Here is a 72,089-nt window from a genome sequence, read left to right as displayed (position 1 = left end):
TAAAAAGTGCATTTTGGGTTAGAGCTGTGGTGTTAGAATTTGAACAATGTATGTGATGGTTGTTACTGAGTTGTGATAAATCAAGTTGTGTTGTTTGGACTGTCTAATAATGATTTTATTTTTCTTCAAGTTGCTTTGATTTGAATCAATATGTTTATTCTTATTCTGTGTTGTTCAGGTTTAATCCACGTTGTTGGCATTTCCAAAATGATTGCTCCAACGATTGGAATTGTTGTTGATTCCCACCATAAGAACCATTCTTTGGAAAGTTGGCAAGACTTTTGTAGAAGCCTTGGGCAGTGGCATGTTTGCTAATGGTACAACTAAAGGCTTGAGCCGGAAGGGTAACCTTTTCAAGAGCGTTCATGTTAGGTTCAATGATTTTTGTTAGTATTTTAATGGTTCTATTGTTAAATTTGACATTGCAAACGATCAAATCCTTGGAGTTCTTTTTTAGAGTAACATTAGGTCAATCTGGGACACCTAGAGCGTAAGATCACCAAACTTCAATATGATTCCTCAATGATTTCTTGAATAAGTAACGTGAATTAAGATCAAGACTCTGTATCCTACTACAACCTTAGATTTATTCCTAGCATCTAAAAGCATAAAGGAGGATTGATTGCACCAAAACTTGAAACTAGTTTCCACTCAATCTCAAGCTAGTGAAATAAGATGAGTGATCAGTTCATCCAACAACAAGTATAAATCAATCCACAAACTTGTAATAAAAAATGAACATTCATAAATAAAAATAGTACACAATACAAGAGAGTTTGAAAGTGGTTTATATCTCACCCTAACACCTAGAAGAGTTAGTTCCCCATAATAGATGGGAAGAAGTTAATACAAAGGAGGAATTCCATCTTTCAATTCTCTAATGTTGTTCTTTAAAGTATAGAGGAAAATAGATGAGAAGACTCTCTAAAGTCTGTATCCAAAACTCTCTAGAAAGTCTCATGAAAAGTATCCAAAAAGTATCTCCTAAAAAAGAGAGGAAATAATTTTATATAGATAGTGATAGTGTGGCTTTCATTCTCCAACTATAAGGTTTTTTCCTAACATAAGTTTCCTTTGTGGCTTAAACCTTGTTTTTTTATCCTACAACCTCTTAGGACTACTTCTATGTGAAGGAGTCTTCATGGCTTAAATCTTAGTTTAGGGCTTTAGGTTTCCCTCTAAGATGAGTTTCCTTTGTGTGGCTTCAGCCCTAGATTCCACACTACAGCTGTGTTGAAGTCAACTTGTTGTGAATTGCTCAAAATTTCTATGTTTTTTTCATAATTCAATTTTGACAATCGAAATTGATCAAAGCCTACAAAACAAGTAAAATTGGGGTGATTGACATGGACATTTCAAACAATCAAAATAAGATAAGTGTCAAATTATCATCAAAACTAACTCAAATGTTAGGTTCAATGATTTTTGTTAGTATTTTAATGGTTCTATTGTTAAATTTGACATTGCAAACGATCAAATCCTTGGAGTTCTTTTTTAGAGTAACATTAGGTCAATCTGGGACACCTAGAGCGTAAGATCACCAAACTTCAATATGATTCCTCAATGATTTCTTGAATAAGTAACGTGAATTAAGATCAAGACTCTGTATCCTACTACAACCTTAGATTTATTCCTAGCATCTAAAAGCATAAAGGAGGATTGATTGCACCAAAACTTGAAACTAGTTTCCACTCAATCTCAAGCTAGTGAAATAAGATGAGTGATCAGTTCATCCAACAACAAGTATAAATCAATCCACAAACTTGTAATAAAAAATGAACATTCATAAATAAAAATAGTACACAATACAAGAGAGTTTGAAAGTGGTTTATATCTCACCCTAACACCTAGAAGAGTTAGTTCCCCATAATAGATGGGAAGAAGTTAATACAAAGGAGGAATTCCATCTTTCAATTCTCTAATGTTGTTCTTTAAAGTATAGAGGAAAATAGATGAGAAGACTCTCTAAAGTCTGTATCCAAAACTCTCTAGAAAGTCTCATGAAAAGTATCCAAAAAGTATCTCCTAAAAAAGAGAGGAAATAATTTTATATAGATAGTGATAGTGTGGCTTTCATTCTCCAACTATAAGGTTTTTTCCTAACATAAGTTTCCTTTGTGGCTTAAACCTTGTTTTTTTATCCTACAACCTCTTAGGACTACTTCTATGTGAAGGAGTCTTCATGGCTTAAATCTTAGTTTAGGGCTTTAGGTTTCCCTCTAAGATGAGTTTCCTTTGTGTGGCTTCAGCCCTAGATTCCACACTACAGCTGTGTTGAAGTCAACTTGTTGTGAATTGCTCAAAATTTCTATGTTTTTTTCATAATTCAATTTTGACAATCGAAATTGATCAAAGCCTACAAAACAAGTAAAATTGGGGTGATTGACATGGACATTTCAAACAATCAAAATAAGATAAGTGTCAAATTATCATCAAAACTAACTCAAATGTTAGGTTCAATGATTTTTGTTAGTATTTTAATGGTTCTATTGTTAAATTTGACATTGCAAACGATCAAATCCTTGGAGTTCTTTTTTAGAGTAACATTAGGTCAATCTGGGACACCTAGAGCGTAAGATCACCAAACTTCAATATGATTCCTCAATGATTTCTTGAATAAGTAACGTGAATTAAGATCAAGACTCTGTATCCTACTACAACCTTAGATTTATTCCTAGCATCTAAAAGCATAAAGGAGGATTGATTGCACCAAAACTTGAAACTAGTTTCCACTCAATCTCAAGCTAGTGAAATAAGATGAGTGATCAGTTCATCCAACAACAAGTATAAATCAATCCACAAACTTGTAATAAAAAATGAACATTCATAAATAAAAATAGTACACAATACAAGAGAGTTTGAAAGTGGTTTATATCTCACCCTAACACCTAGAAGAGTTAGTTCCCCATAATAGATGGGAAGAAGTTAATACAAAGGAGGAATTCCATCTTTCAATTCTCTAATGTTGTTCTTTAAAGTATAGAGGAAAATAGATGAGAAGACTCTCTAAAGTCTGTATCCAAAACTCTCTAGAAAGTCTCATGAAAAGTATCCAAAAAGTATCTCCTAAAAAAGAGAGGAAATAATTTTATATAGATAGTGATAGTGTGGCTTTCATTCTCCAGCTATAAGGTTTTTTCCTAACATAAGTTTCCTTTGTGGCTTAAACCTTGTTTTTTTATCTTACAACCTCTTAGGACTACTTCTATGTGAAGGAGTCTTCATGGCTTAAATCTTAGTTCAGGGCTTTAGGTTTCCCTCTAAGATGAGTTTCCTTTGTGTGGCTTCAGCCCTAGATTCCACACTACAGCTGTGTTGAAGTCAACTTGTTGTGAATTGCTCAAAATTTCTATGTTTTTTTCATAATTCAATTTTGACAATCGAAATTGATCAAAGCCTACAAAACAAGTAAAATTGGGGTGATTGACATGGACATTTCAAACAATCAAAATAAGATAAGTGTCAAATTATCATCAAAACTAACTCAAATTGAGCACTTATCACACAGCTCTGGTGTGGCCGGCGGTGGTGGTGACGTAGTGGCTGGAGCTCGCGATGTAGGTTCGATTGAACTCATAATGTTTTCTAGCAAGGTTGCGGTGGTCAGCGATGACATCTGACATCATGGTGAAGTTTCCACTAGCCCGATGAGGTGTAGCGAAATGGTAGCATGATGAGGGCAACATTGATGTAGTGGATCTAGTGGGGAAGATGGAGATGAAGATCATGATGTGGTAGCCTAACATTGGTCAAATTATTGAGTGATGGATAGATTCCACATGTCACTCCATGGTTTGCCAAATTGAGCGAGTTAGGATATTTCCATGTGGCAGCTTCTGATTTACCAACTTTGTGAGTGGATGATTGCTTAAAAAGTTGAGTGTATAAGTAAATTAAAGTGTGTGGAACATATTTTTTTGGAATTTACTGATTTTGGCCTTATTCGGAAGGTGTTTTGTAACTTTAATCAATTTGTTTTCACACCTTGAATGAGCTTAACTTAACTTCAACTACACTAGCAAACATTAGAATATACAAGAATACATCTTGTGCAACTAAAAAAACATTTTCAAAACATTTTTCTTTAGCTTTCAAATAATCCTTGTCGATAGGAGTGGAGATGATAACGTTGTACGATAGGGTTGACACGTTTCCATATTTTTATGACTATCCAACATTTTTGGATCATGATGCTCTTGGAATCGTTTCTTCTTAATATGACCACCATCAAAATTTGTAGCACTTTTTGAGGCAAACATTATAAAATTATAGGGAAAGACCTCTTTTGACAGTTATTATCCACAAATTTATAATAAAATATTAATGTATAAATGCTCATGGTAGCATTGGTAGCATGAGTGAAATGACTGTCAATGATAATGATCTCGTGCAAAGATAATATAAAATGTAAATGTAGGATAAAGTTTTATCCAGGCCCTAACGATGGGCGCCAAATGTTTTTATCGAGATATGAAAATGTTCTTATCGGTATTCAAAGCATAGGTCTTTCCATAGATGGCAAGATCCAAGTGATAGCTTGAATGTTCCTGATTGCTTGAATTGAATCTCTCGTCTAAAAGTGAAAGATCCACCTAAATTTTTTTTCTGAAGTCCAATTCAGTAAGAAAGCTTTAAGATCTATATAAGTAAAAGAGAAAGTGTGTATTTCTTAGGTCTATGAATTATGTTATAAAAACTAAATATATCCAAAAAATATAACAATTTACGTTTATATATTAAATTAACAAGATAATAACAATAATGCAATGCTTTACTTAGCTAACCATACAATTGATATATGATATTAAAAGATATTATAACATATAAACTATTTTAGTAACTTATGTTAATATATAATAATTACATTAATAAATATCTAATATTATTTAACCACTTTAGATTAATAATATTGAATGAATATAATTGAATTATATTGTTACTTAGTATATTTATTAGTTTGGTAAGCGGAAGCAACTAGAAAACATATGTTATCTTAATTTTTCTTATACTACTGATAAATAAAATATCAAATGCTGTTGAAGAATTAAAATTAAAAAGAGATAGAGGGGACACAATATTGTAATTGTGCGTAGAACAAATTGCCATTAACCTTTCCTCACCACATAAAATGTTGTATATTCATATAGTCTTATTTAAAATAGCGTTGATTGTTAAAAAAATATACTCTAACCACGAGATACCCGTTCATTTTCTCCATTTTTTAAAATTAAATTTTGCTGGAAAAATAATTATTTTAATTTTACCATTTTAAAACTTACCAAATAGGGAAAAAATAACATTTCCTGAATTATCAATAATATAGTCATCGCTTTGAAACATTTTAAACTTTTATAATTATTTATTAAAAATAATTTTTAATGAACTATTTGTTGTATGGACGCAATCATTTTGTGACTAATATAAGTGTAACGTTGACTGGTAGTAGCATCACTGTCGGGATAAGAAAAGTGTAACATCAATTGACTCGTGATGCAATTCATATGAGAAGTATGGACCTAGGTATCTATGCCTCGCCCTCCCTAACTTCTTTTTATTAAAAAAATAAAAAAGTATGGTGTTTTCATATGAGAATAATTTTTATTTAGATTATGCGAATATATAATGACATTTTTGAGATTTTTTTTCAATTTTAGATAACTGAATTACATAACGTTTAAATATTTGTAATTGAAATATGTTATTTAAATAGAGGAGTTAAAATATTTTATACTTTAATTTTTATGTTTAGACCAATTAATTTAATTTATTTTTTAAGATGAAAATTATATTAAAATATAAAATTTTAAAATTATCTTTTACTAAATATATTAATCGACCATAGTGTTTTTTATGTAACAAACAATTATATAATAGTATGTTTCTTGATGAAGAATGATATTTTATACTAGGAAACATAATTTTAAAGATAAATTGATGATAAAAAATATATATAAGTTTTTATTTTATAAGAAAAATGAGCAAATTGTAGTTATCCACTTTTGTATAGCATACTATACTACAAAAGGTATCGTGATTATTGAATGGTGCCCCTTATGAGATCCTTTGAAACAGGGAAACATTGGGCCAAAGACAGACACCGAAATTCGCCACCTTTTTCTCCCTTCTTTCTTTCTCTTTAATGAATACATTCCCTCTCTTTTGTAAAGTCGTTATATATGAGGCAAAGAACTTGTGATGAACCTTCTTATATGGACCTAAAGTTATTAAAGGTCACACACACCAACCCCACAACTTTGCACCAACAACCTTTATTCAAATAATACAACCCTTTACTTCATTCCTCTACCACTAAGTCTCACTTTCTCTTCAAACTTTGCCTCTCTTCTTAGCCCTTATGAGGTCACTTTCTTGCCCTTTCAATTCTTCATGTGAAAAACCCTATTCTCTTATCCTTCTACCTTATGAACTACACTATCAAAGATGAAATGTTGCTCTCATTTTCTTTTCGGATTTACCTGCTTCATATATGGAGTTAAAGCTTACAACACAACACATTTTTATGCAACACGTCTTTTCATATTATTTATACTTTAGTTAGAAGTTTGTATGACTTTAATAACTGAAAAAACCAGTTAGAAGTTTGTAACAGAAACCCAACATCAATATTCATACATAAAACAAATGAAACAAAGTTTAAAAAAAAGTTCTAACCCACCAACTTTCAATTATAAAGATGGAGATTATCACTTCTTTTTTTCAAGAGAAAGATTGTCAATCTTTTGACTTTGCCTTCTTTAAAAAGGTTTGAAGAGATCAATTGTAGCACTGTAGCATTGTTCGTCACTTTTTTGCAAAAAAATGTAGGCATCGAAAAGAGTAACATAGTATAAATTAACATAGCACATGTACGTACGAGTATGAATGCTTTTCATTTAAGTATTTTTATTGTTTTAATCCTAATATTTATTAAAAGGATAAATAATATGACTCTTTTCGTTAGATCAACTTTAATGTTGTTAAATAGATGTATCACTCGAGTCATCATTTCTAAAGACACAATAAAAAATATTGTATTAATTTTTGTTAGTAGATATTAGAATCACAATATCTTTTACTCGACTTTAGATTCTAAAATAGATGTGATCCTTCACTCGACTTGGTTCAATTTTTTGTTCAAACAAACTCAGCTTAGTTTTGAGATATGGGATGACTCAACTTTAGCTTTGCTTGGAACTAACCTGACTTGATCTTTTGCTTAGACAAAGTCGACTTGATTCTTCAATTTGAGTTGACTTGTCTTGACCTTCATATTGGGTCTATTCGGATCGATTCTTCGGCTTAAGCAACTAATCTATACCTTTATACTTGGCAGATCGATCTGATTCTTCCACCTAAGCTGATCATATTCGACCTTTAGCTTGGGATAGCCTGACTCGACTTGCAATTGTGGCAACTCAACTCGACCTTTACGTCAAGTTAACCTGGCTCTACCTTTGCTCGAGGTTGACTAGACTCAACCTTCTGCCTCTGCTAACTCAACTCGATTCATGGAGTTAGGTCGACTAGGCTCAATCTTTTACTCAGGTCAACTCGGCTAAGACTTCAACCCATGTCGACTTGGCTCGACCTTCGATCCTAGAAGACTTAACTCAACTCTTTGATTGGAATGACTCAGCTTGACTTTTTGTCGAGATCGACTTGACTTGATTCCATACTAACTTGGCTTGACCTTTGGTTATGGTTGACTCGACTCGACCTTTAACCTAGGTTGACTTAACTAGACCTTTGGTCGGACAACTCAACTTGCTTCTTTGATTTGATACAACTTATCTTGACGTTCATATGAAACCAACTGAACTCTATTATTTGGATCATGCCTACTTGGTTAAACCTTTGGATTTGACTGATTTGTCTTGACATTTGGCTCGATCAACTCTTCACGACCTTTGGCCTAGACCGACTAGTCTTGATTCTTCAACTTCAGTCGAGACATCTCGACCATCACACTAAGCTAACTCAACTTATTTCTTCGACTCAATCCGACTTACCGAAAACTTCAATTCGAGTCAATTTGATTCAAATTTTGACTTGAGATGACTCTTCTTAATTTTTCAACTTAGGTCCAAACTAATCCTCCTTGAACTTCTTATAGCTAATGTAGGATTTTAAAATTTGGACTTTTTTCCCACTAACTTAGTTCCCACATTTCATGATAGTTTATTAGAAGTTTTGTAACATTTCCGTCAAAGCAATTTTTTTCACGGTAAAGGACGAAAATGATATTCAATTCAGATGTGATCAAATTATGTGAAGCAAATTAAGAAGCAAACGCATTGATTGAAGGAGTTTACACAATAGATCTAGAATAGAATGTCAGCGCATTCAATCAAATAGTTAAAACAATTTAGAATCGAATTGAAGATTTTGCACACCACACCGTTTGTTGTTTTAGATTCCATTTGAATAGAAGTGGTGATGTCCTAATTTCATGACGTTATAGAACCTTTGATTTGGTTAGTGGTGCACTTATTGTTAATAAAAACAACTGCACACACTATAAATTTGTTTTACTTTCTATTGATCGTGAAAGGCTATTAAATAGCCTTGGGCCATTTACTTAAGTGCAACAACTTAAATGTAATAATATTGGACCAAAAGTAATAAGACTGAATGAAACCAGCTACTAACTATCAGGCTGCTACAATGAAGAATGAAAATGGGTAACTACGAAGCTGCTACAGTAAAGAGAAAATAAAAGTCACCCAGACTCAGTGGAAGTAGAAAACGCGAAGGAAAAATAAAAACTCCTACGAAATTAAAAAAAAAATCTTTTTAATTTAAGTTTGTTTAACAAAATTCTCCCATAAACTTAAATTCTTCATCCTTCATACCTGCACTACAACTTTTCTTATACATAATCCTATATCAAGTTTGCTTCTTCCATTGAGAGTTGGATTCTTCATTTCCTTCATGTTGGTACCTTGACCTTGAACGACTTGTGCTTGATATCTACCAACGTCTTTTTTTCCTTGACTAACATGGTCGATCTCTTTTCCGTTCTGACCAATTTCTCAGTAACCTTGACCGATCTCTTAGCAACATTGGCTAGCCTCTCAATAACCTTCCCCATGCTTGCCACACCATTTCCCAAGAACCCAAACACGGTTAACGAGCTAACCTCTGAATCCTCCATGCATAGAATTATTACTTGCTCTTGAAGTATCCAATTCGGCTCTCTATCCGCTTAATCTATTCATCTCTTTCTCTGAGTTTCTTCTTCAGGTCTGCCACCCTCACCAACATCTTTGCAGAGCTTTGTGTGACCTGAGCCATTTCTGTAGAGTTTATCTTAATATCCTCTAAAATGACTTCATTAATGACCTTTTCCATCACTGAAATCTCCAAACTCTCTAACATCTTTGCTACCTTTCTAAACTCTCTAAGATTTCTAGTAGGCTGATTGGGCTATGCAAACTCTTCATTTACTCCACAAAGTTGTCTGAGCTTGTTAACACATTTGCAAGTGTACCAAATCGTATCAAGTAATATAAAATGGTAAGACCAAGTATCGTATCCCAGAAGACTCACGACACTAGACAGTCATGTAATACCTTAACTAATTAAGACTTAAGAACAATTTCATTAGTTTAGAATGTAACATACAGAAGAAGTAAATATGAATGCAAGTTGATCAATTGGGGCAAAACACAAAAAGTGAATGGATGATTTTGATAATATGAGATGAGTATGTTGTTGGGGTTTAGATTTCACCATCCTTACTCTCATGCATATAAGAATTCATCTTCTTCATTCAATTGTTAACGTCACTATATAAATTACTTAAAACTCGATTCCTCAACGAAAAAAGTCTATCCTTAATTATTAGACCACAATCCCTTACATCCCTAATAATTAATTTTGCATTATGAACAGAAGCTTAAGACAACCAAACCTCCCATCCCCATCCCTGGGCAATATTGCTTTTGGGAGAAATTCTCCACATCGTGGTTTCTAGGTATTTCCCAATAACAAAGAAGACCATAAAATCATGCCATGAATGATCAAAACATAACAAGCATAGAGCAAAGGAGAAAATCCCTAACAATTAATGAAAGAAGCATATAATAATTAAGAACAAATTCAAATACATGAGAGTTTATAGGTGACATCTTCCCCAACAACAAATGAGTTTATTTCTCCATAATCATGGAGAAACTAGGTGTACAATGGAATGAAAGTGATAGAAAAACCCTAGAAACTAAAGAGGAGAGCTCCCCCATCCAATTCTGCCTCCAGAGAGTGGAAAAAAGTGTGATTCAGTGTCTCTGCTACCCAAAGATACAAACCCTAGGACAAACAAATCCTCAAATAGATCAGAAAATAGAGTCCAAGCCCAACACGTTGGCGCTCAACGCTCTTACTTAGGGCAACCAGGCGCTGCTACGAGAGGAGTGGTGCTGAGGGCCCTGAAAGAGACAACTAAGCGCTATGCAGTGCAAGGAAGCTGGCGCTCAGTGCCCTAGGAAGGGCGCCCAGGCGTTAATGCGAGACTTCCTCCATTGCGGGCTCCAGAAAAAGGCAGCCATGTGCCCATGCGAGACATCTTGTGCTGAGGGCCTTAGAAAGGGGCAACCAAGCGTCTTGCGACCTTCTATGGCCTTCTTTTCTGGTGCTCTTTCTATCCTTTCTGGATTCCAACTCTTTGGTACTTTAACTCCTCTTCCAAATCATTCAAATTTCCTACTTGGTTGCTTTTTCTCCATTCTCATTGTCGGGCTCTCCAAGTGATTAATCGATTTCTTCATGTGTTTGGTCGACCTCTCCACATCCATGGGCAACCTCTTCATGTGCTCGGCCAACTTTTGCATATGTTTGGCTAACCTCTCCATTGGGTTGTCCATGCTCTCCGTAGAGCTTTGAATCGGGCTATCAAAGCACCTCAATGCTTTGTCCGAGGTTTTTCTTTTCCTCTCTAGGTTATTCAACTGTCTGGTCGAGTCATTCCATATACTTTTATCCACCTTGCCAAGTTCTAATCTCTAGTCGGCGACTTTTTTAAGTTGTGTCCTCTTCATGCTACTTTTCTCCTTTGTTGAGCTCACTATGCCACTCAGTTGCGTTATCGAGTTCATCCCGTCACTTAATAAGCTTTTCTCTTCCTAGCTCTCTACCAGAACTTTTGAGCTCTCCGTGGCCATTGATGGGCTCTCCACACACAAAACCAGACTCTCCATGTATGTTGTCAGGCTCTCCACGCTACTCGGTTGTGTAGTTGGCCTCTTTTTATTAATCGACAACCGTCGAGTTGTTCTTGTGCCTAACTTTCGATCTTCTATCCAAATTTAGCTCAGCATCATTTGGCTTGGCACTATTCAGCTTGGCACACCCCAGAAACACCTCACCACAGCTCAGATCGAGGTCAACATCCAGTCTTCTCTTCACTATGTTTGATCTTCACCTCAGTTGGTCGGCGTTCGACCTCTAGCTCTGCATCTCGGCCTTACCTGACCTAAGCTCGCTAGAGCTTAGCCTAAAGTCTCCATAACTCAGTTTATGCTCTCCAAAGCTCGGCAACAAATCATTAGGGCTATTTGCCATTAACAAAATTCATATTTCTTTCTCAGCATCTTCAGTAAGGAGATTTCTCTCCCTTTTTTGCTTAGCTTGACAATACTTTGGAATGTAGTTGGCCTTGCCACAATTGTAGCATTTACCCGATCTGCACTCATTTGTATAGTGTTCATACTTGAAACACTAATGAGTCACCATTTTTCACTATACACTTAGCTTCCCGCACCATACTTTGTTAGTGAATTGTGCTTAATTATCAATTATTGTTGCATTTTCACTATTTTGGCTCAATTTCAAGACTAATTCTTATTTTAATTAATTTGAATTATTTGGGCTTAATTATTTCAATCATTATGTGTAGGACAATCACTGTTTGAGAGGTTGAGAAAAGGTCTGATTGGACTCTTGACCGAACGGTTTGTGAGAGACTTGACCGAACGATATAAAACTTGTTTGAGCCCTTCATGACCGCACGGTCTGACAATGTGCTAGACCGAGTGGTCTGTTGAAGCCCACACCAAACAGCTGCTGAGAACCTACAATGAATGGCCGAACACTACACTACTGATTGGTTAGATGAAGGAATTGTTGAACAGTTTGTGGAAACCCAGCTCAACTGATTGAACGTACGAAATAACATTTGTGCATGAGTTTCCCTGAACCGAACGGTCAGCTACCACCTGAGCATTGTTCAACATAATGGTCGAGCATGAGAATGGTTTGTAGTGACCTAACGTTGAGCTAGAGCCTGAACAGAAAAAACGAGCACCAGAGAATTGATCAGTCTCAGCAATTGCTCTTGACCGAACGGTCTTGTGAAGATTGCACTGCACACCATGTCTTGAGCCTGCAGACCACTGTTGACCGAACGGTGAGAGCCTTTAATGACCGAAAGGTCAGATGAGATGACTAGAGAACTCAGCACCAGCAGTGTTGGAAGCACATTATGGGACTTCAAGAGGGTGGCCACGATAGTGTTAGAATGTAAATTCGTCATAGAATGTTATTGGGACAACCTTAGGACCTTGGGGCCTAAATTTTAGGTCATTTTTGTAAGACAAGCCCATTAGAAGGGCAGTTTTGTCTTTTGGGGTCTATATACCCCAAAATCACCTTCACTTTACCTAAGTCTTCTCGCTGCCACTAGTTTTCTGGGGAGCATCTTCTTCCTCCTCCCCTTTGGGGAGTTTTAGGTTTTGTTCTTTTTTACTTTTCTTGCAATGAACTGTTTATTTTTCCAAGTGCATTTGTAATTTCATTTCTTGTTTTCAATTTGGAATCCAGTTTCTTGCTCTTCCATTAACATTCAAACATTGCTACGTTTTCTGCATTTTACTGTTCTTCTTCATCCTCTTTGTTGTTCACTACTGCAATCCAGTTTTTACTATTCCTTTTTCGTTCCAGCACTTACATTCACGTTTCTGTTTAACGTTCTCGCTCCATTTTCATCTTTTGGTTTATGTTCTAGTGTGATTTTCGTTCCAGTTCAGTTGCATTTAATTCTGTTCACATTTAAATTTTACACGTTTACTGTTTTTGCTTTTACTGCTCGCCGTTCGGTTTTTTATTGATATCGTTCGGTATCTAACATTTCTCATTGTTAGAGACCGTTCGGCTTTGTATGCATTCAATTGTTTAGTTTTCAATCTCATTTTCCAATCGGTCTTGCCTTAATATCGTTCGGTTGTCTTGTGTTTTAATTTGTTTTCATTTTGTTGCTTTGATTTCGTTCGGCCTGCGTCTTTGCTTATGTTTACCATTTAGTCCATCGCTAGGACCGTTCAACTTTTACTTCTGCTATTCAATTTACCTTCCACTGTTCGGTCACTACTTTAGACCGTTCGGTCCTTCATAGCGCCGTTCGGTTTTAACACTTGTTGTTAGAACCGTTCGGTTTTCTGATTTCATTAACCTTAATGCTTTCCATTTTGTTTGGTTGTCTTTAATTTCATGCTTTAATTTAGTTTATTTCTAATCACAAAAACACTATCAAACCCCTCCATACGTGTTTGACCTAACTCTCAAACCACATTTGGTCCTTGAGAGACGACCTAGGAGTCACTTCCTAGTCTATACTGCATTTTAATTGCACATCAAATTTGCATGGGCCGCGACAGCCGCATCAAATTTTGGCGTCGTTACAGTTGTAGCATTTACCCGATCTGCACTAATTTGTATAGTGTTCATACTTGAAACACTCCACTTCTAACTTTTACCAACCTCCTCGAGCACTTTCTTGGCTACCGCCATGTCCATCTCGTCCTTGGCTAGCTTGTCCTTGACCACCTCGTTCTTTCTTCCAGAACCTCCGCTCTGAATATTCTGAGTTTCGTTCAAGTCAAGCTATGCTTCTAGTGTTTGGTTAGGAGGGTGCTACTTCTTTTTTCTCAATTTGTGTGGGCTTTTAATGATCTAACTAACTCGTCCACTAAAAGAGTGGTCAAATCCTTTCTTTCTTTAATGGTGACCACAATACTCTCAAAGTTATCCGTTAGAGATTTCTTCGACCTGGTTAGGTGGTATTTCTTCTCCATTCATTCTGAGTTGGTTGGTCACCTTCTACACCTGAGCTATGAACTCAACAACCCTTTCCTTTTCATCGATCTCTTGATGTTCAATTTCTCTTCTAAGAGCTTGTACTCGAACCTACCTCACACGATTGTCTCCTTTATATGAAACCTTCAAATTTTCTCAATCTCCTTTGTTGTCACTGTATTCATTATTTTTTTGAACCCTAATTCGTCAAATGTATTGTATAGAAAATACAACACTGACCTATCTCTCATACATGTTCTCTTCAACGTAGTGGCTTGTTCTATTGTCATGTGTTCGCCCTCTTTGGGTTTCTCGTACTTATCTTCTACCATATTTCAAACCTCTTGAGATATCAGGAGCACCTTCATTTGTACGCACCAATTATCGTAATTGGGTTTTTTCATTAGTTGTGGTCAGTTATTCCATTTACTAATTTTGTCATTTCTTCTATCCAAACACTCACATACTCATTATTTTCCTCGTAAGTCTCACCATTTTCTTTTCTCTCTCAACACTCAGAGCATAAAATATGATACCACTTTGTTGAATAAAAACAACTACATATACTAAATATATTGCAATGTAAATTTGTGTTGCTTTTCATTGATCGTAAAAGACTATTAAATAGTCATCATAGTCCTTGGGCTGTTTACATAGGTGGAAATTCAATTTCAGCACAATTTGTAACTATTTAGTGAAAATTTAATTCACGTCTCGTCAATCAGATAACGTGCAATCAGTGTTCATGGCTCAATCCTAAGAAAAATTGCAAGCCAGTTTTAATTTGGAATTATAATTCAGTAGTAGAAGGTTTCAGGAATTTATCTCTATTGGAAAATACTTTGAGAGCAATTAAGATTTTCTCTTCTCTTCCTTCTTTATGAATTTATTGATGATATAAAAAAATGGCTCTAAGATATGTTTTTATGTCAAGTTAAGTCTTGCGAAAATATTTTTTAGACAATAAAAAAATGTCAATTTTTTTTTAATTTATTCAAATACAATAATGCCCTTAACGAATACACTAGAGAAAATTAATTTTAATATGTTTAAAAAAAATTTTATAATTTTAATACACATATAATCTAATAATTACCTCATTATAATTCTTTCCATGGAAGACTATAAATTGTTGCATGAACAAATATTAAATTAAAATAATTTAACATTTTCTAACATTATCTAACAATGTGAAGATTCATTGTTAAACTTTAAGTGCACACTATACATTGAACTTATCAAGTTAAGGATTAGTATATGTAATTAAAACCAATTCAAATAGATGACAGTTCACAAGGTTACATCATAAAGGTATTTGACGGACCTATCTTCCAACTGAAGCATCATTCTTGTTGGCTTGACTTCAAGACCACCAATCTCTTTAAGCATAGATAAGGGAATCAGGTTGTTGCTAGCCCCTAAATCAATAAGAGCCTTCCCTATATCATGGTTTCCAATGGTACAAGGAATAGTGAAACTCCCCGGATCTTTAAATTTTTTAGGGAGAGTCTTCTACATAATAGCACTACAATTGCCCTGCACTTCAATTGTTTCCTCATCTAGATATTTCTTCTTCTTATTGAGGAGTTGCTTCATGTGCTTCGCATAAGCAGGTATTTGCTGTAGTGCTTCAGTCGAGGGCATAGTAATCTCCAATTGCTTGAAGATCTCCATGAAACACCCAAATTGTTTCTCTTTTTCAGTCTTTGAAAAGCTTTTTGGATAAGGAAGGGACTTCTCAATTATTTTCTCTCTTTTTTCTCTCATCCTCTTCTCCTTTCTTTTTCCTCTCATCTTTCTCAACTTGTTTTCTCTCAACCTCTTCTTTTCTCTCTTTATTCATCTATTCTTTTTCACTCAACTCAGCTTTCTCTTTTCTCTCAACTTTTCTCTCATCTAACATCGTGTCACTTCTAGTCATAATGGCATTGCACTCCTCCTTAAGGTTAACTTTTGTATTAGCCCCAAACCTCCTGTTAGGCATCTCCTCCAACTTCTTAACTAATTGACCAACCTGTATCTCCAAATTTCTAATGGCAGCTTCGGTGCTTTTGTGATTGGAGATTGATACTTGCATGAACTGTTGGAGTGTCTCCTCTAGCTTTGTAGTCCTGTAAAATAAGGAGGGTTGTGGTTGTCATTGTTGTTGTGGTGGTCTATTGAATTGTCCAGCTTGCCCTTGACCCATGCTTGGGTGAGGTTTCCACCCTTGGTTGTGGTTACCTTGGCGGCCCTGATTACCCATAAAATTGACTTCTTCTTGGGTAATAGCTTGCACGACGCATTGTCCATTGATATGATCTCCACCACACAACTCACAAAGTTGATGTTGAGCTTAAGAAACATTCTGCAATTCCTTTGGCAATTGAGAGATTTTCTTCAATAGAATCTCCAATTGTTGAGTCATAATCTTATTCTGTTCCAGCAGAGCATCTTGAGATTGTAGTTGTAGAACTTCTTTTTGTTGAAGTTGAGTTCTTTGACTGTGCATCTCATTATCATTTGTAGCCATATTTTCAATCAAATCATAGGCTTCCTCTGGAGTCTTGCACTTGATATTAACTCCAACTAAGGCATCTAGCATCAATTTAGTTTGTGAGCTTAGACCTCCAAGGAATAGAATGACTACTGTAGGTTCATCAAAACCATGAGTAGGTGTCTTTCTCAACAAGTCTTTAAACCGGTCCCATGCTTGACCTAATGTTTCATCCATGCCCTGCCTGAAAGAAGAAATTTCTTACTTACCTTTATTTACTTTTGACTGTGGGAAGTATTTGTTCAGAAACTTTGCAACCACGACTTCACACTCAGTAAAGTTGTTCTCTGGAAAAGAGTTCAACCACATCTTAGCATTACCTCTCAAAGAGAAAGGAAACAAGCTAAGTTTAATAGCTTCCTGTGGCACGCCATTGATCTTTACAATATTGCATATCTCATTGAATGTGGTCAGATGCTCATATGGATTTTCATGTGATAATCCATTGAATTGGTTGCTCTTCACCAATTGAATCAAAGCAGGCTTCATCTCCATATTTGCATCATTAACCCTCGGCCTTGCAATGCTATTAAAATGATGAGGGCCAATGACTATTGCATAATCTACCAGGGTACGTCTACCATTATGTTCTTTAGCTATATTTTCTATTCCCTGGTCAGATCTTTGAAGTGAAGGCTGTAGAAGAGTCTCAAGAGAAGGGAAAAGTTCTTTGGACGTCCTATTTCTCCTTTTTCTTCTACTGTTGTCCAGACCTACAAGAAGAGGTTCAGAAACTTTTTTTTCCTAGTCCGAATTGTACCTTGCATACACTAGAGAACAAAACACTAGAGCACCCAATTAGCACTAAAAGATAAAAAAGATAAAAAGATAAAAAGATAAAAAGATAAAAAGATAAAAAGATGAAAAGATGAAAAAATGAAAAGATGAAAAGATGAAAAGATGAAAAGATGAAAAGATGAAAAGATAAAAAGATAAAAAGATAAAAAGATAAAAAGATAAAAATATAAAAATATAAAAATATAAAAAGATAAAAAGATAAAAATATAAAAAGATAAAAAGATGAAAAGATGAAAAGATGAAAAGATGAAAAGATGAAAAGATAAAAAGATAAAAAGCTAAAAATATAAAAATATAAAAAAAAAGATATAGTTTAATCGGTTAAGAATCACACAAAAATATAGTTTAAACCATGAGTCCCCGGCAACGGCGCCAAAAAAATGTTAAGATATCGGCAAATGTACCGAATTGTATCAAGTAAGAATAATTGGTAAGACCAAGTATCGTTTTCCAAGAGACTCACGACACTAAACAGTCATGTAATTACTTGAGGGTTTGAATGCAAATTGATCAATTGAGGCTAAACACATGAATGAATGGATGAAGTTGAAAATATGATATGAGTATATTGTTGGGGTTTATATTTCACCTAGTTTACTCTCATATATATACAAATTTGTCTTCTTCATTCAATTGTTAACGTCACTTTCTAAAGTACTTAAAACCCGATCCCTCGGTGAAGAAAACCTATCCTTAATTACTAAACCACAATCCCTTGCATCCCTAATAATTAATTTTTCATCACGATTAGACGCTTAAGACGACTAATCCTCTTATCCCCATCCTTGGGCAATATTGCTCTTGGGAGCAATTCTCCAAGACCTGAATTGTAAGATACCTCCCAGTACTCATGCAAATCATACATCATGCCATGAATGACTTAAACATAACAAGCATTGAGCGAAGAAGAATTACCCTAACAATTAATGAAAGAAGCATATGTAATTAAAACCAATTCAAATACATGACAGTTCACAAGGTTACATCATCCCCCAACAACAAATTGAATTTAGTTCGCCCTTGTCATGGGGAAACTAGATGAACAATGGAATGAAAGAGATAGAAAAACCCTAGAAATTGAAGAGGAGAGCTCCCACATCCTTAAAGCTGCCTCCAAGGGTTGAAAAGTGTGTTTCTGTGATCAAGCCATCAAAAGATACAATGCCTAGGACGTCCAAGTCCTTAAGTAGTTCAAAATAATAACAGAAAATAGGTCCAAGTCCACGTTGCTGCCGCTTAGCGCCCTAAGTGGGGCGCCTAGTAGAGTGCGGGAAAAAACTAGCGCTCATCACCCTTATTGGGGCGCCCAAGCGCCCAAGGTACAAAGCTGGCACTCAGGCGCCTAGAATAGGGTGCCCAGGCGCCCTACACCACACAAACTGGCGCTCAGGCGCCCATAATGGGGCGCCCAAGCGCCCTGCACCACACAAACTAGCGCTCAGGCGCCTAGAATGAGGCCCCCAAGCGTCCTGCGTGACCTCCTGTGCCCCTTTTCTGATCCTTTAATTATCCCTCTTGAATTTCAACCCATGATACTTTTGCTCTTCTTCCAAATTATACTAATAACCTACAAAATTAAGGGAAGTTAGTAATAAAATCATAAAGTATACCTTCTACTCACTTATTCACAAAACTAAACTAAAAACATGAGTTCAAGCAAACTTCTAAGTAAAAAATGGTTGATTTAATATCAAATTCAATCATAAATAGCGATGTTTTCAACCGTTATAACACACTTCAAATGATTATGTGCAAACACACGAGTTTATATGGATTCACCCCATAATGTAATCGACTTAAAACTGCTGTTTTGCTACATATTTAAAGTTCAACTAAAGTGCATGTGGTTTTCCTTTTCCAAAAACATATGTCATGCATACAAATATAAAATCACATATTTAACGCAATGATATGCAATGACCAACACAATCATGTTCTCATATATGCTCATACAGATTTAACAAATCAAAGAACAACATATAATATGTAAATATAGAACATGTAACACAGAATATACATGTGTTATTAATTATGTGTTGTCATCATAAAAAACATAGATATTTCTGATATTGGGTTAAACAACAATTGTGATCCCCCTATCAACAATCCCAACACTTCCTTTGCACTAAGGGTTTTTGTTGCTCTTTCTCTTCCCTCCCAAAAGTCTTTCTCCTATGCTTCTCTTTTCAATTTTGAGTTTCTAGGGTTTCTAAACACACATCTCCTCCTCTGTCTATATGTAATTATTTATAAAACAACCCAGCTCTATCTTTAATGTCTCCTCACTTACAATAATGTATTTTAAAACTCAAATCTATCTAAATCTCTATCTCTCATTAACTCACGTTCACCATCCACCTTTTTATTTTATTTTATTTTATTCACACTCTTTTTCTTCCTAAACCTCCCTTAAATAATTTCTACACCAATTAAATAAAAGGTAAAAACCCTTTTTTGTCCCTAAGCTAAAATATAAATAAAATAACATAACAATACAAAGGTGTACAATTAATAACACTAATTTCCAAACAAAAACACCAAAGTCTCAAGACTACCTTATTTTTTAGACTCCTATTTTTCCTGGATTTTAAATTAAGGGTTTAGCTCATGGGATCGTCTAGTGTGTTGTAGACGCTTTTGAGATTTTGCTTTCTTTACCTAAAGCGTCTAGCATGCTTTTTCTTCTACATGTTTTTGGAATATAAGTTGAGATACTTAAGGATTTTACCAAAAACATAGTCTCGACACTTCAACATCCTTATCCATTTGAGAGTTTAACTTATTACTATTTGGTACAATATAACTTTTTCGTTTAGCATAACTCTCATAGAGGCTTTGACTTAGAAGTCGTTTGGTGTTGTGTCTGGATGCCTTAACTTATGTTGTTTTATGTTTCGTTTATGTCTAAGTGTTTTGCTAAGGCTTTTCCTATGTTACTAAATGATTAAGGATTTTTAGCCTAACATTTATGTTTATGTTTATGCTTATCCTATTATTCTATCTATATCATCTTTATATTCTTGTTTCATTTATTATTATATGGTTAAATTTCAAAATATATGAGAGCGTTTAGATATATAAGTTTTATAGACAATTTTTTCTTAACAAACTTTAATTAAAACTAGATATCTTTAATTTACGATATAGTTTCTCATTTCACTAAACAAAATAGTAATGTATATCACGTGATGTAAATGACTAAATAAATAGAAACATTTATATTGAAAATTACAAGTGTCAAGCAATTTAAACATTACAAAAATAATGTATACATGTAAACCAAACAACATCATTATTATACCTATCATTTCAACGACATTGCATCTAATTAAAATTTTAACATTTCTGTATTAGAACAATCAAACTTTTCCATTCTAAATCTATCTAATACCTTATTAATATAAGGTTTTGGAGATAATCTAACCATTTTGATTTATCATCTAATATTTCTATTTCTATCACAAGCTAATGTATCTGTATTCGGTTTTGTTTAAGATAACAAAAAATAATAAATTATTACTATTATATTTATCAAATAAAATACCAATATTTTTTTTAATTTATTATAGATGGTTTTTATTTATTTTATAAATAATATTTTATTATAGATAATTATTTTAATTTAGAAAATAATTACATTTCAAAAATAATAATCAAATTCAGAAAAGAAATTTTAAATTAAAAAAATGTCACTTAAAAGATAAAATTTATAAATAGTTATTTATTAAAGAAAAAAATTGGAGAAAAAATGTGTATACCAAAAAATTAAATTCTCGTATAAGTATAAGTATAAATATAAAAATAAATATAAATATAAATATAAGTATAAGTATAAACGAACTTAAATAAATGTTTTAAACATGTTATTAATTTATGAACAATCTTTACCACCTTGAAATATGTATAGGCAAAAAAAATTAAAATTATTTTCTTTAATCATCTTATTAATATTACTACAAAAATACATAAAATTACTGATAAAATTTTACTAACGAAAATAAATTTATTGACAAATTTAAATTACTAAAAATTTTTATCGATGAAATTTGAAATTTTAATTATCAACAATTTAAAAAACAAAATTCATTAAATTCATCAACAATTAAAAAAATTATTACTGATGGATAAATCTTTAGATAAAAAGAACGGTAAATTTTTTGTCTAAATCTCACGTTTAATTACATGAAATCAATCCATTACTTTTGAAATTATCCAAACACAAAGAGACACATGGCATCTATGCACCACATAAAAATTAGACCAACCACAACATGCCATGTGTTTCTCTTTATCTCTATTTTCTCCAATAGAATCATGGCACTAGTGTCGCGAGCCACGCAGCCACTTCAAATCTCGTTTGATTTTCTCTCAGGATCATAACTGCAACACCTCCAACCACTAGTAGTAATGCAGATCGAAGCTCTACCAGAAGCTAGCAACTCTCATGTGAACACACGAGCAACCCAAAACATGAGTAGATCGCGCACCACACACTAGCTAGAGGGCCTCCATCGCGTAGCCATTCACCCACCGCAATGCAAACATAAGCCATCATAAACCCGTCGGACCTTGAAATTGTGCCACCAACATGAATGCATAATAATTTGCTTCACCACCGTTCGAACAACACCCACTTGGATCTCCACCACTAGAACCAATTCACACACTACAAAACAAGCTACACCACTGTCAGTTCATGCACCTGAAACAAATTTGCATATTTGAAAAAACCAAGTAGTGAACGATGATAGGGTTAGGCATATTTGATTTTGTTGACTTGCATGAGGGAAAATCACAATGACTTGGCACATCTGATTACATGTGGGCTTGGGCATAAAATTAGAAACCCACAATAAGGTCTATCCACTACGACATTGTCGCAAACCATCACAAGTGCTCAACACCATCACGATCAAACGACAACCCATCAAAGGAGTCACCATGCACAAATAAAGAAAATGGAACCAAAAAATCTAGAAAAAGGAGAGAGGAGGAACAAGATGAATCAGATCGCCGTATTTACCGACAAATTTTATCGATAAATTTTTCTTTCGCTAATTATTGATGGATTTTTTCTTCAATAATTACTGATCAAACTTATCGACGACTTTTTCATTAGGTAATTACTGATGAATTTTTCCTTCGATAATTACCGACTGAAATAATTTTTCATTAGTAAATATTACTGATGGGGTTGTCGCGGCCTATACAAATTTGATGTGCAAATAAGAATGCAGTATAGACTAGTAAGTGACTCCTAGGTCATCTATCAAGGACCAAATGTAGTTCAAGACTTCGGTCAAACACGCAGTGGGGGGGGGGGGGTTTGAAAGTGTTTTTTTTTTGTGACAGGAAAATGAACTAAATTTAAGCATCAAATTAAACACAACCAAATTTAATTAAAAGCACTGAAAGAGAAGTGAAGCATGAAGATCGATCGGTCTTAGAGTGAGACCGAACGGTTTAGCATTGACATCGATCGGTCTCTAAAGGAATTGAACAAACCGAGCGGTATGATAAATTAAATTAATAGCTTGAAGAATTCAAAACCGAGCGTTAAATTAATGAGCCGAACGACAATAGTAATTAGAAATCAAACCGAACTGTAAAACTAAACGCACAAGGAAATGTCGAACAAAACAAGCACAAACCGAACGTCACTGAGAGAGCAACGATAATAAAAATCAAAACAAAGAAAAGGCCGAACGGTCTCTAACAGTGAAGTTAGAGACCGAACGGTAAGCTACAACAAGCAAATGCAACTAGTACACATGAGAAAACCGAACGGTAAATAAACAATTGAAACTGATCAAGGAAATAGCCGAACACATTCATTAACAAATGACAAGAAATAACTGAACGGTGCTAAAAGAGACCGAACGGTCTAAGGCTGGTTCAAAAAGTCCTATGCAACTAAATTACAATATAACTAAATTTAAACTGCCTATGTGGAGAGTCTTGAATTATGTGGCAGCCCTTTAATGTTCCAAAATATTATCCAACAATTTCCCTGCAATTAATAATGCAAATAATTAGCCTCAAATAATTCAAATTAATTAAAATAAGAATTTCTGGTCAAATTAAGCACAATTACCAAAAATGGGGAAATACTGGACATTCAAGCACAATTCCCTTATTAAATCTAGCACAATAAGCTAAGTGAAATGAAGAAAATATTGACTCATCAAAATAGACCACACTTAGTCTTTTGCACTCTTGGGCAAAATCAAGACGCAAATCCAGGAATAGTTCAAAGGACATCAGGGAAGTGACACAAACTCAGTACACAGAAAACAAAGACTAACAAGGACAAAAACAAAATTACACAGTTCTCAAGGAATCTGGACCAAGAAAGGAAGTAGACAGTACCCAACACAGAATCAAAGAAAGCAGATACTCATAGAAATCATCCAAGCAATTCCAATCATGACAAAATGATCAATCAGCTCAAGAGGTGAATCAAAAGTAACAAAACCTCACAGATGCACTATCACTGTATCTCTCAAGTGTCTAGCATAAACAGTTTTAACTCAATGTACTCAAGAAAGCAGGCAACAACAGACTTGGCAAGTCTTTAACCTCAACACTCAAAACATATGCATGTTCACATCAAAAGATCTTTTCATGGTTGTAATGGGGCCAAGGACAAGGGAGGATAACATATGGATGAGAAGTTACAAACCAAAAGATATAGAGGAGTAATGGGGAACAAGTGTAAACACAGTCAAATCACACCCAAAACCTCTAATTCAATCCTCTTCTTGACTTCATTATTCACAAATTATTTTTCTCATTTTTCTCTATTTTATTTTTTTTCTTTTCTCATCCTGTCTCTTTTCTTTTCTTTCTTTAGCACACAATTGTAAGAGACAAGATGTAAATCATATTTCAAAAAACAAAACAAGAAGAGGAACCAGCTAGCCAATTCATCAGAATCCCTAGGGAGACCACACTTGTTCCCAAGACACTTCCAAAGCTCCAAAATTCCCTAAGGTTAAGGTAATCATGGTTTTTCACTTAGAGCTAGTGTATGAGCTTCAAAACAAAGAAATGGAGAAAGTATAGGCTCAAAAGGGGTTATCAAAGGATTAGAACAAGGTAGGCTTATTTGGTTAGAGAGGCTCAAGAACAAAACTGCCTTTATCACTTTCAAACATGCATATCAGTCGAGAATTATCAACAAGAGTTAAGCCAAGGCATATGTGCAAGCAATCAAGAGACATATCACACACAAGAGAGAACATAAAGTGGCTCAAATCTCACACAGGGTATTTGTCACAATCAAATCAACCTCTCAAACATCATAATCATCTTGCCAATCAAAGAAAAGCAAAAGATTTCAAACCAATAAGTATCAATCAAGTGAAGGAAATGACAAGTCTACAACCCAAACAAAGTCCATAAAGCAAGAGAAACAAGCAAAAATGTATACAAGACACAACAAAAACTACCTAGAAAACAAGACCTAAACAAAGAAAAATATCCCCTAATAGACCACACTTAAACTACACAATGTCGTCAGTGTGTCACAATCATCAGATTAACAATCAGAACAGTCAAAAGATATAGACAAGTGCAATAAAAGTGAGGAGGGAAGGAGAAAAGAGAACTCCCTGAGTCATGGTGGACGGTTCCAAGCTTGATTGAGCAGAGAAGTCTCTTTCACAACTGCATCTACCAAGGAGGGATTGTTGATGAGCCAGTCCAGCCTGTTCCCTTTGTCCTTGAATCTTTTGTCTGTGCATGCGCCTTTCAATTCAACTTTGAGCGCTTGGTGGTAAAATTTATGCGTACCTCCTGCAATCACGTTAGTGCAATCCAAGTGCACAAAATTTAAATGCAAGGGTACAACACCCAATTCAAATGTATCAGGCTGGACCTCAAATACACTTTCAGAACATGAATGAGGTTTAACTTTAGATTCAAAATCAACAACAATCTCAAATTCATGTTTAGTGCATGGAAAAGAAGCATTCACATGTGATGGCAAAAACTGGTTCTTATCATCCAAAGAGTGAGAAGTAGAAACATGCTCATCAACCGTATAATCAAGTATCTCAGCACGAAACACAGACTGGTCCTTAGATGGATGTTTCATGGCATCAAGGATATTAAAACGAACAGCAATGTAGCCAAACTCCATTGACAAGGTACCAGCATAGACATCAATTTTAGTTCGTGTAGTTTTCAAAAATGGTCTCCCTAAGATAATTGGGGCAGACCCACGGGAAAATCCTTCCTCCATTTCAAGAATGTAAAAATCAGCAGGAAAAATGAGTTCTCCAACCCTAACTAAAACATCCTCTATCTAACCAGTGGGATGGGCAACACTCTTATTTGCTAACTGTATTACCACACCCGTTGGTAGCAAAGTTCCAAGAGAAAGAGATTTAAAGATTGACAGAGGCATGACATTTATGGAAGCACCCAAATCAAGCATGACATTCTCAAATTTATTATTTCCAATAATGCACGGAATGCAGAATGTACCTGGGTCTTTGCATTTTTCAGGAATTTGAGGTATAGCTTTACCTATTAGTGCAGATACATTTCTGTCCATGCTCACTCTTTCATTTTCATTCATCTTCCTTTTATTAGTGCATAGCTCCTTCAGGAATTTGGCATATCTAGGAATCTGTTTTATGGCATCGAGCAGAGGTATGTTCACCTCTACTTTCTTAAAGGTTTCCAATATCTCCTTATCCACCTCTTCCACATTTTTGCCTTGAATAACTTTAGGGAGAAATGGAAGAGGGATAGGTCGGTGCTGCATGTCATGAGAAGTGATGGGGGGTGGTTTAGGTGACAAAAGAAGAAGAAGAAGGTTCACCTGAAGAAGAACAACCACCAAAAGAGGAAGAAGGTCCACCTGCCTCAAATGTCCTAGTAGGACCTGCCTGGTCCTCCTTTCTCTGAGAGGCAGCAAATGTAGGTGCAGGTGGTGGCACAATGGGCATAAAAATTTGCTTCCCTGATCTGAGGGTGATCTCACTGACATTTTCATTTCTAGGATTTTGCACAGTCTGAGAAGACAATCTGTCCGAATTTTGCGACTGTGCTTGATTTAGCTATGTGGCCATTTGTCCCATCTGATTAGTCAAGCTCTGGATGGAAGCTTTTGTCTTCTGGATTGAGGCCCTTGTTTCCTACTAAAATTGCATGTTTTGAATATTCATCTGCTTCACCAACTCCTCCAAGGTAAGCTCAAAAGAAGAAGTGGAAGGTTGGAAAGCTGGCTGGGCAGGAATCTCTTGCTGCTGCCTTTGAAATCTCTGAACAGGAGGAGGCACATATCTATTAGGACCTGCAACATTCTGAAAATGAGGTGGTTGTTGTTGTTGTTGTTGATGATGATGATGATGTGGAGCATTGTTCCATCCGAGATTAGGATGATCCCTCCACCCTGGTTATACCTGTTGTTGGACAAGTCATAGTTTTGTTGTTGTGGCTGCCTGTTATTGTAGATGTTTGTAGCATAAGCTTGAGGCGTATCATGAGCAATAGGGTGCTGCACATAAGGACATGCATCTGTATAGTGGTCACTGGAAGGACATATAGCACACAGTCATGCAACGGATGCAAATGGAGGTGCTGGCCTCTGGTTGGATGCTAGCTGTGTCACCAAACTCACAAGAGAATCAAGCTTGGTTTCCAATTTCCTATCACTAGATGATGAAGACTGGGTAGCAATGTCATGTACTCCCATCACCACAATGGCATCACTTCTAGTGCTAAACTGTTGGGAGTTGGAAGCCATCTTCTCTATCAAGTGTCTAGCTTCAACAGGCGTCATATCTCCTAGTGCTCCACCATTGGCAGCATCAATCATACTCCTATCCATGTTGTTGAGGCCTTCATAGAAATACTGGAGAAGGAGGTTCTCAGGTATTTGATGGTGAGGACAGCTTGCACAAAGTTTCTTGAATCTCTCCCAATACTCATATAAGCTTTCTCCACCAAGCTGCCTAATCCCAGATATGTCTTTCCTGATAGCTGTGGTCCGGGATGCTGGGAAAAACTTCTCCAAGAACAACCTCTTCAGATCATCCCAACTGGTGATGGATCTAGGCCCTAAGCAGTATAACCAATCCTTTGCTGCATTTTCTAATGAATGAGGGAATGCCTTTAAGAAGATGTGATCTTTAGGAACATCATGAGGTTTCATCGTGGAACAGACAATATGGAATTCCTTCATATGCTTATGCGGACACTCACCTGCAAGGCCATGAAACTTGGGCAACATATGGATTAGTCCAGTCTTGAGAACATATGGCACCTCCTCATTAGGATATTGGATGCACAAGCTTTCATAGGTGAAATCAAGTGCAGCCATCTCCCATAGAGTCCTCTCACGAGGTGTAGGTTGTATCATATTGTTCTCAGTGTGAAAAATAAAAGAATTAGAATCAGAATTAGGTGTAGATGCAACAGATGCAGTATTCACAAAGTACGGAACAGTAGATGCAGAATCAGAAGTAGGATGTAAAGTCTCTGATGGAAGCTTATCCATGCTTGAATGACCTGGCCTTGCAGATGCAGCGGATGAAAAATAGTATTAGTGTAGTGGATGAAATACATCAGAGTGGATGCAGTAGCAATTGGGTGAGATTTTGGTGTATTTGAGTGGAATAAGTATGTGTGGGAACCTCACAGCTTAGAAGGCCTTCCTACAATGGAAGGAAGCTAGAGGAAAGGGAAGAGAAAGTAGAGAGAATTAAATGACTCAAGAGCAATAGGCTGGCAGTGAATTTCAGCAGCAATTTACTAAGCTCAAAAGTAACCCAATACAAAGAAAAGGCCCTCTTATTTATAGGTGAAGAGGAGCCTAAATTCTGTTTGTAATTCCCTCCTAAAATTCAAATTATTCAGATTTTGATCAAGCAAAATCCATGCCTCATTCCAGCTCATCCAGCAAGGTGTGTGCTTCCTTCCAAATCAGCCAACATTCACGTGGAAAATGCTGGTGCATGCCGTAAGCACCTCCTTTGCTTTTTGGCTCCTTTGCTTTTTGGCTCCTTTGCTTGGTTCTTTCTTGGATGGCTCAATCATATTCTCCAAGATTTATTAATTCCTACAAAACAAAATATAAGTGCTTTAGTTAAGAGAAGAAGGATTTTTATAAGTAACCTTCCATAGAAGTAAAATGTTAGATGATCCTTCTTCTTCTTGAATCTTCCTAGCCATTGCTCTAGTAAGAGGTCCAATGTGATTTCTTGATGGTTTTCCATCAGACCCTCCCTCTTGAAAAAGATCTGTCCTTAGATCTGCTTCATCCTGTTGATCATCTCCTGTGAAAGGAATTAAATCGCAGATGTTAAAAGTAGGACTGACACCATAACTTTCAGGAATGTCTAATATGTATGCATTATCATTTATCTTTTTGAGCACCTTGAATGGACCATCTCCTCTTGGACTAAGTTTGGATTTCCTTTGAGAGGGAAATCTTTCCTTTCTCAAATGAAGCCAAACTAGGTCTCATTTTTCAAAAGCTATTTTCTTTCTCCCTTTGTTGTTGTATTCTGCATATTTTTGAGTTTGTTTTTCAATTTGGATTTTAACTTTCTCATGTAACTTCTTGATAAACTCCGCTTTAGAAGCACCTTCTTTATGAAGAAAAGAAGATGATTCTGGAAGAGGTAGTAAATCAAGAGGTGTGATAGGGTTAAAACCATAAACAACCTCAAAAGGAGAAAGATTTGTAGTCTTGTGGACTACTCTATTATAAGCAAATTCAATATGAGGTAGATGTTCATCCCAAGATTTGTTATTTCCTCTTAATATTACCCTTAATAATGTAGATAAAGATCTATTTACTACTTCAGTTTGCCCATCAGTTTGTGGGTGACATGTAGTAGAAAATAGAAGTTTAGTTCCAAGCTTTTCCCATAAAGTTTTCCAAAAATGGCTTAGAAACTTCACATCTCTATCAGACACTATAGTTTTGGGTAAGCCATGCAATCTCACTATTTCTTTAAAGAAGAGTCTAGAGATATAGCTAGCATCATCTATTTTGTGGCAGGGTATAAAATGAGCCATTTTACTAAAACGATCTACTACCACAAATATAGAATCATACCCCCTTTGAGTTCTTGGCAATCCTAAGACAAAGTCCATGCTTATGTCCTCCCAAGGAGTATTAGCTATAGGAAGAGGTGTATAGAGTCCATGAGGCATAATTTTGGACTTAGCTTGCAAACAAGCTATACATTTAGAACAATGCCTTTGAACATCTATTCTCATGTGTGGCCAATAAAATTTACTTTTCAAAATGTTTAGAGTTTTATCAACTCCATGATGGCCCATGAGTCCTCCTCCATGACTCTCTTTGATAAGAAGTTTTCTAATGGATCCTTGGGGTATACAAAGTTTTCCTTTATTAAAAAGATACCCCTCAGAAAGATAGAATCCATCAAAAGGCTTCTTAAGACATGATGAATAAGTGGATGCAAATGTTTCATCATTTTCATATAACTCTTTTATGTCATCAAATCCTAATATTTGAGATCCTAGGGTTACTAATAATGCATGTCTTCTAGATAAAGCATCCGCAACAACATTAGTACTCCCCTTTTTGTGTTTGATGACATAGGGAAATTGCTCAAGATATTCCACCCACTTTGCATGTCTTTTGTTTAGCTTTGCTTGCCCTTTAATGTACTTGAGAGATTCATGGTCAGTGTGTATGATGAATTCTCTAGTTACCAAGTAATGCTCCCAAGTTTTCAAAGCTCTAATGAGGGCATACAACTCTTTGTCATAGGTAGGATAGTTTAAGGTAGGCCCCCTAAGTTTTTCACTAAAGTAAGCTACGGGATGTCCTCCTTGTATTAAAACAGCTCCTATTCCTACCCTAGATGCATCACATTCTAGTTCAAAGGCTTTGGAAAAATCAGGCAAAACTAGAATAGGTGCATGTGTTAACTTGTGTTTCAAAGTCTCAAAAGACAACTCTTGCTTATCACCCCAAATAAAAGGCATATCTTTCTTGACTAGCTCATTTAAAGGAGCAACTATGGTGGAGAAATCTTTCACAAATCTCCTATAAAAACTTGCTAACCCATGAAAACTTCTCACCTCTCCTACATTTTTAGGGGTTGGCCATTCTTGTATAGCCTTGATCTTCTCTGGATCAACATGTACACCTTCTTTTCCCACTTTGAATCCAAGGAAAATCACACTTTCTTGACAAAAAGTACATTTGTCAAAGTTGGCAAAGAGATGATGTTCTCTAAGAAGAAGCAAGACTTTTCTGACATGGTTAAGATGTTCTTGAAGGCCTTGACTATAGATTAAGATATCATCAAAGTAGACCACTACAAATCTGCCTATGCATTCCCTAAGCACATGATTCATTAATCTCATGAATGTACTTGGAGCATTGGTCAAGCCAAAGGGCATGACTAACCATTCATACAAACCAAACTTGGTCTTGAAAGCAGTTTTCCATTCATCTCCTTCATGAATTCTTATTTGATGGTATCCACTTTTAAGATCAATTTTGGTGAAGAGATTTGCTCCACATAATTCATCCAACATGTCATCTAGCCTAGGAATGGGATGCCTATACTTGACAGTTATGTTGTTGATGGCCCTACAATCTGTACACATTCTCCAAGACCCATCCTTTTTAGGGACCAACAACACAGGCACAGCACAGGGACTTAAACTCTTTTGGATCCACCCTTTGTTCAACAAGTCATTAACTTGTTTCTCTATTTCTTTTGTTTCCATAGGGTTGGTTCTATAGGCTGGCCTATTGGGTAGGCTTGCCCCAGGCACCAAATCTATTTGATGTTCTATTCCCCTCAAAGGTGGTAATATTCAAGAAAAAGATTTTTGGAAATATTCAAGGTTTGAGGTTGGACAACTTCATGGGCTGAGGCATGGGTTACCAAATTCTTTCTTTCTTTCTTATTTTCTTTTTTCTTTTCTCCATCCAACTTCTTCTTAAGAATTATTTGGTCCTCTCTTACTTGTGAAGGTGTAAGAGGACACAAAATAATTTTCTTTCCCTTGTGTTGAATGGTGATTTTGTTGGTGACTCCATCATGTAAAGCTTGTTTATCATATTGCCAAGGTCTTCCAAGTAATATGTGCCCAGCTTCCATTGGTACTATATCACAAACAATTTGATCTTCATATTTGTCAATGGAAATAGGTACACTTACTTGTTCTTTAACTACTATTCCATCATCCTCTTTGATCCATTGAAGTTTGTAAGGTTTAGGATGAGGAGTAGTTGTTAAGCCAAGCTTCTCTATCATTCTAGAACTACAACAGTTGCAACAAGAGCCACTATCCACTATCATTGAACATGTCTTTTCTAAAACTTTGCATCTTGTGTGGAATAGGTTCTCTCTTTGTGACTGTTCTAATTCTACATGTTTACTTTCCAGGAGTCTCCTTACCATAAGTAAGTCATCATCACAAGGTAAAGCTTCTTCTTCTTCAGAAGTGGATGTCTCAGACTCACTATATGAAGAACCCTCACTTTCACTCTCATGCTCAAGGATGTAAGTTGACTTTCTATTGCGGCACTCAGATGCATAGTGCCCTTTTTCCCCACATCTAAAGCACTTAGTCTCCTTACTCTTATGATCTCTTGAAGGTTCTTTGACTTTTTCTTTTCCTCTCTCTCTCTCTCTGTCTTCATATCTTGGCTTGGTTTGACTACCCTCCCTCTTATACTCTTTCTTATGGTAAGAACTATGAGGGTAATCTTTCTTGGTAGAGCTTTTCCTCTTAAGTTGTTGCTCAACCCTCACACAAAGTTGGACTAACTCATTGAGATCATTGTAGGGTATAAGTTCAACCCTATCTCTTATGTCATAGTTAAGTCCACTTTGAAACCTAGCTATTGTTATCCTAGGTTCTTCTCTTATCCTAGCTCTCAACATGAGTAACTCCATTTTTTGTCTATATTCTTCAACACTCATGTTCCTTTGTTGGAGTTTATGGAGTTTATCCATTATCTCCCTATCATAGTAGGCTGGTACATGCCTCCTCCTCAAGGCAGCTCTCATTTCATTCCAATACCTAATGGGAGGTAAGTGTCTTAGCCTATGGTCCTTGACTAAGGCTGTCCACCAAATTAAGGCATAACCTTGAAAGCTTAGAGAAGCCATGGTGACTCTCCTTTCATCATCTATTTGGTGGCACTCAAACAATTGCTCAACTTTCATTTCCCACTCTAGGTATTCTTCTACATCATCTTTTCCATGGAAGGAAGGAAGATCAATCTTAGGCTCTCTTGGGTAATGCTCTCTAACTCTATGTTGTCTTCTAGGAGGCATTTGGTAGTGGTCATCATTGTGATGACTACTATTTTTCTCAATTTCACTTGGAGAAGATGATGATTCTTCTCTTCTCCTATGGGAAGACCTCTCTTTCTTTTTATCTTGATTAATCAAAAGTTGACTAATCATATCTTTGAGCTCACTAATCTCTTTATCCCTTTGTTCAAATCTTTGCTCAAATTCTTCCCTTAAAGACATTTCACTATTGGGTTTCAAACTTCCTTGCACACTTGATTGACTCATTCTTGTCAAAGGAAAAGGTTTTCACAAAGTTTTCAAAATATTTGACAAGTAATGAGTGAAAAGATTTTCACAAGCTTTCTTTGTTTTTGGTGAAAAATTTCTAAAGAGATTCTAGAAGCAAAAGATGTTTCTAAATAGCTCCCAGGAAGAAGAGGTGAGTCACAAATGGACAAGCTTAGAAACCAAGTTCTTCCTTAGCCAGAGTTTCCTTAGAATGTTCTTTTACTTTAGTTTCTAAGTAGAAATTCTTCAAATTCTTTTTAAATGTTATGAACCTACAAACCAAAGAAAGGTTTACTATATGCTAGGCTATCCTAAATACCACGGAGACCTAAAAACAAAAGGATTACTCAAGACATTTAAGGAAAGCAATAAAGATGCAAGAATGTAAATGCTAGACGGCCCTAAGTGAAAGTGCAAGTGACACTTGGAGCCCCTTGACACACTTTCACACTAAGAAAACGAAATTGGACTATTACAATGTTCAATTGTGAACTTGGAATTGCTTCAAGAGCATTTTTCCAAGTCACTTGGCTAAAAAACAGCAAAGAAAAAAAAATACAATTTCTAACAGCAAATTCCGTGATATTTGATGTAAATAAACTTGAAATGAGGCCTAGAAGTAATGTGAGCTTTGTCTTCTTGCTGCTGCAGAAAGCCACTCAAAATGAAGGTGTGAGTTGCTCTTTTTCCAGGGTTGAAATGCTGCTGTAACAGAATTTTCCAGCTGTTGGACAGTGGTGTTTGGGCTGCAGTTGAGTCTTCCTTCTTGCTCCACTTTCAATGCTCAAACCACTTCCTAGGAGGCTACCAAAGTAGGAGAAGGATTCTGGTGCTGGATGCCCCAAACAGCTTGCACATACACTCCAAAACTCAGCAAAATCACACCAAACAGATTAAAAATCTGCACCAAACTATGCTGTTGTTTGCACCAAACTATGCTGCTGTTTTGAAACTTAGGATGCCAAAAAAAATAGACACAACAATTTGGAACAGCACACCAATGAAAGGTACACAAAAGGAACTTATCAAAGGCACTAGAATGGATGAAGAAAGCAAGAAAAACACAAGCACAGTTTAGAAATTATTCCAAATGCAAACTGTTTGATAATTTTCAGAAGTGTTTGATAAAATGCCCCAATGAATTTCAGATTTTGTGTTTTTGATTTTTCAGGGCCTGTAATCTGGATTGGTTGGTTCTAACAGCTTTTTAACACTTGATACTTCTTCTTTTGATCATGTATTTTCATTTTTAAACATTGAACCAGCTTTTTCACAATCCAGCAATGAATTTTACACTAAAATTACCAAAACAGTGGCTGGAAAAAAACAGAAACTGCGCCAGAAAAATGAACTAAAATGGTGGTTTTGGAACCCAAAATGAGTAGCAGTGTTTCAGCAGCTTGGATGAATGTTCAAACAACTTTTATTCATGATATTAAACATGTTTAAACTCTTAAACAGCTGAAATAATGCTTACTACTCAAATTCACTGGTCCACTTCCAATTTTAACTCAAAATTGATGGTTTAAGTGTCCAATCTGCATATAACTTCAATTTTGACCAAATGAACAGTATTAGCAACTTTTAATCATCCATTTAGACTTGTTCAAACTGTCCAAACACACAGAAATAGCAGGATTCAAAAATCACCCTTGCTATGGCCAAATTATGCAGCAAAAACCATCAAGGAACCAACCAAATTTAGCTTTTCATGGAATCAAAAACAGGACAGCAAAGGCAATGACTCTAAGAAGTGTAAAAACACAGATCTAAGCTAGATTTAATGTGCTTAGCATGACCAAACTCAGATTATACAATTCAAGGAAACTTAGCACGGTGAAAAGCTTGGATTAAAACAGTAACAGTGATTTGAAACCAGATTTCAAGCAACTCAACCACTCATTTTTCAATTCTGTGATTATTAGGAGTTGCTATCACCTCAAACACATGTAAAAACAGTAAACAAACTTGTACAAAGCTTGAAAATAAAGAAATCTGGATTGCATCAGCTGATATCAAATTAATCCAGAAATGATGTTTTATGCAGATTTTTCTACTGGAATCAATATTTGCAATGCTAATTGGCTCAAATGATCAAAGCTGGACATGTTGCCATTGCTTTATATGATCAACATAGAGCTAGCAATTGCACAGGACACACTTAAAACGAAAATGAAAGCTAGAACAGAATCAAATACTTGATGACAGAGTTGAAAAAACTGCACAACAGGACATGACCATAACATTACTGGAAAATGAAAAATAAAGGTAGAAATGACTCAAACAAATAAAATTCACCGTTTAAAATGAAAGATGGACATAAGGCACTGTAAGAACACAGAATTAAAGGCTGGAACAGAATTACAGAAGCAGAATTAAAACTGAAACAGAAATAGAAAACAGAAACAGAAAACAGAAACAGAGATGGAATTCAGCAGAATTAAATTGCAGAATGAGAAGAAATGCTTAGCTCCTTGGTGCGTGGAGAACCTAAGCTCTGGATACCACTTGATGGAAGCTTATCCATGCTTGAATGACCTGGCCTTGTAGATGCAGCGGATGAAAAATAGTATTGGTGGAGTGGATGAAATACATCAGAGTGGATGCAGTAGCAATTGGGTGAGATTTTGGTGTATTTGAGTGGAATAAGTATGTGTGGGAACCTCACAGCTCAGAAGGCCTTCCTACAATGGAAGGAAGCTAGAGGAAAGGGAAGAGAAAGTAGAGAGAATTAAATGACTCAAGAGCAATAGGCTGGCAGTGAATTTCAGCAGCAATTTACTAAGCTCAAAAGTAACCCAATACAAAGAAAAGGCCCTCTTATTTATAGGTGAAGAGGAGCCTAAATTCTATTTGTAATTCCCTCCTAAAATTCAAATTATTCAGATTTTGATCAAGCAAAATCCATGCCTCATTCCAGCTCATCCAGCAAGGTGTGTGCTTCCTTCCAAATCAGCCAACATTCACGTGGAAAATGCTGGTGCATGCCGTAAGCACCTCCTTTGCTTTTTGGCTCCTTTGCTTGGTTCTTTCTTGGATGGCTCAATCATATTCTCCAAGATTTATTAATTCCTACAAAACAAAATATAAGTGCTTTAGTTAAGAGAAGAAGGATTTTTATAAGTAACCTTCCATAGAAGTAAAATGTTAGATGATCCTTCTTCTTCTTGAATCTTCCTAGCCATTGCTCTAGTAAGAGGTCCAATGTGATTTCTTGATGGTTTTCCATCAGTCTCTAATGGAACTGACTCAAAAACAGACTCTAAAGATAAATTCCTAGAATACCTAGCTAATCTATAAAAGTCCTATCAATCTCAGGATCAAAGGGTGGTATGGGTCCAGGATTGCCCCTAGTCATACCATAAGTCACAACACCCTACAACCATGAAACGATAGCACAAAAATTTCAAACACACAAAACAACCTAAGCAAACAAAACACACATACTCAAACATACAAGACAAAACATATACTAACACACACAACACACTAACACAATAAAAGACCTAAAACCAAACCGTTGGTCCCCAACAGCGGTGCCAAAATTTGAAGGGGCTGTCGCGGCCCATACAAATTTGATCTGCAAATAAGAATGCAGTATAGACTAGGAAGTGACTCCTAGGTCGTCTCTCAAGGACCAAATGTGGTTCAGGACTTAGGTCAAACACGCAATGGGGGGAGGGGTTTGAAAGTGTTTTTTTTTGCCAGGAAAATGAACTAAATTTAAGCATCAAATTAAACACAACCAAATTTAATTAAAAGCGCTGAAAGAGAAGTGAAGCGTGAAGACCGATCGGTCTTAGAGTGAGACCGAACGGTTTAGCATTGACACCGATCGGTAAGCTACAACAAGCAAATGCAACTAGTACACATGAGAAAACCGAACGGTAAATAAACAATTGAAACTGATCAAGGAAACAGCCGAACACATTCATTAACAAATAACAAGAAATAACTGAACAGTGCTAAAAGAAACCGAACGGTCTAAGGCAAGGACCGATCGACATCAAGTGCAGCATAACCAGAAAATGCAGATTCCATTAAATATTCAAACGCAATGCAGGTAAATGAAGTTTTGAATCCAAAAGTGCACAGACAAACATAAAACAATTTGAAATGCTTATTGAAAAGTGACCAACGATATTGAAAATGAAATGCAACAATGGAATCAACGAAGCTCATTAATCACGGAAATAACATTGAACAGCGTAAACCGTAACTACTCAACCAAGCAGCATGAAGGAGACAATGGACAGTGGAAACTCAATAGTGAACGGTGAAATTAGCTAAGTAATTAGCTGTGTGCATTTCAATATGAAGGAAATGTAAAATGTGTAGTGGTACAAGCAAGAAAACACCATAAAGAAAACCTCTTGGAGCTCCCTTTTCCTCCCATGGACGCAGCGTCAAAACTAACAGAAAATGAAGGATCCCCTTTTTCGTGTGGGTGGCGGCTGCACTAAAACCTAGGGTGCCAAGTCAGCCACCCCACTTTTGGGCCTAACCTACTTTGCCAAAATTAGCCCAAAATGTCCAAGTTGGTGCAAAAAGTCCTAAGCAACTAAATTACAATATAACTAAATTTAAACTGCCTATGTGGAGAGTCTTGAATTATGTGGCAGCCCTTTAATGTTCCAAAATATTATCCAACAATTTCCCTGCAATTAATAATGCAAATAATTAGCCTCAGATATTCAAATTAATTAAAATAAGAATTTCTGGTCAAATTAAGCACAATTAGCAAAAATAGGGAAATATTGGACATTCAAGCACAATTCCCTTATTAAATCTAGCACAATAAGCTAAGTGAAGTGAAGAAAATACTGACTCATCAATTACCGATTGTATTTTTACAGGCAGATATTTGGTTAGCTGAAAATATGTCAAAAAAGCTATTACCGAATTAGTTTTGGCGTTTTCGATGAATTTTGACAATCGATAATACACGTTTTAGTACATGACTAATCCCAATATTAATTTTATACATATATTTATAGATAAAATTATCTTAATTATTTTTATTTTCTTTATTATGATAAATGAATTAGTTGCTGAATTAAAATAAAATAAATAAATTAATTAATAAGTTTCAAATTTTTAAAGAGATATAAAAAAAACCTTGGCACTTCTCAAGGGTTTCTAAAACCTGTTATGATGGAATCCTTCTTGGCTGGAAACTTCAACTCCAAATGCTGGAAACTCAAAGTGCAGAGGATGAAGATAAGAGTGTATCGAAATAGGTGAATTGATGTGGTTGTTGATGTATCGCGTTGAAGGTGTGGTAAGTGTATAGTGCCCCAAGTTCAGAAGCTCTTCCAAGAAAGAAAGGAAGCTAGAGGAGAAGAAGAGAATTCTGAACTAGAGTGACTCATTGGCGAAGAAGGGTGGCACACATTTCTAAAACAATTCATTACTAAGCTCAAAAGTGATTTTACAAAGATAGGAGCCTCCTATTTATAGGAAAGGAAAGCCTCTAATTCGGTCCAGAATTCCCTCCAAATATTCAAATAAATCCAACTGGATAGGCCAGCTGTCATTAGCCAAAAATGAGGCCAAAGCTCTTGGAAATCGTGGCAGCACATGTTGAAAGACCATCATTGGTGTTGGGTAATGAATCACTAATTATTTCAAGTATTATTTGCTGGAAAATTTTGGAATTATTATTGGGACGTAAAGAGTGTTGCCACATCATTTATTGTTTTTCACATAAACATTTCTTTTTAATTTCGTTTTTAGGTTAACTTTGGGTCATTTTTTACCATCTTTTGTAGAAGTCCATTAGCAGGGCATTTTTGTAATTTGGTGCATTTTAAAACCCATATTCAGATTTCAATTCCTCTTTTCCTCTCCCATTTTCACATTTTCTCTCTAGGGTTTTAGAGCACTGAGCGTTTTCCACACCCCTCCATTTGTGGGGGTTTTAGGCTTGCTTTCAATTCCATCTTTATGTATTGAATCCCGTTTTTAATTGCAATTTCATTTCCGTTTTATGTTCTTCTGTTATTCTCGTTTTCATTCTTGTTTTCATCTTTGTACTTTCACTTTGCCCTATTTCATTGTTGCCCATTATGTTTCTCCAATTGCATTTACGTTTTCCAGTTTTAATTTAAGTTTGTGTTTCAGTTTTAGTTGCGTTTTTAGTGCTTGTTGTTACGTTTTTGAAGCTGTTTTGCAATTCCGTTTTGTGAATTTTCATTCCAGATTTAATGTTGAATCCCCTTTCGTTTTGCTACTGTAATTTTGATTTAATGATGGCTTAAGTGTGCTTGGTTTGGCATTAGTGAAAATGCATTGTTTCCTTGAGATTTTTGAGTTGCAATTGTAATTTTGCTGCTCTGATTTGGCTCAAAATTCAATCTATTTTGCTTTTGCAATTGGATATATGCTTAGTTGCCTAATTGATGTTTAATCTTCGCTTAGTTGGTTGGACTGTATGGTGCAAAATTGATTGAATTTGTGCATTGCATTCGCTTAGTTTGCAATTTTGAAGACCAGATTAACCTTTGCTTAATTGGTTAATTTGTGTTGGATTAGGGGTTAGAGTAGTGTTGATGGCAACCTCCTTGGCTAGGTTGGGCCAAAGCTAGGAGATGTGCATGGAGGAGTGTTTCCTTGGATGAATGGTGAGGAAATGTGGTGGTAAGTGGTCCAAGGATGATGAGTTAAGGTATGGATGGGGTAGAAGCTCAACGTCTCTAGGAGATATGGTGGTGGTGGTGTAGTGTTTGGTGGCTCCAAGAGAGGTTAGGCCAACTCAAGGAGGAAGGTGACTAGAAGGGCCTCTAGGGTTGTTCTGGTCTTGATCAAGGAAGAGTATGGCCATATTTTGGCAGCATAACTTTACTTAATTCCAAGATGAAATACAAGGGTGGAGACACCTCTATTTATAAGCCAAGGGTGTCTCCTTCTAACCCTAAAAGCATGATCTTCCACCTTTGCTCTCATTAGCCAAAAATGAGGCATTCTAAGGAGTGGAAAAGTGTCCACAAATCCTCTCCAATGATGGAAGGACATGTGGCCACTCACAAAATACAATCCTCTCCATTCCTAGAGTGCGATGTGGCCACCACTAAAAGAAAAAACTCTCCACTCCTAAGGTGCCATGTGGCTACCTTTTAAAAAGTAAATTCTCTCCAATGGAAGCATGACACATGGCACATACTTTCCACTTGGTTTGGATGTCTAACTTTTAAGGAAAATCCTATGCTACTTAGGCCTTAAGACAAGCCTTAAACAAACCTACACTACATGGCCTAATACAATGGCCTAAATTCCTACACTACTCTTCAATCCATGCTTCATGATGACTCCAAAGGTGGTCCACAAGGTAGAGTTGACACCATCTTCAAGGATGACTTTAACTCTCTTGAAAGTGCTTGACCATGGCTAAGGTATTTTCCATCAAGTGTTTAGTTGTTGTTAATCTGTGATTGGAAGCATTGTAATTGAGTTAATGACCAATTGTTTTTAATGTGTGTTTGATTTAGTTCATTTTCAAGCCACAAAATCTCTTCACAAAACCCCCCACCAAGTGTTCGACTTAATTCCTGAACCACATTTGGTCCTTGAGAGACAACCTAGGAGTCACTTCCTAGTCTATATTGCACTTAATTGAATATTAATTCGATTCGGGTATGGCCTCGATCACTAGGCGCCCAAGGGTTACCATTAGGCGGATAAGAAATTTGAAAGCTCCTCCTAGCTTGATTCTTGAATCCTGAAGTTCCTCCAAAGCTTAAGCTAGCTTGATTCTTGGCCCAAAGAAGACTTGGTTGGATGGTCCATGGGCCTACGTATGTGTCCTAGCTTATTGGATCCTACAAAATCAAAATATACAAGGTTTAAGAAAAAAGAAGGAAGGATTAATAATCAATCTTCCATAAAAGCAATGTTCTTTACAATCCTTCTCCCTCTTGTATTCTTCTTGTCATGGCTCTAGTTAGAGGTCCTATGTTAGTCCTAGATGGTCCTACATCATATTAGGTTTGTCTTTTACCGAAACTTAATATATCCATTACGATAGGAGAAAAAAATGTAAGAAATCAAACAACAAAATTTAGAAATTATGAAAAAAGTTGGGAAAATGTAAAAAGGTAAGATGAAAAATAATAAGTTACCAATTTGTAATCAAATTTTTTTAAAAAATCCTTAGCATCTGTCAAGGGTTTCTAAAACCTATTAGGCTAGTCTTATGTAGCATCCTAAATTCATAATTTTAACACTATTATAAAATTATCACAAATTCAATAAACATATCAGTTGAACTAAAAAGGCAATACATAAAATATGATCATAGTTATTCAAAATATAATCATCAGTCAAACTTTATATACAAAATATTCTACTTTTAAAATTATATAAACATATACTAAAGTTTCTTCAAAACAACAAAAAACTTAAATCAAATACTATTCTAACTATCTAAGCATCCACATCTTCATCACCCAACACCTGCTTAACTGTAGTATCTTCATCTACTCACACCAATCAAGTGATTATTGGGAAAGAGAATGGATCAAACAAAAAAACAAGAAAAATTAATAAGATAAGCTAATTTATAAAAGAAACAATATTCAAATCAATCAAGTCAATAATCTAACAATTTCATTCTCAAAACCACCACATACCCAAATACATAATTAGACTATAGACTAACCATCTAGATACAAGTATTGAACTCTTGGGAAACCTGCGCATGTGTGGTGAAACAACATATCACCCAAACTGTTAAGACAAGATCGTCTATAAGATAGAACTGTCTAAACAATCTCATATGTTTTAAAGTTTAAGAAACAACATTAAACGAAATAAACATATAACAAGTGTTAGAATAACAACATAGGTAAAACATAAGTGATTTATGAAAATGCTAAGAAACCCAAGTACCTTAGGCAAAGTCTTAGTGAAACACCTAGGTATGAACAAGACACAACACTAAACGATTCCCAAATTAATGCGTCGATGAGAGTCTTGCTGAATGAAAATGTTATACATCGTTACACGATAACCAAACAAACTCTCAATATGTCTTAATAGATAAAACTATCAAATATGTTTTTGGAAAGCATGTTGAATAATCTTAATTGATAGTCCAAAATCTTATGTTAGAAAACACCTTGCTAAACGCACTTGTTGAATACAACCAAGAAAAATCTAAAGCGTTTACATAGGCTAGACGATACCATTTGCCAAACAATCTACTTCATCAACCGATGAAGTTTTCATCAATTGTTTGGTATCTTAGTACAAAGCTTAAATGAATAAAATCCTACATAAAGGTAGAATAAGCAAAAAAAAAACACTTTTATGTTCTAAACAAACATTAAATGCCATTAAATGCTCAACGTATAAAAATAACAAAAGTTATAACAAAAGACATATTTGTTGTATGCATATCTACTTTACTTTATGCAAATTACCTATTACATGCATCTACATGCTCCATCCTATAAAAATCAAAAGTGGACATTAGGAAAAAAGAAGACATTCAAAGAATGTTCTCTACATCAGAAGTCGTCTCAGGAAAATTATACCACCTACTTTTATCAAAGTACTGAAAAAGAAAGCGTGCTCTGACAAGTTGACTTTAACCAATGGATACTTCATACGACAAGACAAAGAAGACTCAAGGATCAAGGCAAAAACTTTGTCTAATGGATATCTTTTTAAAAAGCCTTTAAATAGAAGATGATTCAAAAAGAGAATCAAGAGAATAAACTACAAAAAGAAAGTGCTCAAGCGAAGAAACGTCGAGAGAAAAGCTCAATAAAGAAACACTCTCAAGCTTCATCAATATATAAGCTTACCATTGTAAGAAGAGAGAAGAAAGAAAAATGATCATGTTTTTATTGCTTTATACTCTTTAAACACTTCTTTACAAATCTTGTAGTTGCACTTCATTTTAATAGATATAAAAGCTCATGTTATTAAATGACTGTCCATTAAAGAGCAAGCTTTATCAAAATGTCACAACAAACATTTCTTAAAGATTGAAAAAACATTTACTAAAAAGAATCCATTGTTTGAACTAATATTTAAAGTTGAGCATTTAACAACTTATGAGAACCTTTTAATCCTCGATAAAAGTGCTATATTATCTCCTTTGCGAAATTCTTTTCCATAACATTATTCAACCCCCTTTCTAGTTTTTTTACGTACTTCACAAACTACCACACAAGGTTAATCCATCAAACACCTATGGTCAAACTGACCCTAAGCTAAGGATCTTTTGCTACTCCTTATGACATAATCACCCTTCTCGACTTGAGGTTGGATGGATATTGAAGCGTCAGAAGCATTCACTCATTTTGGAGCCTCTACAACAATACATTACACACAAACACAACACAAGGATTTTCCCCATGGAATTCCTTTATCACATGTCTAAAACTGAATACATATCCACAATTTTCATTTATAATACATTCATAACATGCTTTAAACTATATATAACGTCATATTAACCATCTTAAAGCCAGAAAACAACATAACAAACCATAAACAGGGTACATAGTGATTTTATTTTGAGATAATTTTGTCCCAACTGATAATCGATTATCCTAGAGAGTTTTTCATTCAAGAATAACTTCATGCCTAAAATAATCGATTATCAAGCAAGATAATCGATTATTCGAAAGAGTTGTTACACAAAAGTTGAACTTCTAGATGAGATAATCGATTAACAAATAAGATAATTGATTATCCCTATCAAATTAGCACCTTTCATTATACAAAACTTTAATTTCTGATTTGGTTGCATCCCAAACCTATCCAAATAACTAAATTGGTATCCTTGTCAATAGAATTGATTCAAACACATGTTTATAAATGAAATTAAATATGAATTTGCACTTTTGGTTAGGAAAAAAGACTCACCAGATCAAATCAACAATTCAAAAGCTCACAACTCACTTATACATGTTACAAACTAGATTCTTATGCTCTAAGTGGCCAAGCAAGTCACAATTAACTTAAAAACAATCTCCAAAACTTTAACAAGACCATGAAAATACTCCAAAACTCAACTCTATTAACTACATCAATAAGTAACAATAGACTTCAACCAATTATAACCTTATAACCTCATCTCAATTAATTTAAAACAGTTAACAATCAATAATTGTTCACAACAATACTCTTACAACTCATATGGCACACATTTAGTCCAATTTCAAGCAACCTTACAACCATATGATTATATTATCTCAAGCTACCTAATCCATACCACACCAAATCAACTTCATTTCAAATTAAAGTACATCAAACAGATTACTAAATTACTAAAACTTTATAAACACCAAATTAGCTTATCTTACCTTATTAAAAGCTTCAACATCTCTAAAAGACAAACAATCACTCTCTTAGTTGAGAGAACTCTATCTATACTTACAGATCATGAAATCATGATCAGAGTACACAGTTAAAACCATTGATCAACAGGAAACATACTATAAAAATATGGAGACATGTGCGACAACTAAATTGTTCACATGCATGGAGGAGAATACAACTTAAGAAAAGAGTAGAAACTAATTTACTTTTTTAAGAAACTGGTCGGATGGAACTGAAGACATCGTTGTCGTGATCACCTAAGCACTTCTTTATTGTCGATAAGATGATTCGATTAGAACTCTGAAAGAGAAGACAAAGGAGGTTCAGAGAATGAACTCTAAAGAGATATTGTGTGTGTTTTAAGTAATAAGACCTTTAATGAAATTTTTATTTATTGCTTTAAGTATATAATATTAAAATAACTTAGTCTCATTATTTAAAACACATTATCCACTTTTAAGACTCAATTTTCTGGATATTTACATCTTTTATTGGAAGTTAATATATCCCCTACTAATAAATTCCTATTAAAATTAAGTATTTTTTATAGTGTATTAAATAAACATATTTATACTTTTTTTAATGTATTTATAAAACTTGTTTTCTTTTTAATAAGAAAATTACTGATAAGTCACTATTTTCTCCTATTCATTTAGCTTTTTTACCAAATTTAATTAGTCAATTGTGTTTAATTATCCAATATTTTCTCAATTTTGCTAATTCGGCTTAATTTGACCAGTAATTCATATTTGAATTATCTAAGCTTAGTTATTCCCATTATTATTTGTAGGGAAAATTTTGAAATTATAAATAGGACTTCAAGAGGGGTTGTCACATCATTTACTATTGTCCACATCAGCATTTATTCTTATTTTCGTTTGTAATTTCGTCTTTATAGTATTTTGGGTCAGACTTGGATTTTGGGTCCATTTTAGACTATTAGGGAGAAGCCCAATTGTGGGGCTGACCCTATTGGCCTAGGGTTGAGTGCCCATGTAGCCACTCTCATTCCCTATTACGTTTTCCTATTGCTTTGCGTTTTCCATACCTTTATCAATGAATGAAATGTTGTTTCTGTTATGCTCTGTTTTTGCATTTCTTTTTAATGGAAGCTTGAAATCTATTGGTTGGTGACTAGGGAGATTGCATTGCTTCCTTCAAATTATTGTGTTGTCATTGTGATTATGTTCTTTTTACCTTGCATCATATAATTTGTTCTGTGCGTTTCAAATTGGGTTCACGCTTAGTAGTTTGATTTGTATACGTTTAATCTGCACTTAGTTTATTAGACGAACATTTGTTTATTTGTGAGGCACAAAAGTGATTAAATAGGTGCGTTGCATTTGCTTAATTTGGTTTTATGAAAAATGTTTTAGTCTTCGCTTAGTTGGTTAATACGTGTTGGATTAGGGGTGAGAGGAACGGGTACTTATTGTTAATCTGGGATTGGAAGCATTACAATTAAACTAGTGGCCAACCTGTTTTTAATCACTATTTAGTCTAAGTTAATTACTTTCTTAATTTCAATTCACAAATATTTTCGAAACACCCCCAACATGTTTGATTATTTGACAGAACCAAAATTGGTCCTTGAGAGACGACCTAGGAGTCACTTCCTAGCACACTGCATTTAATTTGCACATTCAATTTGAGTAGAGCGCGGCCTCGACATCAATTTTGGTGTCGTTGCTAGAGACCAAGCTTTTATTTAAGGTTTCATGTTAGTGTGTGTGTGTGTGTGTCTGTGTATGTGTGTGTTTTGTTTAGTGTTTGTGTTTTGTTTGCGTGTTTTGAGTGTCTGTCTTATGGTTGCATGTTCAACAAGTCAGAATTAGGAGAATTGGATGCTATTTGGCATGTTTTCGAATGAAAATCCAATGGAATAATAACTATCTTCAATACCGCCATGTGAATAGTGCCTTGAATAGTACCCAGGTTTCCTACTTAATTAGTAATTTTTTGTTCCGATAGCTAGAGGTGTTAGTTTTCTTTGAAATTTTGTGTGTGCACTTCTTTTGGTCCATATTTTGATAAAAAAATCCTATAAGCACTTATGGTAGTTGATACACTGTCGTTGAAGTTATCAAATTAATTCTACTTTTTAAGGAAACTTCAGTATTGCCAAGTAGTATTCAAGATAGTAGATAGGGTTAAAGTAACCCTAAGTCGTCTACCAATGAATACGAAATTTCAATTTGAGTAGAGCGCGACCTCGACATCGATTTTGGTGTCGTTGCTAGAGACCAAATTTTTATTTAAGGTTTCATGTTAGTGTGTGTGTGTGTGTGTGTGTGTGTGTGTGTGTGTGTTTTGTTTAGTGTTTTTGTTTTGTTTGCATGTTTTGAGTGTCTGTCTTATGGTTGCATGTTCAACAAGTCAGAATTAGGAGAATTGGATGCTATTTGGCATGTTTTCGAATGAAAATCCAATGGAATAATAACTATCTTCAATACCGCCATGTGAATAGTGCCTTGAATAGTACCCAGGTTTCCTACTTAATTAGTAATTTTTTGTTCCGATAGCTAGAGGTGTTAGTTTTCTTTGAAATTTTGTGTGTGCACTTCTTTTGGTCCATATTTTGATAAAAAAATCCTAGAAGCACTTATGGTAGTTGATACACTGTCGTTGAAGTTATCAAATTAATTCTACTTTTCAAGGAAACTTCAGTATTGCCAAGTAGTATTCAAGATAGTAGATAGGGTTAAAGTAACCCTAAGTCGTCTACCAACGAATACGAAATTGGTTTTCAATATTTGAATCATATAAATGTTATGCAATGCTCAAGAATAAAAGTGAGAAACTATGTTAATGAAATTAATATTTAAAGAATGTTTGAAGAACAAAGAGGAAACTTAGAAACAATTATGATGAAATAGGCTAATTTCACTGCTTTTTCAAGATAGATTCATCATCAGTTATTCACAGATCATTGTTCAATTGATTATTGTTCAAGTTTCAAATTAATTAAAGTACATTCTTAATTAATTTGAGGGCAATCATGCAGTTAACCAAAGTAGATTCTCAATCAAATGCAAGATCTTTCTAGATTATTCACGATGAATTCAACCAAAGTACATTCTCAATCAAATTCTATTGTGTTTAATCATGTTTATTCTTAAATCTCCTAACCAAATTAAAAGCTAATTAGTCAAAGTAAATTCTCATTTAATTATAGTTGAAATTATTACCACCAATCAAAGTATATTCTCAATTGATAGCAAAAACTCGTTTAATCATATGAAAGTTCCTAAATTCAATCAAAGTAGATTCCCAATCAAACCTAGAAACCCTTGAACTCATATGATTAATATGCATGTAGATTCAAACACCTTATGATGCAAAAATCATTGCTTTTAATATGATTGAGAGATGAAAGACATAGAAAGAGAGCAACTCAAATCAATAATCAAAAGAAACAATTGCATTAATTCAACTTAACCTCAAAATTCATAATGAAATTACAATGGAGTAGCCCTAAGCTTAGCCCTCCATTAATGAAGTAAAACACACGATAAAATAAAAGTGAGAGTAGTGGTGGATGATAACTTCCAGTGGAGGAGTCTGAGAATGAATGAGTTATGATTTCTGCCTCCCCTAGGTTTCTTTATATAGGTTTGATTGGGCTTAGACTCTGCATCTTCTGTTGATAAAATATTTTATCTTATATCTAATATATTTCAACCCTTTTTATTTTATTCAAAATTGCATAGAAGTCCAGAATTTTTCTTTGATTGCACTTTAGTCATCTCTTTCTTTTCAAAATTGCATAGGAGCCCTGACTTGACCAGATTGGACAAGCTTTGACCATTCAATTTCATGCTTTTAAATTAATAAAATTCTAACTTCAACTACACAAATAAACATTAGAACATCCAAAATAGTTTATGCAAATAAGAATCACATTTTAAGCATATTTAATTTCAAAACTCAATATATTCAATCGTCACAAATTCACTTTAAATCAATCATTTACGCATAAGAATCTCACTACAAAATTGAATTTTAAAGCATAATTATGGTCATAAATATGCATTCATCAATAGTCCCACTTCTGAGATACAAAGTTTTTTGAAACCCGAATTTGTGAAAACTTCAAACTATCATAACTTTTGATCCTTTTATCAGAATTGGACAAATCACATGGATTTGGGATAGAAAAACGAGATCTATCAATCCCAATTTGTTTCATTGTTTGGTTTTTCTCAAATCTCCAAAAAATGTCTTTTATTATTTCTTTTTATTTTTGAAGTTTTATTTCCCCATTTTTCTAAGCTTTCTTTTAGTGGTTAATATAGTTATCCTTTGAATTTTTCTTTAAAATTTTTTGTGTTATCCTTTCATGATTTTAGGGTGTTTCTCACAAATTTTCGGCTTATTTGGATAAGGTTTGAGTATACTTGTAGTTGTAGCCCCTATGTATGTTTGTGTTGACTTTGCATGATATGTGTTAACTTAGTGCATGTTGTATGAATATTTGGATGATTCAAGACGTTATGTGTATGTTGTCCTCACCACCAGATTTCTAAGCAAATCCTTCTTTAGTACTTTTATTAGGGTCTGAACAACATGGAGAGGGGTATGATTGATGTTGCCAATGGTGGAGCTCATAGAGACATGACGTATGCGGAGGCTGGGCATTGGATTGAGAAGATGGCCTTTAACTCCCAACAATTCAGCGCAAGGAATGAAGCCATTGTTACTAGAGGATTTCATGATGTTGCTGCTAATAATTCTTCATCCACAGATAAGAACTAGAGAGCAAGCTTGATGCTCTTGTGAATTTGGTGACCCAGCTTGCTAGCAATCAAAAATTTGCATTTGTTGCTCTTCTTTGTGGCATCTGCCCATCTAATGATCATTATACAATTGTTTGTCCTTCTTTGCAACAACTTGTTGGCCCAAATGCTCCTCAAGCCTATGTTGCAAACATCTACAACAACAACCACAACAATAACAAAATTGTGATCTGTCTAGTAACAGGTACAATCTAGGGTGGAGGAATCAGCCTAATTTGAGATGGTCTAGTGCTCCACAACAGCAACAGCAACAACCACCACCATTCCAAAATATTGCAGGCCCAAGTAGACCATATGTGCCTCCACCAGACGAGTAATACCAGAGACAATAGCAGCAACAAAATACACATATGCAAACAACTCCTCAACCTTCCACTTTTGAGCCTACATTAGATGAGTTAGTGAGGCAGATGACTATACAGAATATGCAGTTCCAACAAGATACCAGAGCTTCCATTTAAAGCTTAACAAATCAAATGGGGCAGATGGCTACTCAACTTAATCAGGCACAATCAACGATCTCAAAATGTGTGGAATCTAGAAAATGTCAGTTCCATTACCCTAAGAACTAGGAAGCATATTCATATACCCACAATGCCATCATCAGTACCATCTTCACCTTCACCTACACCTCAGCATGATAAAAAGGAGTATGATCATGCGACATCTTATAGAAAACTTCCTTAGCAAGAGCAACAGGTAAGTACAAGTAGGAATGGATCCTCTTCTTTCACCAGTACGTCTTCTAACTTGCAGCATCATCATATCCCTCTTCTGTTCCCTCCTATAGTGATTCAAAGAAAAAATATGGAAGAGGTGGATAAGGAGATTTTGGAGACCTTAAAGAAAGTGGAGGTGAACATACCTCTGCTGGATGCCATCAAACAGATTCCCAAGTATGCAAAATTCCTGAAGAAGTTGTGCACTCACAAGAGAAGATGAAGGAAAATGAGAGAATTAGCATGGGCAGAAATGCAAGGACTCATGTACATTTTGCATCCCTTGTATCATTTGAAATAGTAAATTTGAAAATGCCATGCTTGATTTTGGGTGCTTCCATTAGTGTTATGCCTCTGTCCATTTATAAATCTCTTTCTCTTGGACCTCTGCAACCTACGAGTGTGGTCATACAGTTTGCTAATATAAATGTTGCCCACCCCACAGGTTATATAGATGATGTCTTAGTTCAGGTTGGTGAACTTATTTTTCCTACATGTTTTTATGTTCTTGAAATGGAGGACAGATTCTCCCATAAATCTGCCCCAATCGTTTTAGGCAAACCATTTTTTAAAATAGCCCGACCTAATTTTGATGTGCATGTTGGTACATTATCCATGGAATTTGGTGACATTGTTGTGCATTTTAATATTTTTGATCCCATGAAATTTCCAACTGAGGACAATTCTATTTTTCGAGTTGATATTCTTGATAATGTTGTTGATGAATATGTTGAATTTGATTCTTTGCATGATAAGAAACACTTTTTTTTATCCCATATGTATACTTCTCTTCCATGCATTGAATTTGAATCTAAATCCGTGATTGAATCTGAGTCTTGACACGTGACAAAGTTTTTTTTAAAAAATAAAAAATGTTTTAAAAAGGTAGAAAAGAAAAAATCATTATTAACAGAAAGAGTTAAATTATATCACATTGAAGACTAAACAACTTAAAACGAGATGACCTAATTAAAAAGTTTGTGCAAATATGAAAAGCACAAAACAATTTTAACTTTTTTAAATTAAAAAATTTTAAAAACTAAAAAAAAAATCACAGACAACACAGTAAACACAGTTCACCGTAATAAATTTAAAGAATATTAAAAAGAAACCAAATTAAATCAAATTAAAAAAAATATCAAGACTAAATTATATAAACAAAAAAAGTACAAATCTAATTAGTATTTAAGTCTAAAATAAAAATATAATATTTTTTCTCAATTTATTTAATAAGTTATTATGTCAATAAAAATGAATAAAAATAACCGTTTTTCGAAAGCCTGGAAAAGAGTAAGGAAAGAAGTAATGACAGAAAATATTAATAAATGTTATTGATTATATTAAAGTATAAATCTATAAATTATTAAACATTATCTGATAAGAAAAATTAAATCAATAAAAAAAATTAAGAGTGATGTTTGGTCTGTCAACCAAACAAGGGTCTCTCTATAAATAGAGTGCTTCCCTCACTTACTCTCATCGCTCTCACTTTTTTCACTCTCTTTCTCTGTTTGTAGCTCTTTCTCTTTGTAGCTCTTTCTCTTTGTCATAACTCTTTCTCTTTGTCATAACTCTTTCTCTCTCTGTTCATAACCACCGTTTCCGATGGAGGGAGGAGTACCAGAGGCTGATGTCTCTGCCTTCAGAGAATGTCTCTCTCTCTCATGGAAGAATCCCTATATTCTTCGGCTCGCTTTCTCTGCAGGAATTGGTGGTCTTCTTTTCGGCTACGACACCGGTAATATGTCAAATCAATTCAAACATCTGTTCTCTCTTTTCTCTACTGTAGTTTTCTCAATTCAAATCAATTGTTTTTTCTCGCAAGTTATTCGTTGAAATTTCTTAAAAACAAGTGTCAGTGTTTGCTTTTATGTCTTTGGTTTCGACTTCGCGATTGATCGCTTGGTGTATGTTTCCGCAGGGGTCATATCCGGTGCTCTTCTGTATATTAGGGATGATTTCAAAGATGTCGAGAGGAAGACTTGGCTTCAGGTAATTGAATGCATGATACTTACCACACCAAAGAGCCAAAATCATGAAATAAAAATGAAATCTGTCTTTCATTCAATTAAACTAAACCTACATGAATTCCTCTGTTTTTATTTAATAGAATTTAATGTCCTCATCTATTTTTTCTGTTACAGTAAGCAAAGTTGCACGCAGAAACACGAGCATATGGTTTTGTGCATTCATAATATCTCTATCCTGTCACGTTTTCGAGGATTTTGTAATGCATTCAGTTGTGGGTTTGATTTGGAGAGAAGAAAAATGAGGGAGGGAAAAATAACAAAAAGAAAAGATAGTCATCAGAATATAAACAATTATGTTGCACCTTTTTCTTTTATAAAAATTGTTTAATGTTTTTAAATTTAAATTATTTTTTAATTTAATTGAAAATGAATTATCTACAATATTTCTTTCAATTTTTTATTCTAATATATATGTTTGGTATTATTAAATTTTATATTAGTTATTAAGAAATATGTTATTTTGAATTTAAAAGTTAAAAACAAAAAAATAGAATAACTTTTATAAATTAAGGATATAATTAAAAAATTATATTATTTTGAAATTTAAATTATAAGAAACTAAAAGGAATAACTTTAGTTTCAAAGAATTGACTTTTGAAAAAGGAAGGAGGAGGTATCTAACAAACAAAATAATACATATATTTACTCATTATTTCTCTACATCAGAGGAGATTATTTTTGTTTCATTTTTTATCGTGTTTTTTCTATAAAATAGAATATTGATTGACAAGTCATTGTTTTAAAAAAAATTATTTATTTTTTCATTGGTATCTTTGTCATGTTATAGTTATAAATTTTATTTAGAATTTATTTTAAGGATTTGATGTATTACTTAGTATTTTCTGATGTCAGTTATGATTTTTTGTTTGATTTTACGATTTTGGGTATATTACGTCAGTTTGTTCTGTTCTGCATATTTCCTCGAAGTTCACAAGAAACGCGGTACTGAGCTTATTACTTTTTAGTCGGTAATTTATTACGACGTTTGACTCTCACTATTTTTTATTCTTAAATTACTGTTGATATCACAAAATACGATAGATCATTTACTGTGGTGGATTGATCTCTTTCAAAGAATTTGAAAATAAATTAGTAACAGAAAAAAAATTGTAAGTTTATATGAATCAATTAATCTTATTTTTAAATATTTTCTGCTTTTATATATTTTACAGAACATCTGTTTTTGTTTTCCCTCTTTTTCAGATTTGAAACAGTCCAATTTGGCTATTAACTCCTGATTTTTTTTATTTTGTTTCTAAGAGTTTTGTATTTGAGATATTGTTAGAAATTTTTTTCTCCTGATATTGTTTCTTTTAATTTTATCTTTATCACTGAAAAAGAATGTAAGCTTTTTCATCGGATATGCGTTCCAAAAGATAATGGTTTTCAACTTAAAAAAATAAAAAGAACTTATGTTGAGAAACAAAAAAACACATCGATCCATGATTGTACTTTTAATTTGATTTCAATTTACCTAGATGGGAATAGCGTCACTATTAGAAATTATGTAGTAAAATAAATCTTAATGTTTTTTTGTCTTATTTTCTTCCCTTTTTGGGAGGAAGGTTAAAAGGTAAAAATATATATAAGAAGAGAAAATCTCTTGAATTGGAAAAAGGGTTCATGACTTTATTTTTCCCATTTTTGGAGAAGAGTTAGGATTCTTGAGAATATATTTTTACTTTAAGTAGCTTAGTTACATATGCAATTCATTATTATTCGTAATGACATAATATCATTATGATAATATTTTATTGGAAAATATTTTTTTAACAAATTTTTTTGATAATATTTTACAATGAATACGTGGTAGTTTGTGATTGAATCCTTTTAAATATAAGACCAATAACACATATTTTATTGTTAAAAAATTGTTAAAAAATGTGTTAACATTCTATTTCATTTTAAAAATATATTTCTCTTATACAATGTATTAATTTTAATTAAAATTAACTGGTTTTTTCTAGTTAACCCAAAAGTTAATTAGTTTTATCTGATTTCAATCTTTTTTTATCTAACGTGATATAATTTTTTTTACCCACAATTGAATCTAGAATTTCTCACCTTCACTTTCAAATCCATCCCAAATATTAATTAGTGGGAGAGTTGAATCTGAAATCTTTATCTCATCTTATAACTTTCATATAAATTTTTAAACGGTTAAAATTAGTTTTGTCAAAGGTTCGCATAGTTAATTATCATGGGTCATAATCCCGCATTTTCCCTTTATTTTCTGGGTTTGAAGCAAGTTCTTGAAATTATCATAGGATAACGAACTAGCTAGTTGTACAAATTTGTGAAACCGTGCAGGGCCTTCTTTCAATGTTGAGATTTGAATTAAAAGCATTTATCTTGAGTGTGCAAATTAATTGTTACGGTGGAATCATGTTCAAAATTTTGATACTAGTAAAAATTCCAGGAAGCTATAGTGAGTACAGCAATTGCTGGTGCAATTATAGGTGCTGCAGTGGGTGGATGGATGAACGATCGTTTCGGAAGAAGGAAATCAATCCTTTTAGCTGATACCCTCTTTTTGGTTGGGTCAGTTATCATGGCTGCTGCTTCTAGCCCTGCTATTCTCATCGTGGGTCGAGTTTTTGTTGGCCTCGGCGTTGGAATGGCTTCAATGGCATCCCCTCTTTACATCTCTGAGACTTCCCCCACCAGGGTTCGCGGAGCCCTTGTAGCTCTCAACAGTTTCCTCATCACTGGTGGACAATTTCTTTCCTACCTCATCAACTTGGCTTTCACTAAGGTCAGCTAAATCTTCTCTTTTAATACTATAATATAACTTTTTAAATAATTATTATAGAAGTATAGATCTGTTTTACATGGTCAAAACAAAACTTATTTTCTCATACCATAAACGGAATTGCATAATATCTTTAGCTTACGCTGTCTTGGTCGCATGATATCCATGTTGTGTGTAGTTGAATTTCTATATGACATTGCTTTCTGTAAACGTGATCAGTAGTCTTGTTAATTTTTTATTCAGGCTCCGGGTACATGGAGGTGGATGCTTGGAGTGGCTGCTCTACCTGCTGTAATACAATCGGTGTTAATGTTTACACTCCCGGAATCACCTCGCTGGTTGTTCAGAAAGGTTTAATCATCGTTAATACTTTTTTTTGAGTCTTTACTCTTTCTCTGTGATAATTGTATCTTTCTATGGGCTTATATGTCTTTTCATTATGTAACCTACAGGGAAGGGAAGAGGAAGCAAAAGTAATATTAAGGAAAATTTATCCATCTAGTGATGTGGAATCTGAAATTCAAGCTTTGCGGGATTCAGTTGCATTGGAAATGAAGGAAGTAGCTTCAGACAAAATCAGCATAATCAAACTGTTGAAAACAAAAACTGTGAGGAGAGGTTTGTGTGCTGGAATGGGACTTCAATTCTTCCAACAATTTACAGGTATCAACACTGTCATGTACTACAGTCCCACAATTGTTCAGTTGGCTGGTTTTGCATCCAACCGAACTGCACTTCTTCTGTCCCTGATCACTTCTGGGCTGAATGCATTCGGTTCAATCGTGAGCATATACTTCATTGACAAGACTGGACGAAAGAAACTTGCCTTGTTGAGTTTGTTTGGCTGTGTTTTATCCTTGGCCCTTTTAACTGCCACTTTCCGCCAGACTGAAACTCATTCTCCAATGATTAGTTCTGTTGAGACCTCTTACTTCAACAACACCTGTTCTGATTTTAGCAAAGCTGTGAATCCTATTGAATGGGACTGCATGAAGTGTCTAAAGGCAGAATGTGGCTTTTGTGCATCCGGCTCTAACAAAGTAAGTCAAATGCTAACCACAGTATATAAGTTGGTGTAGATCTAACTCTCATATATAAATTTTTTTTCGAGTTCCAATTGAAACCTACTTTTAATACAATGTTTCTCCATACCTTTAATTTCTCTCTATATATGGTTGTTCTTACACTGGTGTGTTTTGTATGTGCATGCAGCTCTTACCTGGGGCATGTTTGAGTTCTAATGATGCCCCAAAGGCTCTTTGTCTCAAAGATCATAGAGCATGGTATACAAAAGGGTGTCCTAGCAAAATGGGTTGGCTTGCAATAGTGGGACTTGCACTGTATATCATATTCTTCTCACCAGGGATGGGAACTGTTCCATGGGTTGTCAATTCAGAAATCTATCCTCTAAGGTACCGTGGAATATGTGGTGGAATTGCTTCCACGACATGTTGGGTTTCCAATCTGGTTGTTTCCCAGACCTTTTTAACTTTGACAGTGGCTATTGGGACAGCATGGACATTCATGTTATTTGGAGTGGTTGCCCTCGTTGGAATTTTCTTCGTTCTCATTTTCGTGCCAGAAACCAAAGGAGTTCCAATGGAAGAAGTTGAGCAGATGCTGGAGGAAAGAGCTGTGAATCTTAAGTTTTGGCAGAGGAGAAGTGCTCCTCAGAAGGGTTGATAAGTTTGAACCAAAACATTGTTTGAAAAATAAGTTTTATGTCACTTCATATCCGTATGATGTTCGATAAAACTGGTTTCTTTTAAGGTTAAGTAGCGAAGAATTGTGTATATAGACATTTTCTAGCTTTTGTTAATTAGTGGGGTTTTTCCCTTAAGATTTGTTGTTCTGTTTCATTTTCTGTTATTTTAGTTGTTGTTTGACTAGTATGTTAGAAATATTTATGAACGATGAATATATTGTTTTTATTAATGATCAGTGTTCAGTAATCAACATTATGTTGTAGGATTCTGAAAAAAAAAACATGGATTTTTTGCATCTTTCCTTTTGCAAAATTTCACTACAGCGTTCAATTCAGGTACTGACAAAATTTTCATACGATAGATGTCATTGAAAGTTCTAAATTTTGAGATTTTGAGGAGTAGAAAAACACAGCAAAATTTGAGTCAATATTATAGATAAATGAGTAAAAATATTTTCTTTTTTCTATTGGATGAAGTTGATCCAAAATGGTAAATCAAGATAACCAAGTGCGTCATGGTTAAATCAGTATTAAGTTATTAAATCTCAGCCGTTAATTTTGTAAAATCTTTTCAACTAAATTCTTTTGACAGTTTATATGTAATTAATCTTAACTATTTAAAATGTTAACAATTAATATTTTTGTAAGAAAACAAAAGTTTTAATACTTTCTAAATTTTACCATACACGCGTAACATAAGAAAACACAGAAAAACCAGATTAATTTATAAATAAATAATAGTGTACTAAAATACAAATAATAGTGTACCAAAAAAAGTTAATCTTTTAAAAAATTATAAGTATAATTTTTTTAGAGTAATTTTATATTATGTAAAACATGTATGTCATTCAGTACAATAAAAAGCTCGGTTTAGTTAATCATAAATCTAACCTTTTAATAAATAAAAACATTTATATTATTATTGGATTGTAGACACTAAAAGAATCTACTTAATGTCTAATTGGCTTAAACTAGTCTAAATCAATACTAACTACTTTGAATCTTTTAATGAGTAAGAATATTTGCGTTAGAATTAGATTACTACGACCTTAACAAACTTTAACTGAAATAAATATTACAAATAAATAAAATAAACGAAGTTAATTCTAGTTTAATTGACGTTACTATTATTTAAGTTAGTGTTGACTAAATGAATACTAATTATATCTATTTTATTATTATTTAAGTTAGTGTCAATTAAGTTGATGTTAATTTATATATTATAAATTTGTGTGTTTTTATGAGAACAAGTAGAAATGGTATATTAATTTTAGTCCAATGGTTCAAAAAGATAATAAATCTCTTTACTTATAATTTTTCTTTTTCACTTTTCTATATAAATCTCTATACTTATCTCTTTCATTTATTATAATCTTTTTGCATATTCTTTTTGTTCTATTTTTATTGAAGATAAAGGTGTTGTACTGCAAGATTTTTTTTTAAATTACCATCGGTTACACCAACACAAATTAAATTAACATTAAAAATAGATGTCATTTAAAATCTGGCTAAACTGATGTTAAACTATATAATTTTAAAATCAAAAATGTGTTAGCGTCAACTTGACTTACATTAAACTGTTTTTTATTATAAAACAAACTAAAGATTAGTGATGAAGTAGTCAACACTACTTAAACTTTATCCTCAAAAGTCTTCGTTAATGAATTAACATCTATGATCTTAAAATCAGTTGCATGTGTGGCATAAATCTAACACTATTAATTAACAATATCTTTTATTTAATAGAGTCAATTTTTGAGACACCAAATGTATATTTTCTTGTTGTGGTGCAACCCTTTCCTTTCCCACTATCCCTTTTTTCTCTTGCCTTCATATTCTAACTAACATTTCATTGTCTACATTAACTTTGAATAATACTTTGAGAACAAATTGATGGTTTATTATTTGCATACTAAATGAAGTCACTATTTCTCTTCCCTTCTCGTTCTACTACTTAATCTTGTCATAGCACTTTTTTTCCTCTTTTAGTGCCACAAAATGGTCTTTTATTAACTAATTGTTTAAGAACTATTGTTAATAAGACATAGTTAGAAGTTAAGACTTTCAATATTGGTTTAATAATTGATGTTGAAATTTCAACATTAGTTAAGTATGTACTTTCAATATCATTTATTTATTTGCATAACTAACATTGAAAGTTTATATTCAACAAAATTGGTTAGCATCAAGTCATTACTTTGAATCTTTTAAACATCAGTAAATGTTATAGATGTTCAAAGTTTTTTATTTTTTGAAAAGAAGGAGTGGTATGTTTTTATATAAAACCTACCCAAAAATTATATACAAACTATATACAAAATTTGACACAACATATATTAAAAGATATATTTACATATCCTTATATATTATGGAAATAGCTCAAACATACTCACTTAGACCGTACCACACAAGTCAATGACAATAGAGAAAACCCATAAAGTACAACTACACATAAAACTCAAACTACAAGTAGGAACTTAGAACATACCACACAAGGGAGAATTGAGAAATGAAACGCACACAAACACATAAAACTAATGTAAAACTAATGTGGTTCAATTAAAATGTTAACAAACTTCAATCTATGATCAGAATAAGAAAAATCATTATGAAACTAATGTTAAAATAGATACACCCCTTTAAACTAATAGAGTGATTATTATAACAAAATACTCACTATATTATATGAGGAAGTCTTGGCTAGAAGTGAAATAATGTTAAACCAGTAAAAGAGAACGTAAAATTGATATTGAATTGTTTGAGAAACATGTTTTGCATATCAAAATACACAGTATCAACACGTGTTTGAATATTTTAATTGTTGGTATTCAAGCTTTATAAGTATTAATGTATATTGGAAGTCTTGCACATCATTGTAGGATCTCCAACACGTTGAAGAAATAGCAGAATTCAAATCAAGCACTTGTTCATTCAAGTAAAGAGAGAATATATCACAAAGAGCAATAACAAATTAAGAATTGAAATCTTGAAGAATGACATTCAAGATATAATCTGGAGAATAAAATTTAAGAATTTATCAAATCATTTTTCATCAAGAGAAGTCATGAAGACTATGAAGCACTACAATTTGAATTTACAAGGGCTATCAATGCAACAACTATATAAAGGATGCAAAGTCATACGAAAGCTTTTGAAGTACTTGAAAAACACTTGAAGTGAGGGTGGATGTTGAATAATGTTAATGGAAATTTTTTTTTTCGCAACCCTTCTGATATAGTACATTGTTGACTTTTGAGCTTTTGTTTTCTGTAAACGCTTAGTTGCTCGACCTAATAAATGATTATAAAAGATAGTTGCTTTTGACATGCTATTCAGAATGTACACTATAGAGTTTGTACGAACTTCCTTTGTTAAAGAATAATCATTTGGTCCAGAAGGTTCTTGTATTTAGAAATAAAAGTACAACTACAGGTTTACAAGAGAAACGTTTAGTCAAGAGATGAGATAATTGCAAAGATATTTTTATACTAGTTTACTCCAACTGAGCTATGTTCAGTCTCATCCACAGAGGGTTCCACTATAATCTTCAACAAGATTACAATTGAGTATTCGCACCACTATTGGTCTTCTCAATCATCGAATAACCTCATGTTACCCTAGACTGGATGAGTATTCACAGTCTCCTCAATCAGCGAATAACCTCCTGTTACCTTAGACTGGATGAGTATTTGCACCACTCCTGGTACTAAGCAACCTTTCCTAGATTTTCCTAACTCAACTAAGTTCAAAAAGTGTTTTAATTCTCTTTAGAATTGAAATCAATGATTGCTTACAAGTCTGTTAGAAATGATGAGCTTTGTTTCTCAACACCAAGAGGAGGGTGAATTGGTGTTTTATAAAAATACTCGCTTCTCAAGTCTTTTTCGCAAATAAAATGAAACTTTAAACCTTTCTTGAACAACAAGCAAAATGTATGCAATATAGCAATATGCGTATTCGAATGATGACAATATATAATCGATTAATGTAGAGAGATAGGGAGAATAAAAATCAAACTCTGAATTTCATACTAGTTCGACCTCAATGCCTACATCTAGTGTCCTTTCAATCAATCTGACATTGAAAGCCAATTTGCATTATAAAGATCTGAGTTTTTACAACAAGGGCTTTACAGTGACCACACTGTCCAAAATGTAAATCACCTCTCTAGCTCATTAATCTAATATAGTCAAATAAAATAACCCCGTAGCAAGAACAATCCTCTCCTGCAGTCACCCCTTTGAGAACCCTCTCAAAGTACAAGAAATCATTGTTCTTCTTCCTGGCAACACGCATAGGGAAATAACAATACACAGATTGCGAAACTTCTCCTGATCACACAACTAGCACCTCAGTTGTGTAGAAAGATCAGACTCTTCAAATCCGTAAAGTTTGTCTCTCAAGAAATCTTCAAGAATAGTCCACCATGTCAATTTCTTGTTTCTTGAAGCATTTGATCACCTCTATAAAACCTTTCAACTCAATCTGAATCAGATATGAAAATGTTAATCTCAATTGTCTTACAGAAATCAAAACAATGCGTTTATATATAGATTTAGTCAATTCAGACGCAATTTAATCGATTACTCTTTTAATCTAAATGGTTACATTAAACGCTTGTAACAGATTTATAACCAATTAAGCTCCTTAGTTGAATACACAATTAATGCAATTGATTTTCATTTAATGCTTGGTCAACACATTCAAAACTATGACCGTTGAAACAATTATGACAAGCATGTAACAGTTTTCAAATCAATAACAGACTTAATTGAATACAAAATCCATATAATCGATTAAGATTCAACACTTAGCATATTTTTGAAAACTTTTCTTTCTAATTCACATCACAACACACTTGAAAAAGATATGGGCAAACATACTTGTTTTAATCGATTCATCAACTAATATAATCGATTCAAAACAAGTTGTTTTGCCTTAGTTTAAAAACACAAGTTGTCTTATGGCTTGAATTGATTATCACACCATTGTAATCGATCTAGTAATTCAGATATGCTTTTGTGCATTTGATTTCCATAAAATCAAAACATATAGTATGCATACACAAATATAATCACTTTACTAACACAATATGCATCATTCAACACATTATATGTTCAACATATGTGACAATCATAATATGTGCATATTTCCTAGTAAGCATAAGCACATATAACATATGACATATAACACAATACATATTCATGTATTTTTATTATCAATGTGTTGTCATCATCAAAAACCAAAGTCATATGGATTGGGTTCAGCTATCACGGTGCTCACCCTATCAACAAAGTCATTCAGATTATTACTCTCGTAGAGGCTATGTGATTACAATACAATGCACTCTAAACACTTGCATGTGTTTCTCCCTTTTCTCTTTCTCTCTTTCGTACAATCAGTAAGTAATATTACATTGAAGCTCGATAGTATTGCCTTTCATTTTTTTCTCTTTTTCTGCTGATGTTTTCTTTTTCTTGAGCTCTATCTGTGCTTTTCTTTCGAATGCTTATTAAAGAATGAATATTTCGTTGTTTGCTATCTTCTTTATTCTTCAGTTGAATAATCTTCTATATAAAGGCTTTTTGGATAAGTGTCTGTTAGACTAAGCTTTTGTCCTTAATTCTTGTGTCTTCTCTTTCTTCATGTACAACGGTCGTTGTTAAAGTCAACTTGTCAAATGTTTTTTCAGTACTTTGCTTGAAGTAGGTTGTACTTTCTTTTAGACATCGCTTCAAGTGAAGAACATTATGTGAATATCTCTTTTATCTCTAACGTCCACTTTTGATATTTTAATTTGAAGCTTGTAGATGCGTGTAGAGTATCTCATCTGCAAAAAATAGAGTAGTTTGTGCATGCATCAAATATGTCTTTTCTTTTATCACTTTTGGTTTTGTGAACGTTGAGCATTTAATGTAATTTAATGTTTTCTCAAAACAACAAAAAAAATTTTTATTTCCTACCGTTGAGGTCGCATTTAACAATTAAGCTTTTCTTCTAAAGATATCAAGTGTTAAGTAAAGACTTCATCGTTAGACGAAGTAATAGTTTAGCTCATGCTATCATTTAGACTTAGAAAACGCTTCTTGTGATTTTTCCTCTTTTTGTAGACAACATTTAACAATGTTTATGTTTTCGTTGGTGTTTTAATTTTTAGTCTTTTAGATTGTTTTTGTCAATGACATCGTCTTGACATTGTTTTGTTTTCTCGAGATTTAAACTTAATATCCTTTGGGTATAATAAGCTTTACGTGTTTAGCTTCAACTCTCTTAGACGCTTTTGACTTAACAATCATTTAGCATGGCATCTCGTTGTTTTGACTTAGTTATTTTTTTGTTTCCTAAAGTCCTAAGTGTTTTCCTAAGGTTTTTCTATGTTGGGAATTTTGGTTCTAAGTCTTATGTTTCTTCCTATGTCATTTCCAAATTATTATTTCGTTTAATGTTATTTGGTTAAACTTCAAAACATGAGAGCGTTTAGGCGCATAGAAAATTTTGTCTTAACAATTTTAACAAAGAAATTTTTGAAATACAAAAGTGTTGTGAAATTGTCATATGAATAATGTCTAGTGAGATAAGGTTGAGCACATATACTTTGTAAATCTGTCATTGAGTGAAATTGTAATATGTAAGCTACATTGTACACTCGTGTTGTAAGGGTGATTTTTTCAATTGTTCTTTGTAATTGAGAGTTCTCAATCTCAACTAGAAATTGAGAAGGATACTTGGAGAGGTTAATACTTGGTGTAACCTGAAGAGGATTACAATGATACTTAGAGAGGTTGAAACTCGTTATAACCTAGAGAGAGTGATACTTATTATTGATCAAAGGTGTTGATTAGTGAAATATCTTAAGCAGGTTGCTTAAAAGACTCGACAAAGTCGCAATGGCGAGGTGAACCATTATAAATCTTGTGTGTTTTTCTCTCCTTACTCTTTTAATTTGAATATTTTGTTTGCATAAGAATTGCTTGAATTTTTTTGCATGCTTTATTCTTCCCCCCTTCTTCTTAAGCCACATCACACCAAAAATGGTACCAAAGCTAGCTAGCCTATAAGGGAACTCCTTAATAGGAAGAGAAGATCTATCCAGTCAATGGAAGGAAATGACCAACCAATGAATCACCCTCCACATTTCAAGGATGAGAAATATGACCTATTGAAACTCAAAATGTTGGCCTATTTGGAAGTATAACATATGGAATTATTGGATATCAATAAGAAAGGAATTCCTTTTCTACTGGATGATAAAGGGAAAAATGCTACTAAGAGGTAAATTAGATGATGATTAATGGTAAATAAACTAGTTAAACACAAAATTAATATATAATTTAATTTTTGCATTACCTGAAGAGGACATTCCTAAAGTACATGTTATGTCCTTTGCCTAAGAAATATGTATTCATTAGCTTTGGGTCATGACATCTAAAAAGAAGTAAGAAAAAGTAAATTAACTATATTGAGACATGAAAACTTTTCTATGGAACCAAATGAAACAACTCAATCAATGATAGCATGTTTGCAAACCCTGCTTAATAGTCTAAGATATATTCCAATTTTGACGTTAATGATAAAATCTTGCATACTTTGCCTCAAAAGTGGAGAGCACAAGATACAACTCTAAGAGCATCCAAAGACCTTGAAAAATGTCTTCGGAAGAACTTGTAGGTATTCTTAGTGTTCATGAGCAGATCTTATAAGGTGTTGAGAAGAAAAAAATGTGAATCTTGCCCTAAAAACTAAGCATAAAGGTAAGAACAACCCGACTAGAGCAATTGAGACATCAGATGAAGAATCAAATGAAGAATAAGATGAATCTGATTCTGAAGGAGATGAAGAATTAAATCTCTTGACAAGGAAATTTAAAAAGAAATGAAGAAGCTTAGGTATGGAAAAAATAGAAAATTTTAAGGTACGAACAAAGACAAGATTGTATGTTTTGAGTGAGAGAAGCCTAAGCATTATAAACTAGAATGTCACAAATTGACAAGCATAGAGAAGGACAAGAAGAAGAGCCAAAATCTCATGGTAACATGGGAGGATAAGAATTCTTCTAACTTAGATATTGAGGAAGTACATATAGGCTTAATGGTATATGTGTACAATAATTCATCATACGACTTTGATGATGAAGAGGTAGACCTTTTTTACCTTAACTATATTAGGAAAGCATATTATGAAGTTGTTTCTAATAATGGTTGGCTAAAATAAAATCACAAATAATTCCTGTTGTAGATATATTCAACTCTATGAAGAAAATCCCTATTATGGTACTTGGATAGTGGGCGTTTGCGACATATTACAAAATAAAGGTCTATATTCCTAGAATATGTGGAGGAGGAAAGGTAATAAATAGAGGAGACTAGTGTTGCAAAATCATAGAAACTAGTCAGGTAAGTCTCAAACCTTTTATGTGTATTAATAATGTTTTATTAGTTGATGGGTTGAATCACAATTTGTTGAGCATAAGTTAATTATGCGACAACAATTGTGATGTAGTCTTCAATAAGAATATATGTATCATAAATAAACATGATGGCACACATCTATTCACCGCAAAGAGACAAAGAAACTTGTAAACAGGTGACATGGATAGATTGATAACTGAAAAGGTGTCTTGCCTTATGACCACACAAGAAGGTCACTCTATGGCATATAAAGTGTGGCCACATAAGCTTGAGATGTGTTAAGATGTCGGCAAGTGTACTGAATCGTATCAAGTAATAATAAAATGGTAAGACCAAGTATCGTTTCTCAAAGGACTCACGGCACTAAATAGTTATGTGATTACCCAACTAATTAAGACTTTTGAAGAACAATTCAGTGGTTTTGAATGAAAAGGATACAAAAATAAACATGAATGCAATTTTGACCAATTGAAAGAAAAACACAAAGGTGAATGGATGATATTGAAAGTATGAGATGAATATGTTGTTGGAGTTTAGATTTCACCAAGTTTCCTCTCATGCATATGTGAATTCATCTTCTTCATTAATGTTAATATCACTTTCTAAATTACTAAAAACCCGATGTCTTGGCGAAGAAAGCCTATCCTTAATTACTAGTTTACAATGTCTTGTCTCCCTAGCAATTAATTCTGCATTACATACGCACAGAAGCTTAAGATAACCAAAACTCATATCCCTATGTCTAGGCAATACTGCTTTTGGGAGCAATTCTCCAGATCTAGATTTCCCCGCATGTGTCCATATCACGAAAACCAATAATCATGCCATGAATGAGATAAACATAACAAACATTAAGCAAAGAAGAATAACCCTAACAATTAATGAAAGAAGCATAAATAAATAACAATCAATTCAAATACATGAGAGTTCACAAGGTTACATCATCCCTCAACAACAAAGAATGTTTAGTTCCCCATCATCATGGAGAAATTAAATGAACAATAGAATGAAAAAGATAGAAAAACCCTAAAAACTGAAGAGGAGAGCTGCCTTCAGAGAGTTGGAGAAAATCTAAATTTGTGTCAATTCTGTCAAGAGATACCCTCTCTAGGTCGAGCTAATCCTTAAATAGGGCTGAATTAGTTTCCCAATCTGTTTGCAGTCAAAGGCCTAACCAATATTGTTGAGAAAAAGGGATGTATTTATCCTGGCCTCATTCTGGTGTTCTACTACAATCTCCATTATCATATTGAGGTTGTCACTACAAAAGTAAAAGGGGTACGCATCATTCTTGATGACGACATCTGGACCAATGTGGCTATGCTCACCGTTTGGGATGATGTAGTGAAAGTACATCTTGGAGTTCTACCGTTTAATCGTCTTCTTGCTTACCAATCATTTTTGAGAAATCTTGAACAACAATCCAGCCATCGACAACTTTTGGTGGGAGGTTTCAAGGTTGAAGAAAGAATGATCCATTACTTAATAGTTTGGATCCTATGTCCTCGTGCCACCAATCATGCTCAATGCTTTGAGTAAGATCTTCTCATTATCTATGGTCTTTTGAACCATGTCCACATTGATTGGCCTTCTCTCATCACTAACATTATGCTAAAGGCACAGAAATTTCCAGCCTATCATCTTCCTTATGCTCTTTTGATATCTCGCATACTTGAATAAAATGGGTAAATATTAAAGGAGAACATACCCAATCTATTCAAGCCATATGTTCAGAGATTTGAGAAACGACTTTACATCAAATGGGCTTTGTAGCACGTGGAAATGTATTTCTCCATAAAGATGAAGAAAATCAAGACGATGAAGATGATGATATAGATGCTCACATGGTGGAACCGGTACGTGAAGCTACTCCATCTGCAGATGGTCCCTCGACCATTCCTTCCTCTTCATCATTTTCCATGGAAGAGTACTTTGCAAACCTCTCGAAGCAAATGGAAGATATGAGTTTAGCTCATCAAACAATGTTTGATGAACTCATGGAAATGCATCAAACTCATCATGACTATGTATGTGAGAGATTAGAGGATTTTGACACTAGGTTGGGCAACATTGAGAATCGCCTAAACCTTCAACCTCCTCACTCCAACCCCTCCTTTCTAGATCTTTATTGTAACTCTAGTTAAGATTTAAATTTTATGCTTTTCTTGTATTTCATGATGTATTTGCCTCTCGTTTCATGAAATTTCATTCTATTCGAATTGCATCTTTTATTTATGGGGAGCACCATTTGAGGGGAAGTCTTTTCACTTGAACCTTTTTGTTTATGATCAAAAGGGGGAGAAAACTTTCTAACTAGAACTATAATTACTAACATGTTTATGTTGTCTGTAAGTCTAAATCTATGCAGGAAATTAGAAATGCTTTTAAGCAAGATATTTTTATCATCATAAAAAAGGGGAAGATTGTTACCAATGAGTAGCATTGGTATCTTGAAGCTACTATTGAAGTTTTAATGATGTTAAAAGTTGAAGAATTGAAGACTATTGTTGCATATATGTTAAAAGCATTTTGTAGAAACATGTGTATAGGATAAATTGTGATGATGTAAAAGTACTTAAAAGTTTTCGTTTTCAGTGAAACCTTGAGTCAATAATCGATTATCAAGTCTGATAATCGATTATCACGAGCCAAATAGAAAGAGATTGCACGCGTAAATAATCGATTATTACATAGGACAATCGATTATCACTTTTTGAAAACCCTATAACGGTTGCTAATAATCGATTATCACTGGCAGTTGGGAGAAGGTTTTCAGTTTCTGATCCCTGGGCTATATATACGCTTCCTAAACCTCTTAGAGGTTAACAAAGCCATTTGAGAAACCAGAAAAAGTCTGAGGAAGTTCTCAAGTGTTAGTGTGCTCAAATCAAGTCTTGTGAAAAGGGAAGCTTGCGCTTAGTAGGTCTAAGGTCGAAGCGGTTCTCTTCAAGTTGATTGAGCAGGTTCTTCCATTCATGTGTCGAAGGAAGGTGTTCTATGTCTTTTATCGTTTGTATTAATCTGTTTGTAATACTGAAACGATATTTTAGTGAAAAAGGTTAATCACTATTTATAGTAATTAACGATTGGACACAGAATCTTTTGATTCAGACCAGGATAAAATCATTTGTATTGATTTTCTTTAACTCTATAACTTTAGCATTTAAACTGTTCGATAAAAGTTCTTAAAACAAATCCTAATTTTTAAAAATTCATTCGTCCCCTCTTGGTTTTTGACCGTTACACGCTCTTTAAAATACTTTTCGCTACGCGATACCAATCTCACATTGTGTGTTCTCGATTATGTTGATTGATAATCTTTGTTTGATATATGTTTATATGATTATGATTATGATTATTTGTTACTATTATTCGATAAGGGTTTGTATGGGCATGGAAATATATTTTTGGTAATATTTGGGATGGGTTTTCCCTATGAATATATTATGTATGTTTTGTTGGGTTATCCCAATAGGGAGTTTGATGCTAAGGGAGAACAAAGTTAGGATGCTTGGGAGTTTCCATGCAAATATATGTTGTAAGGGTGTGGTAATAATCATATGCAGTATAATTAGGTTTATTTGGGGTATAACATGTCAATGATTGGATTTGGATAATTCAAGTGATATGATATATGTGTTTGAGTATGTTTACATGTATGTGATGCTTTAATGCATGTACGATGTGTTAAGTATGTTTTCACGTGATCTAGAGTTGATGTATATATGTTTGAATGCTTGAACCATGCCCATGATGGGTATCGATTCGGCAATAATCGATTATCATTAGTTATAATCGATTATATGTGCATCGATGTTGAGTATAGTTGCGAGAATAATCAATTATCTGGATGATAATTTAATATCCCTTTTTGTGTGATGTTTTTGGGTAAATTTCACTAAGATAATCGATTATTTTAAGTGATAATCGATGATCATAGTGCATTTTTGTGAAAAATGGCGAATTTGATGAAGAATGGACATAGACCAAGCCTGAGGAGCTATGGAATGTGATGATAATCAGAGATTGAGGTTAGTGGTTATGGTTAGGGTCAGGTTTGACTTGTGGTTGAGAATGGAGCATGAATGAGTATTCGGATGTACTTGAGTATGTGATTGATGAGCTTGAGAGTGAAGGATAAGTCTACTTGTAGTACCTCGTAAATCCTAGTGCTATCTGCGGATAAATGCTTCCTTTTGCCTTGTGTGCATTGGAAGGGTTGTTTGGGTATTAAGCCTTCCTCGTGTGGGGGTGAAGGTGTCTTCCTTGTCCTTGTGTGGCAAGATTACATGTTCCTTAACTGGATTGCAGGACTACTCGAACGTATCAGTATGGGGAATCTACAGATGGGGCTATAGGAGCGGCTATAGTTAGTGAGGTAGGGTACAAGAGTGTAATTAAGTCTTTCCACTATGGTGTTATGGTACGGTTATGCTCATGGTGTTGTTTATGATTGGGATAGTCATGTTGGTGGTGTATCTATGATGATGATCATGATATTTGAGATGCTCCAGGTGTTGTTATGTCGATAGCGGTGTTACTATAATGGTTATAGTAAGTAGTTAACATAGGTGTTAATGAGTGGACAAACAAGGGTCTATGTGTGAGATGTTAGTGAGGACATCAAGGTTCAAGGGTCAAGGATCAAAATTGAGTAATTCATAATGATTAAGTTGTTATGTTAGAGGATTAAGAATTTTGTTATTATTACTGTCGGGTATGAAGTGGTTTATGGTTGATATATTCAATGCGTTTATATCTTATTATTATTATGATTGTTTTATCAATAGCTTACCCCATACGTGTTAGTATTTGTGTGTTGTGAGTGATATTATCGGCGATGATCGTATAATGTGTTATATGTGAGCAGATGATGTTACAAATGATGTTGAGCCATGATAGATTTGAGAGATGAAGGAGAATAGACTTGGAAATTTTATTTAAAGTTATTTCATTTGAGTTTTAAGACAATGTATTTTGCGTTGTTTTATTTCCTTTGTTATAATCCTTAATTTAAATAATGAAATTGGACAAGTTTTTTGGATTTATTATGTTTTCATAAATTTATGCATGTTTAAATGTCAAGATTTTTGAAAATACGTTTTTGCGCTATGTTAAAGTTTGAAATTTATCGGTTTTGAATAACCTATGACACCTTGGAAATTGAGTCGTTATAGAGAATTCATGTGGATAATGCTTCCATACCTAAGCTCAAAATGTTAAGTAACAAACTCTTTAATGACAAACGAAGGAAGTTACAATTTGATGTAGAGTGGACAATCTAATACAATTACATGTTCTAAAAATAGATCCTTAATAAACATAAACGAACTAGTCAAGACAGTTGATCTTGTGCGACCTAATGATATTGAACTATTTGACAGCTTATAACAACATATTATCGACAACATCATGTGGTCTAGGAACCTTAACAAAAATATTACTAAGCAAATCATAAATACTACCTTGATTTATACAAATCTTCTAGTGAGAAACACTTCTTGTCACTAAGCCCAATATAGTCTTAGTCACTAATCAATTGTCTTATATATAAGCAATGAAAGAGCTTGGTGCCTAACAAAAAGTTTATAATCATATAAAAAAGATTATGATTTGTTGAGATCTTCACCACCTTCACAAATCCTCAAGCAATCTAACCTATTATGCAATGTGGTTTGACATCAATTTGTTTAATTTTTTCAGGGTAGACTTGGTTCTTTGTTAGGACACAGAGAACAGAAATTAGTAAGATACTTAGAATATTCACAAGTCAAATACTTTATATAAATAAGAAAGAAGGAGGGGAGAGGAAAATAGAGGTGAAATTTTGTAGATTGAGCCTTAACTCTATATGAAAGGAAAGCCCCTAAAGTAGAGAGTGTTCTCCTACGGGACATGAAGGAGATTAATGAACTTCTTTAAGATATCAGGAAAGGAAAGAAATAGATAAAGATGATATGGATAATGTGCGATATAGCTTGTAGGATATGAAAGAGATCACTACAAGAAAAATGCAATTTAGCCACAAAAATTAGCAATAAATTGTGTCTAAAATAGCCATAGAATAGTAGTAGTCACAAATTAGCAACCGAAATAGTGTCTTAATTAGTATATAATAACATTTATTTATATAGCAATCGAAATAGTGGCTGCAAAGTTTTGGTCGTTAAATGTAATGTTTTAGCCACCAAATTAGCGACAGAAATAATATTGTATTAGCCACTAAAAGTTTATTGGTCGCTAAAGTATGTCTAATATGGTAATTAGAAATCGAAAATTGTTTGTCACTAAATGTAATGTTTTAGGCACCTAATTGTTAAGATAAGATCATTTAGAGAGACTAGATTTTCTCGCAACTCATGTTTTAAAGTTTAACATACAATATTGTTCATTGAGTGAAGTGTCTAAAGGATGTGCTTACTAAAAACAATGTTGGAACAAAATAAGCGTTCCTCAATATAAACCATCTATAAAAACAACATTGAACGAAATAAACATTTATAATGTTTTCTGAAAATAACATTTTGTAGCACATATCATCTAACATACAATGTTTAACAAACAATGTCTAATAAAAGGAAACTTCTAATTGTACGCCTTATAAAACATTGAAAATTAAGATTTTATACCTAAATAATGTTGAATATATAAGCATTTAAATAAAAGAATTGTCTAGGAAAAACTCGATAAACAATGTAATGAAGCTTGCAAACAGTTTATAGAGTAAGTGTTTAATGTTTTATATCGTCTGAAGATCATATATCAAACATTTTACTTCCTACATTATGATTTTATCAAATCAGCTTACATGTGCCAATATGTTTTAAACACGCAATATAACTAAACGATTACCAACATTTAAAACATTTATTGCATGTACGAAAAAGTACTTCTTTTCTTGTATGTCTTGCTCTCTTTATTTGTGCAGATTATGAAAGTACAAGACCTTTACTCAAATTACTGCACAAGAAGGATAAAGATGTTAAGAGATAGGAAGACATTACAGGAATATTTCCTTAAAGCTTCAAACTTTAAAAAATCGTACAAGATACTTTTATTAAAGTTTTGATAACGCATGTAGCTTTGCAACGTAAAGCTAAGTTTGACTACGTACCTAAAAAGGCTTATGAAATTTACATGGAAGTCAACTCTCAGTCTAACGGATCTCTCTTGAACAAATCTATATATATAGATGATTGTATGAAGAGATGACATAGAGAATATGTGCATATGAACAAGCTTGTTTTACGTTGTCTCTCTATATCGTCTAATGCTTTCATCTAAAGAGAAAGTATTTTCAAGTTTTCAAATTTTATAGTATTGAATTTATCTTTCTCTAAGAGTCATTTGAATTTGTACTTGTATTAAAAAAACACCTTGATCGTGTTTGTAAATTCAAAAGTGA

General features: G+C 34.0%; 2 protein-coding genes, 1 non-coding gene and 1 pseudogene across 3 annotated transcripts; 2 read left to right on the top strand and 2 right to left on the bottom strand.

Annotated features, from left to right (window-relative positions):
- Nucleotides 1-26,199: 26,199 nt before the first annotated feature.
- LOC108332737 (uncharacterized) lies at nucleotides 26,200-27,911 on the bottom strand. Its single transcript, XM_052871908.1, has 4 exons — nucleotides 27,033-27,911; nucleotides 26,815-26,909; nucleotides 26,587-26,695; nucleotides 26,200-26,469 (listed from the first exon to the last, which is right to left on the bottom strand). Exons 1-4 carry the CDS (start codon nucleotides 27,909-27,911, stop codon nucleotides 26,200-26,202), a joined length of 1,353 nt encoding a protein of 450 aa, XP_052727868.1.
- On the top strand, nucleotides 27,289-27,395 carry LOC128195133 (small nucleolar RNA R71). Its single transcript, XR_008246705.1, has one exon. It is a non-coding gene; the product is annotated as a small nucleolar RNA R71 (small nucleolar RNA).
- An 842-nt stretch (nucleotides 27,912-28,753) lies between the features above and the next one.
- Nucleotides 28,754-32,427, bottom strand: LOC128194971 (uncharacterized; annotated as a pseudogene).
- Nucleotides 32,428-51,267: 18,840 nt separating this feature from the next.
- Nucleotides 51,268-56,527, top strand: LOC108332267 (probable inositol transporter 2). The gene is made up of 6 exons (XM_017567434.2): nucleotides 51,268-51,527; nucleotides 51,711-51,781; nucleotides 54,239-54,574; nucleotides 54,815-54,922; nucleotides 55,024-55,611; nucleotides 55,784-56,527. Exons 1-6 carry the CDS (start codon nucleotides 51,395-51,397, stop codon nucleotides 56,252-56,254), a joined length of 1,707 nt encoding a protein of 568 aa, XP_017422923.1. The 5' UTR covers nucleotides 51,268-51,394; the 3' UTR covers nucleotides 56,255-56,527.
- Nucleotides 56,528-72,089: the final 15,562 nt, after the last annotated feature.

Source organism: Vigna angularis, chromosome 1 (genome assembly GCF_016808095.1).
Source record: "Vigna angularis cultivar LongXiaoDou No.4 chromosome 1, ASM1680809v1, whole genome shotgun sequence".
In the NCBI taxonomy this organism is placed as follows: Eukaryota; Viridiplantae; Streptophyta; class Magnoliopsida; order Fabales; family Fabaceae; genus Vigna; species Vigna angularis.
This window is presented reverse-complemented; position numbering and strand designations above follow the sequence as displayed.

Bases quoted from the DNA above. Each gene is read 5' to 3' on its own strand.
- LOC108332267 (XM_017567434.2), top strand. From the start codon at position 51,395: ATGGAGGGAGGAGTACCAGAGGCTGATGTCTCTGCCTTCAGAGAATGT. The intron at 54,923-55,023 runs GTTTAATCATCG...TGTAACCTACAG, and splicing joins CTCGCTGGTTGTTCAGAAAG to GGAAGGGAAGAGGAAGCAAA. The intron at 55,612-55,783 runs GTAAGTCAAATG...ATGTGCATGCAG, and splicing joins GTGCATCCGGCTCTAACAAA to CTCTTACCTGGGGCATGTTT.
- LOC108332737 (XM_052871908.1), bottom strand. From the start codon at position 27,911: ATGGATAAGCTTCCATCAGAGACTTTACATCCTACTTCTGATTCTGCA. The intron at 26,910-27,032 runs GTGAGTTTGGTG...CCTTATGTGCAG, and splicing joins AAACCAAGCTTGATTCTCTT to CACCCTATTGCTCATGATAC. The intron at 26,470-26,586 runs GTGAAGCAGATG...ATGGCCACATAG, and splicing joins AGCTTACCTTGGAGGAGTTG to CTAAATCAAGCACAGTCGCA.